Source organism: Kogia breviceps, chromosome 4 (assembly GCF_026419965.1).
Source record: "Kogia breviceps isolate mKogBre1 chromosome 4, mKogBre1 haplotype 1, whole genome shotgun sequence".
In the NCBI taxonomy this organism is placed as follows: domain Eukaryota; kingdom Metazoa; phylum Chordata; class Mammalia; order Artiodactyla; family Physeteridae; genus Kogia; species Kogia breviceps.
The window spans coordinates 150,517,435-150,569,058 of NC_081313.1; the positions used below are offsets into that span (position 1 = coordinate 150,517,435).

The 51,624-nt window shown below is 38.0% G+C and overlaps 1 protein-coding gene across 3 annotated transcripts; it reads left to right on the forward strand.

The window, feature by feature from the left end:
- Positions 1 to 445: 445 nt before the first annotated feature.
- Positions 446 to 28,900, forward strand: ZNF354C (zinc finger protein 354C). Of its 3 annotated transcripts, XM_067032203.1 has the most exons (5): positions 446 to 781; positions 2,073 to 2,160; positions 23,142 to 23,268; positions 23,706 to 23,801; positions 27,292 to 28,900. In XM_067032203.1, the coding sequence occupies exons 2-5, from the start codon at positions 2,128 to 2,130 to the stop codon at positions 28,671 to 28,673; spliced, it is 1,638 nt and encodes a 545-aa protein (XP_066888304.1). In that variant the 5' UTR covers positions 446 to 781; positions 2,073 to 2,127; the 3' UTR covers positions 28,674 to 28,900. The 3 variants fall into 3 exon arrangements, with proteins under 3 accessions (XP_066888304.1, XP_066888303.1, XP_066888305.1); XM_067032202.1 differs by lacking the exon at positions 446 to 781 and having other exon boundaries at positions 1,987 to 2,160; XM_067032204.1 differs by lacking the exons at positions 446 to 781; positions 2,073 to 2,160 and adding an exon at positions 10,695 to 10,744.
- The last annotated feature ends 22,724 nt before the right edge of the window (positions 28,901 to 51,624 follow it).

The following is a 51,624-nucleotide window of genomic DNA, read 5'->3' on the forward strand; positions in this document are numbered from 1 at the left end:
GGAGCATCATGGACAAATCTTCCAAAATTCTGATCAAGTTCTCTTTTGTAAGCAGTGTTGGGTATGTGGGTGTTAATTTTATTATTCTTAAACGTACGTATACATACACTATCCGCTGGGTACACATTAAAATAATTTAAAATAAAACTAGCTGGTGGGAGCTACAACGCACTGACCTTAAAGGCGTCAAAATTCAGAGGTTTTATTCAAATAATTTTTGCCTGCCTAACAAGACAAGTCAGCATGCTGATTTAGGCAGCATACTTGGAGGAGACCACCCCCCCTCATTCGTCCCGCGAACGCTCCCTGCAAAGCGGCCCCTACGGATACCGTGGCACCAAGAACTCTCCAGAGGCGAGAACTTTCACCTCTCGGAAGTGGCCAGCGCCAGCGGTGCACCCTAGGAAGTGTAGTCGGCGCGGGGCCAGAGGAATGCCGGGAGTCGTAGTTCTCCTGGGTTCGCGGGGCTGCGGGGACGGCTCGCGGCCTTTCTGGGTCTTTTGGCGCGGGTGATCCCGGCACTGCTAGGGCACCGTGCCTGGGACTGAGAAGCTCCCGGTTGCCTCTTTCGGGTGGCGGTCGGAGCCAGCGCCTGTGACCGTCTGAGGTGGCAAGTGTGCGGGCCGGGCGGGGACGCGCGCTGGTGCACCAGGGAGACACCACGGGCGGGTGGGTCTGGAGGCTGTCTACACGGCCCGAGCCACGGTGCTTCGAGGGCGTCGCTCCCTCCCTCCCCACCCCCCCTACCCCCCAGACTCGCGGGGAGGGAGCGCCTTTCCAGGTGAGCTGGGGCGGGCCCGGGACTGCTGTCAGTGGGGGTCTTTTGTGGCTGGCTTTTCTGAGACTTCTAAATGAAACAGACAATGAAAACAATAGCTAATGCCTATGGAGACTTTATGTGTGCCAGGCACTAGTCTGGCGCCTTGGATGAATTAACTCATTTCATCCTCAGATAACAGGTAGGTCCCCGTTTTACAGACGAAGAAAATGAGGCACAGAGTGAACAGGTAATTTGCCACATTTAATTGGGGCCTTGGACTCAGACGATGATCACTTTTTGCCTCTACTACTTACCAGTTTTGTTTCTTTGGACAGGTCACTAGACTCCCTGGTTCTCAGTCTTCCTCACATCCGTAATACGGAGTAGCAATACTTTTTAGAGTCGTTGTGAGGATTAAATAATACATGTAAAGCATGCAAGATTCCTGGTGGGCAGAAGATGTGCATCATAGAGTAACTATGATACTTGTACAGCAGCTTCCCTCCCCTGCCTGAGTTTACACAGCATACTCCGCTTGTTGAGCTTTCATGCCAGGTGCTATACCTGTAGAACCCGCTGCAAACTTAGGCGGCCAATGCAGGCAGCTGTGGCCACGGCTCTTCTCTGACGGTTGTCTGGCTGCTCCTCTTACCTTGCTTTCCCTGTTGGGGTTTGTATATGAAGAGCAAAGGACTATTTGGAGCTGTGGATGCTGCAAGCGGTGGCACCTGTGGAATTTGTGTTTAGGAGTGGCAACCAGTATGGAGTGCATTGTGTGAGAGTTCCCTAGGAAGAACACAGCACTCCAGGAAGGAGCCACTCAGGAGCGCCTGCGTTGGTCATTCCGCAGAGAAAGAGAGGACACATGTGGGCAAGTTCCTTTATTGTGGTTTCTTCAGGAAGGAAAAGGTGAGGCAGGGCAAATGGGCTTAGGATTGGCTAGCTATGTTTGAAAGTGGGAGCCCAGGAATCTCACGCTCGCTGTGACTGTCTGAGTGTGTAGTTTAAAGCTATCTAAAGGACTCCAGAAATCTGTGGTGAGTCACAATTTGCTTAGATGTAGCCAATAGATCCCAGATGGATGTTAAAACATCAGTTTATGGAAATTAGAAGTATGGTTAATACAGGAGGAGGTGGAGGTTGGCAAATTGTCTTAGAACTTCATTGGCTTAGTAGGCACACACTTGGTTTGCATCATTTATGTGGGGTGGCTTTGTAGGGACCTGATGGACATTATGGGTGGCTGTAACTTCCTTTCTCCAAGCCATCCCTTGATGCCAGAGTTCTTCACAATACCTTTTTCTCTCTGCAGACCTACCTTGTCAAGCACTCTGCTCTCCCTTGACGGGAAAACTAAGAAGGAAAGAATGGCTGTGGATTTGCTGCCTGTTCAGGTGACAGTAAGTAAATTTTGTCTTTTTAATGAATTGCCTTCTGTGTTCAGAGATGGTGGACATATTTCCATTCTTTGTCCAGGTACTTTGCTTTCCAGTGAAAACTATTGAGAATCCAGAGCCTGATAGGTTTTTCCCATGGTCCTGGCCTTATCGAGGGGTTGCTGAGGAATGTGCATCCTCTGTCCCCAGACAGAGGTCACTCTTAATTCACCCCAAAGTCACTTCATGACCAAAGATTGAGTCAGCTCTGAACATAGGCTTCCAGATAGGATAAGTGCTTGGTGAGGAGTATGGAGTATTAGGGAGTCTTTATCTTCACAGATGATATAGTGTCACTTGGAGCAAAGCCATGGAAGGGCCAAAAGAGACACCCTCAACAGATATTTGTTGAGTATGACAATGTACAGGATACTGTGTAGGGCACTGGAGGTACAAAGAGGAAAGTTGTTATTTCTGTCTTCAGGGAGTTTTTGGTCCTGATCTTAGGAATGAATGTCCAAGAAGATTCAGGGAAGAGATTCAAGAAGTGGAGTTATTTTGAGCTAATACTAAAGGTCAGGACTGATACCTGATGGGCATCACAGAAGGAGTTCAATGTGGCCTGGGCTCTGAGACTGGCACTGGGGAGGACAGTGTGCTCCCTCCTTCTTGGGAGTTCCTCTGTCTAGTGCAACTGTGATGCTAAACCATCCAAATGTCCCTCTCAGCTATCTGACTGATGCCTCTATCTCCTTCTATGATTGTTTTTTCCCTGCTATTTCAGACTCCCCTCCTGGGCTCTTGTTTTTTGGTCTTTCCCCTTTTGAGATCTGTTTTCATTACTTAACCCTCACTTTTCTGAGGATCTTTCTCAAATCTCTCTCCCCAGGCCTGAACTTTTTCCTAAAGATCCAGTCTGTCATTCCCAAACTCTTATACAATATTTCCACATGGAAGTCCCATCTTGCCCCCAATACCAGCTTCCTTTCCTTCTGTTTGTCACTCGCTGCTTTTCTAAAAAGTAATGGTAGTCCACAGGTTAAAAATGTGGACTCTAGAAGTTGATTTTATGAGTTCACATGCAGGCTAGAGATGTGACTGGGCAAAATATTTTCTCCCTCTGTGCCTCATTTCCTCATTTGTAAGTGTGGTTAGTAATACACATGCCTCATTTAATCCTTACAAGAGGGCTGCTAATATCTGCATTTTACACATGAGGAAACTGAGGCACAGAGAAGCAAGTAACTTAATCAAGGTTGTACAGCTGGCTTTTGAACCCCGACAAAACAGTCTATACAGTTAACATGCTCTAAGAAAGTATATGTAGGGCTTCCCTGGTGGCGCAGTGGTTGAGAGTCCGCCTGCCGATGCAGGGGACACGGGTTCGTGCCCTGGTCTGGGAAGATCCCACATGCCGCGGAGCGGCTGGTCCCGTGAGCCATGGCTGCTGAGCCTGCGCGTCCGGAGCCCGTGCTCCGCAACGGGAGAGGCCACAACAGCGAGAGGCCCGCGTACCGCAAAAAAAAAAAAAAAAAAAAAAAAAAAAAAAAAGAAAGTATATGTAAAGTGCTAAGAACAGCTCATAGTACATATTAAATCTCAGTAAATGCTGGCTGTCACTACCATTAGTAACAGCAGCAGCAGCAGCATTATTTTAGGACCTGCCAAATTTGGTACATATTTCCTCACTAGGCTAGACTTTACTTTGATTCTTTAATTATAAGAAGATGGGTGTTTCAGGAAACCAAAATATAAAACCAGCAAAATGCAGTGCAAAGCAAAACCCAGCTTTCACTGTCTGAGCTTTCCCACATTCCCAAGCTGGAGAGACTGACTTGATTTTAGCTAAAGAAAGATGTAGAGAAGTATGTTTGCAACTCAGAGCCAGTTTTTGTGGACCACTAATTCAGTATCTAACCCTTTTGATTAAGTCTCTTAGAGACCCCGAGGTGACCCAGTCACAGATCTCATTACCCCATTTGAATCAGTTCAGTGGTAATATTCAATATCAACTTCTTTCCTCATTAATGGTCCTCAGAGGTGAACTTCTCTCTACTGTCTGTTGGAAAAATCAAATAGCAAATAAACAATTTTTGGAAAAAGCAGGATATTTGCAGATTTTACAAATATTCCTTATTCTCTTCTATTTCCATGCAGCATATAATTTATCTTGTGGGGAAAATATACATAGGACTTGGTGTTTATTGATTTATAGTCATAGTTTGTCAATTAACTTTTTTTTGCAGTAAATCAGTATTTGTTTTTGTGATTGTCACTATTTTTTAAATTATTTTTTTAGGATAGTTTTAGATTTAGAGAAAAATTGCAAAGATAGTACCGTATACCCTGCACCTAGTTTTCCCTATTACTAACATCTTCGATTATTATGAAACATTTGTTGTAATTAATGAGCCAGTATTGATATACTATCATTAACTAAAGTCCATACTTTATTCAGATTTCTTTAGTTTTTATCTAAAGTCCTTTTTCTGTTGCAGGATCCCACCCAGGGTACCATATTATGTTTAGCTGTCATGTTTCCTTAGGTTCCTCCTGGCTCTCAGTTTCTCAGCCTTTCCTCATTTTTGATGACCATAACAGTTTTGAGGAGTATTGGTTAGATGTTTTGTAGAATGTTCCTCTATTGTGATTTGTGTGATGTTTTTCTTAATGTTAAGCTGAAGTTATAGGTTTTGGGGAGGAAGACCACAGAGGTAAAGTGTAATTCTCATCACATCATCAAAACTACATATTAAATAACATGACTCATCACTGTTGATAGTGACCTGATCACCTGACTGAAGTGTGTTTGCCAGGTTTCTCCACGGTAAATTTCCTCTCTTTTTCCATCTTCCCACACTGTCCTCTTTGGAAAGAAGTCACTATGTGCAGCCCACACATAGGGAGTAGAGAGTTACGCTCCATCTCCTTGAGGGCAGAGAATCTACATAAATTATTTGGAATTCTAAATGGAGGATTGTCGCTTCTCCCCCACTTATTATCAGTATAGACTCACAGATGCTTATTTTATATTTTGGGTTATAATCTAATACTGCTTTATTTTGTTGCTCACATTGTTCCGTCTTTGGCCAGTGGGAGCTCTTTCAGTTTGTTCCTCTGTCCCTTTGACATACCCCATCACTGTGTAGTTTTTTGTTTTGTTTTTGGAGCACTTCCTTACTTTTGGTACTGTAAGGTGCTCTAGGCTTATTTTGTGTATTCCCTGGCCCAGTACCAGAATCATCTATTTCTCTAGTAGCCTTGGTTTCTTTTCTTGGAGAATCGTATTAGAAAGCAAGATTTGGGCCTTAGGTTTACTCATTGCTACTGGGGTTTCTTTGCTTTTAGATCCTTTCAGCTGACAGAGCAAGGGAATATATGTATATACTAACCTCTGTGTGTGTGTATAAATATTTCTATATGTAACCATGTGTGTGTGTATGTGTGTGTGTATATTTCTATATGTAACCACTTGTGTCTGTGTTAAGCTACATATTAGTTCATACTAATGTCTCCAACTCTAATTTATTACCACACTGATCATTCTAGCCTGCTCCCCTTCCTTACCTATAACCTGCCATTCCAACAACAGTGAGAAACCTAGCTCCCACCATCTGCCATCCTTTGACTTTAACCATTCAGTTCCAGTCTGCATGTGTAGTAGTATCTGAATTGTTAATCCATACTGCCCAGAAAACTACTTTATTAACCAGAGTACAGTACTTATGTGCAGTTCCTTTTGTCTTACAGACTCCACTCATTTCCAAAGTTAGTAAGGTCAGCATCTTTTCCACCACCTCCTTCACTGGTTTTTGTCATATATTTGTATTATATTTAGATCATTGTGTCAGATTCTGTGTTCCATTCTGGGACCCCTCAACATCCTAAATGATTTTTTTAAATTTGCGTACATTAAGTTTAACTCTTTGTGTTGTAAACTTCTATGAGTTTTCAAAAATGCCTTGTGTCATGTATCCACCATTACAATATCATACAGAATAGTTTCACTAAAAATTTCCCTTTGCTTCACCTATTCAACCATCTTCCCCTGCCCCACTCCAAACTTCTGGCAACCGCAAATCTTCGTACTGTCTCTACATATCATTAATACTTCTTTATTTTAAATTAATGGTTGTCCTGCAGTTTACAGTATAAATTACCACTAATCTAAGTCTACCTTTGAATAATACTATATTACTTCCTAGGTATTACAAATACCTTGTAATAGAGTAATCCCAATTCCTCCTACCCGTCCCTTATGGCATTACTATCAGTCATTTTACTCATCATATGCTATAATCACCCAACTCATTGTTATTATTACTTTAAGCAAACAGTTATCTTTTAGATCAACTAAGAATAAGAAAATACCTTGACTTATTTCTTTGTCACTCTTCCTTAATGTAGATTCACTTTTCTGACCTGCATTATTTTCTTTTCTCCCTGAAGAACTTGGTTCTTCATTTTCTTGCATGGCAGGTCTGCTGGTAATGAAGTTTTTGCTTGTTTGAGAAAGTTTATTTCTCATGCCTTTTGAATTCCTTGAATATGGAATTGTAGATTGGCATTTTCTTTAAATATTTCTCTTCTTATTTGTGTGGTTTCTAATGAGAAAATCCACTGTAATTCTTATCCTTGTTCCTCTATGGGTAACATGTGTTTTCTCCTTGTCTTTGGTTTTTGGCATTTGAATATGATATGCTTAAGTGTACATTTTTGTTATTTATCCTTTTTGGCATTCTCTGGACTTCCTGGATCTGTGGTTTGGTGTCTGTCACTAATTTTGGAAAATTCTCGGCCATTATTATTTCAAATATTCCTTTTATTTTATTCTCTTTTTCTTCTCCTCCTGGTATTCTAATTATCAAGTAATTTTAAATGATCAAATTTAAATGTATTTTTAACATGGGAGGATAATATATCAATAAGAAACTTAAGGGCATGAAACAATAATCATTTATTATTTTTCACAGTTTCTCTGGGTCAGGAATGCAGACAGACAGCAGAGACAACTTACCTCTCCTGTACAAAGCCTGGGGTCTCAGCTGAAAGACTCAAAGGTTAGAGGCTAGAATCATCTGAAGTGTCTTTCATTCACATGTATAGTAGTTGATGCCAGCTCCTGGCTGAAACCTTAGCTAGGGCTGTTGGATTAAACATCCACTTGTAGTCCCTTTGTGTGTCTTGGGCTTACAATATGGTGGCCAGATTCCAAGGGTGAACGTCAAAGGAGCCAGGTGGAAAGCGTATTCTTTCCTCAGAAGTCACATAACATTACTTCCACTGAATTCTGCTGGTCACGGCACCTAGAATTCCCTGCACAGATTGAAAGGAAGGAAACATAGACCTCATTTCTTGGTGGGAGAAGTCAATGTCACATTATAGAAGAGCATGTGATATGGGAGGTATATTGGTGTGGTCATCTTGGGAAAGTACAATCTGCCACATCTGTCAGAATTAAAAATGCACATATACTTTGAGCCAATAGTTCAACCTCTACCAGTTTATCTTGTAAATATAGATGTACACATACCCAGAGATATCTGCATGAGAATGGTCATTGTGCATTGTATGTGACAGCAAAAAACAGAAACCATCTAAATACCCATCAATAAAGGTAAATAAGTTTTGGTATCTGTACAATGGCATATATCATGTAGTTGTTAAAAACAATAACGTTTGTATATGCAGATGTGGCAAGATCTGTAAGATACAAGTTAAACATTCAGAATTTTTCCGTTAAAAACAAGAGTACATATGTGTATTTGCACAAAACATTTCTGGAAAGAAAGAAGAAAAACTTGATACCAGTTACCTATAGGATGGAGCTTCTAACATATCACTGTGTGCTCTTTTGTGCTCTTCATATTCTTTAGCATGTGTCTGTTTTCCTCTTGTTTAAATAAATGGCCAAAAGAACACATAGATGTGCAATTGGATATGAATTTTGTAATATGTTCTTAAAACATGAATAAAACCTATCTGTAATAGGATTTAGTGTGATATATATTTTGTTCTTTTTGTTTTCAGTTTTATTCAGATTTTTCTGAAGTGTTTATGTTTAATCTGTGAACTTTTTAAAAAGCTAATGAAATTTAAAAAGAAAAAGAATGTCATTTTGGTGGGAGTGTTCTAAGGCCCGGGGAAAAGGGACTGGAAGTAAAGATAGAATATGGGGTTGCCATGGGTATTCTGCTTACAGCAGCAAGAAGCCTGCTCAGGCTGCTGTAACAATATGTCACAGGCTTAAGCAAAAGAAATTTATTTTCTCACAGTCCTAGAGGCTACAAGTCTAAGATCAAGATGTTGGCAGGTTTGGTTTCTTCTGAGGCCTGTCTGCCTGGCTTGTAGAAGGCTGCATTCTCACTGTGTCCTCACATGGTCTTACCTCTGTGCATGTGCCTGTCTGTGTCCTAATCTCCTCTTATAAGGACACCAGATATACTGAATTAGGGCCCAATCTAAAGACCATCTTTTAACTTAATTACCTCTTTAAAGACCTTAACTCCAGATTCTGAGGGTACTAGAGGTTAGGACTTAAACATATGAATTGGGTGGGAGGGACATAATTCAGCTCATAATTAAGCCCTTTCATTGGGTGCTATAGAAAGATTGCTTTTCCTACCATCCCATTCATTCTTTCAATTCAAACATATTTGACATAGTTCTCTGGCCTCTCTCTGTAAGACCTTTCCTGTGATCTCTGGATTATAGAGTGCGTGGTCCGTAAGCCTAATAAAGGCTAGGCTGAGGCAGAATCTCTGAGCCCATGGCTGACCCTGGTTCTAAACACCCAGGTCACCTGTTCTAGTCCCAGCAGAGCTAAGCAGCTCTTCTCAAGGAGGCCATGACCCAGAACTAGAAATTTAAGTAAATAGGGAGTTAGCATACAGCAGTTATTTTTTGACTGCATAACATCTAAACCATATTCCTGTGTTTGGGGAATTCTCCTCTTTTCCTGTCTTAGTAGGAAAGAGAGACCACTTCACATTTGAGAGGCTAAAATGACCATATACTTGATTTTCCATCTTCCCTATACATCAAGTACAGGTGTGTGATCCAAGTTTGGTTATTTAGTTGTGCTCACCGTGGATTTGAGTCAGAAGCTAGGAATGTAAAGGAACAGGAACAATTTAGAGTGCACTCTGGTGGTTGTGGCAGCAGTAGTAACATTGAGTTTGTAGAGGAAGGAGGAGGAGGAGCTCAGCAAAAGTAGAGTCTGTCGGGCTTCCCTGGTGGCGCAGTGGTTGAGAATCCGCCTGCCGATGCAGGAGACACGGGTTCGTGCCCTGGTCCGGGAAGATCCCACATGCCGCGGAGCGGCTGGGCCCGTGAGCCATGGCCGCTGGGCCTGCGCGTCCGGAGCCTGTGCTCCGCAACGGGAGAGGCCACAACAGTGAGAGGCCCGCATACCGCAAAAAAAAAAAAAAAAAAAAGTAGAGTCTGTCTACTGGGTGTGGGAGTGGTGGTAAGGCTGTACCATCCACTTTTCAATAGCAATAGTGTTCTCACAAGTCTGGCTTTCTAGTGTGATCCTGACTGTAGTCCAGAATGTTGCCTGGCCTCCCTGGTTTATGCTCATTTTCCAAGCCTAGTTCTGTGATTATCAATGCTCTTACAGCTCCCCTGTCCATTTTCTTTGTACATGAGCCAAAGTCCATTTCTGTTGCTTGAAACTGAAGAAACTCGACAGATATACTTCTTATGAAGCTACCTGCTGAAACCCAGAGTTTTATTTTACATCTTTAAAATACAGTGTTTCTTTTTTTAAAAAATTACTTACTTAATTAATTAATTTTTGGCTGCGTTGGGTCTTCATTGCTGCGCGCAGGCTTTTCTCTAGTTATGGTGAGTGGGGGCTACTCTTCATTGCAGTGCGTGGGCTTCTCATTGTAGTGGCTTCTCTTGTTGTGGAGCATGGGCTGTAGGCTCAAGGGCTTCAGTAGTTGTGGCACTTGGGCTCAGTAGTTGTGGCGCACGGGCTTAGTTGCTCTGCAGCATGTGGGATCTTCCCAGACCAGAGCTCGAACCCTTGTCCCCTGCATTGGCAGGCAGATTCTTAACCACTGCACCACCAGGGAAGTCCCACCAGTGTTTCTAAATGGGGTCATTTTAGCATTTTGGATGGAACCATCTTTCATTGTGCAGGACTGTCTTGAGCATATTTAAATGATTAGCGACCTCGATCCCTTCCCTTAAATGCCACTAGCACCTCCCTTAGTCATTGTGAGAAACAAAAAGGCCCTCACCCATCTCCAAACTTAACCTGGGGAAGGGGGAGGATACCATACACTCATGAGAACAACAAGTCTAGATGATTGATATCTTTCAGGTCTGCATTTCTAGGATTCCATCATTTTGTTATTTCTTAATATCTCATGAACTTGCCTAGACTCACTGAATATTTTGTTTTATACTTAAAAAGTAATACATGGGCTTCCAGCTTCTGACAATAGAAGAATAGCTCCTATCTGACCAATTCATCTGTGGATGAGAACCAAACTCTGGACAAAATATGAGAAACAACCACCTGAAGGCATTGAAGAGAAACCAAAAGCAGACAAATTCTGGACAACTGTCTACATTTGGCTGAAGAGACTGTCACAGGGTAAATATTCTAGTTTTTACAGCCTTTGCCTAGGGGCAGGCCACAGTCAGCACCAACAGAATGGTTAAAACTTGATTAGAAACCTGTAGTCCTACTATCATGAAGAATCACAAGACAGAGTTTGGGGCAACCTTAGCATCTGGAAAGTGGAGGGGCCTTAAAAAGGAGAGAGCCAGAGAGGGGGAGCCCTGTATTCTGTGCATAAACTCTGCCCAAATCTCTGGCTGACCCCTGAACCACACCATGCACAGGACAGACTCACAGTAACCCAACAAAGAACTGAAGAGAGATTTTTGCTGCTGCCTATTACTGAGATGACCAGAGTTTGAAATTTGAGCACTGCTAAATTAACTACCTGCTTAAAAAAAAAAATCATTACTTCTTAAAGAAACATAACAAAATCCAGAGTCTACATTATAAACTATACAATGTCCAGGAGAAGGTAGACATATGAAGAAATGGGAAAATGTGACCAATATTCAAGAGAAAGACAATCAGCAGAGACCAAACCCAAGATGACTCAGATGCTGGAATTAGTGGGCAGATTTTATTTTTTTAAATTTTTATTGGAGTGTAGTTGATTTACAATGTTGTGTTAGTTTCAGGTGTACAGCAAAGTGAATCAGTTATACATATACATATATACACTCTTTTTTAGATTCTTTTCCCATATAGGCCATTGCAGAGTATTGAGTAGAGTTCCCCGTGCTATACAGTCGGTCCTTATTAGTTACCTATTTTATATATAGTAGTATGTATATGTCAATCCCAATCTTCAAATTTATGTCTCTCCCACTCTTTGCCCCCTGGTAACCATAAGTTTGTTTTCTACGTCTGTAACTCTATTTCTGTTTTGTAGATAAGTTCACTTTGTACCCTTTTTTTAGACTCCACATATAAGCATTATCGTATGATATTTGTCTTTCTCTGCAGCCGGCCCATGGAACATTCTCCAGGATAGATCATATCTTGGGTCACAAATCTAGCCTTGGCAAATTTAAGAAAATTGAAATCGTATCAAGATTTTAAAACCACTGTTATAACTATGTGCAGGGATTTAAAGGAAAATATGCGTGCAATAAATAAGTCAATAGGAAATCCAAGCAGAGAACTAGAGACTATGAAAAAGTAATAGAAATTTTGTAACTGAAGAATAAAATATCTGAAACATAAAAAGAATCACTGAATAAGCTTAACCTTTGGAAATGAACATAAGAAAATGTTAGTAAACTTGTAGTTATATCAACAGAAAATGTCCTAACTGAAGAATAGGGATAAAAAGCTTCAGTTACCAGTAAAACAGTGTTACAGGTCTAAGATACATGTAGTTGGAATTCAAGAAGAGGAGAGAGAGAGAGAGAATGGGACATAAAATATATTGAAAGGAAATAATGGCCAAAATTTTCCCAAATTTGTTTAAAAAAAACCCTAAAACATATATTTACAGATTGACTACACTCACTGAACCTCAAGCAGAATAAATACAAAGGAAACCACAGCTAGACACATCACTGACCAATGCTGTGCAATAGCAATATAACGTGAACCCAGATTGACTACACTCACTGAACCTCAAGCAGAATAAATACAAAGGAAACCACAGCTAGACACATCACTGACCAATGCTGTGCAATAGCAATATAACATGAACCATGAATACAAGCCACATATGTAATTTAAAACTTTTTGGGGAGCGGATCCAGATGGCAGAGGAATAGGATGTGGACCTCACCTTCTCCGCACAGATACATCAAAAATACATCTACATGTGGAACGACTCTCACAGAACATCTACTGAATGCAGGCAGAAGACCTCAGACCTCCAAAAGGGCAAGATAGGACAAAAGGAAAAAAAAGAAAGAGAGAAGCAAATGGTACAGGACCTGCACCACTGGGAGAGAGCTGTAAAAGAAGAAGGGTTTCCACAAATGGAGAAGTCCTCTCAGTGGTGGGGAGGTCAGCCAGGACACAGGGGGAGCTTTGGCACCTCAGAGGAGAGCACAGCAGCAGGTTTGCAGAGGACAAAGCAGAGAGACAGACCTGCACAGACAATTGGTGTTGACAAGCACTCCCCAGCCTGAGAAGCTCGTCTGCTGGGGTGGGCATGGGCTGTGTGCTGACATTCGGGCTTTGGAGGTCAGACCCTGGGGAGAAGACTAGGGTTGGCTGAGCAAAGATAGCCTGGGGGGGCTAGGGTGTGGTGTGCCACAACCAAGGGAGTCCAGGGAGAAGCCTGGGCCCACCAGAGAGGCAAGACACCATTGTTGGGGGGCATATGAGGAGAGGGGCATGCCCACCATAGGAACTTCTTTCTCCTAGTGCTCTCAGGCGGCAAGGCACTGCCTACACAAGCTACAGGGGCAGACACAAGCCACTGCTGCCATCTCAGACTCCAGAGGTTGGCATGGACCGCTGCCGCCACCAAGGGTCCTATGAGCAGGTGCAGGTCACTGTCCCTATCTTCCTGGGAGTATGCGCAACCTGCCAATGCCAGGCGTCCTGTGACCTGGTGCCAGACACTGCCCCCACCTCCCCAGGTGTGCATGCAACCTCCTGCAGCTGCCAAGAGTCCCACAGCCAAGTGCCATCCACTGCCCCTGCCTCCCCAGGAGTATGTGCAGCCAGCTGCCTCTGCTGAGGGACCCACAACTGGGAGCCAACTGCTGCCCCTGCCTTCCTGGGAGCGTGCGTGCAGGCCATGCACCTGCACACCCCCTATCAAGGGGATAATGGCCAGCACATGCTGAGAAAAGAGATGGCAAGCATCCAAACCAAAAACAGCCCTCACACTGAAAAAATATTAAACCCACACAAGCTATGCAGGGAAGCTCCCACATATAAATAGCCCTCCAAGACTACAGTAGATATTTGTTTCTCCTAAACTCACAGAATAAGAGAAATATAAGCAAAAGGAAGAAGCAGAGGAACCACTCTCAGTTAAAGACCAAGAGAATTCCCCTGAAGGAACAAACCATGAAACAGACCTCTTCAGTCTAACAGACAATGAGTTCAAAAAGGAGGCAATGAAAATAAGTAATTAAGAAAGGCTATTGACAGAAATGCAGATTACTGTGAAAAGGAACTAGAAACTATAAGGAGGAGCCAAGAAAAATTAGAAAATTCATTTGCTGAGATGAAAGCTGAGGTCAAGGCAAAGAAGAAGAATTATTAATGCAGAAGAAAGAATAAGTGACCTGGAAGATAGAATAATGGAAATTACCCAATCAAACAGCAGACAAAAGCTAAATGAAAAAAAATGAAAGCAATATGAGACATATGGAATAATATAAGGTAGGCCAATCTATGCATAGTAGGGATTCCAGAAGGAGAAGAAAGAGAAAAGGGGATTGAAAATGTATTTGAAGCTATTATGGCTGAAAACCTCCCAAACATAAAGAAGGAAACAGATATTCAGATCCAGGAAGCACAGAGTGTCCCAAATAAGATGAACCCAAACAGACCTACACCAAGACATATTATAACAGAATTGGCAAAAGTTAAAGAGAGGATTCTAAAGGCAGCAAGAGGAAAAACAAAGAGTTAATTACAGGGGAACCCCCATAAGGCTATCAGCTGATTTCTGTACAGAAGCAATGCAGGCCAGCAGGAAGTGACAAAATGTATTCAAAGGCTTGAAAGAGAAAAATTTCCAGCCTAGAATACTCTGCCAAGCAAGATTATCATTTAGAATAGGAGGAGAAATAAAGAAGTTCTCAGACAAGCAAAAACTAAAAGAATACAGCAATACTAAACCTATCCTAAAAGAAATACTGAAAGATCATCTCTAGAAAAGAAGCAAGAAGATATAGGAAGGAGGAAATCACAATTGGAAAGTAAATCACTTAAATTAGCTAGTATACAGATCAAAAAGAAAAAAAAGCTATTTGTGAAAGCAATGATTAAACACAAGAAACAGCAAAAGGATAGACATGAAGATGTAAGAAGGGACATCAAAATAATAAAACATGGGGAAGGAGAGTAAGAAAATGCAGATTCTTTTTCTTTTTATTTTTTTGAATATGTTTGAGACTGTATGACTATCAGTCTAAAGCAAGCAGATATAGGAAGGGGTTAACATACTTGAAAAATGGGACAACCTACAAATCAAAAACATACAGTAGACTCACAAAAACCAAAAAGAAGAGAACACAAATATAAAATAAAAGGAAATTATCAAATCACAAAAAGAAAAAGGAACAAAGAAGAAACAAAGAATCTACTGGAAAATAAGGTTGAAATGGCAATAAATACATATGTGTCAATAATTACCTTAAATGTCAATGGACTGAATACTCCAATCAGAAGACATAGAGTGTTAGACTGAATAAAAAACACCAAGAGCCTACAATCTGCTGCCTACAGGAGACCCACCTTAGGGCAAAGGACATAAATAGTTTTTTTTTTTTTTTAATTTGGTTCTAGGTCTAAGTTTCGGCAGGCAAGCTCCTTAGTTGCAGCAGGTGGGCTCCTTAGTTGTGGCTCGAGGGCTCCTTAGTTGCAGCTCACCAGCTACTTAGTTGTGACACATAGGCTCCTTAGTTTCAGCACACAGGCTCCTTAGTTGTGGCATGCAAACTCTTAGTTGTGGCATGCATGTGGGATCTAGTTCCCTGACCAGGGATTGAACCCAGGCCCCTGCATTGGGAGTGTGGAGTCTTAACCACTGAGCCACCAGGGAAGTCCCAGGACACACGTAGATTGAAAGTGAGGGGGTGGAAAAAGATATTTCAGGCAAATGGAAATGACAAGAAAGCAGGAGTTGCAATACTCACATCAGACAAAGTAGACTTTAAAGACTATAAAGAAAGATAAAGAAGGACACTATATAATGATAAAAGGATCAATACAAATAGAGGATGTTACCTCATCAACTTATATGCACTTAATATAGCAGCACCCAAATACATAAAACAAATACCTACAAACATAAAGGGAGAAATCAGTGGGAATACAATAATATGGGAGACTTTAACACCCCACTCACATCAATGGACAGATCTTCCAGATAGAGAATCAGTAAGGCAACAGAGATCCTAAATGATACAATAGAACAGTTAGACTTAATTGATATTTTCAGGACGTTACATCCAAAACAAAACAAAACAGAGTATTCTTTTCAAGTGCACACAGAACATTCTCTACGATTGACAACATACTAGGGCACAAAACTAACCTCAGCAAACTTAAGAGTATAGAAATTATTTCAAGTGTCTTCTCTGATCACAATGGCATGAAACTAGAAATCAACCACAGGAAAAGAAATGAGAAAAAAATGACTACATAGAGACTAAACAACATGCTACTAAAAATCCAGTGGGTCAATGAGGAAATCAAAAAGAAAATTTAAAAAAAATACCTTGAGACAAATGTCAATGAAAACACAACCATACAAAATCTATGGGATGCAGCAAAAGCAGTTCTTAGCTGGAAGTTCACAGTGATACAGACCATCATCAAAAAAACAAGAAAAATCTCTAGTAAACAACCAAACCTACCACCTAAAAGAATTAGAAAAAGAAGAACAAACAAAACCTAAAGTCAGCAGAAGGAAGGAAATAATAAAGATCAGGGAGGAAATAAATAAAATAGAGATTTTTTTTTAAAGTAGAAAAAAATCAATAAAACCAAGAGCTGGTTCTTTGAAAGGGTAAACAAAATCGAAAAACCTTTGGCCAGACTCACCAAGAAGAAAAGAGAGAGAACCCAAATAAACAAAATAAGACATGAAAAAAGAGAAATCTCAACTGATACCGCAGAAATACAAAAAACCATAAGAGAATACTATGAACAATTATATGCCAACAAATTTGACAACCTAGAAGAAATGGACAACTTTCTAGAAACATACAGCACACTGAAATTGAATCAAGAAGAAATAGATGATTTGAACAGAGCAATCACTAGACGTGAAATAGAATCTGTAATTTAAAAAACTCCTTACAAACAAAAGTGCAGGACCAGATGGCTTCACAGGCAAATTCTACCAAACATACAAAGAAGAACTTAAACTGATTCTTTCCAAACTCTTCCAAAAGATTGAAGAGGAGGGAATACTCCCAAAGACATTCTTTGAAGCTGTCATCACCCTGATACCAAAACCAGACCAAGACACCACTAAAAAGGAAAATTATATTCATCTTTGATGAATACAGATGCAAAAAATCTCAACAAAATATTAGCAAACCAAATCCAACAACACATAAAAAGATCATACACCATGACCAAGTGGGATTCATCCCAGCTTCACAAGGATGGTTCTACATTTGCAAATCAATCAATGTAATACACCACATTAACAAAAGAAAAGTAAAAAACCACATGACCATCTCAATAGATGCAGAAAAAGCGTTTGACAAATTCAACATCTATTCATGATAAAAACTCTTACAAAAGTGGGAATAGAGGGAACATATCTGAACTTAATTAAAGCCATTTATGACAAAACAACAGCCAATATAATACTCAATGGTGAAGAGCTAAAATCCTTCCCACTAAAATCTGGAACAAGACAAGGATGCCCATTCTCACCACTTCTATTCAACATAGTATTGGAAGTCCCAGCCACAGCAATCAGACAGAAAAAGAAATAAAAGATATCCAGATTGGAAGGGAAGAGGTAAAATTGTCATATGCAGATGACATGATAGTATATATAGGAAACCCTAAGGACCCAACACAGAAACTACTAGATCTAATAAATGAATTCAGCAAAGTAGCAGAATACAAGATTAACATTCAAAAATCAGTTGCATTCTTCTTTCTTTTTTTTGGCTGTGTCGGGTCTTCGTTGTGGCATGCGGGATCTTTTGTTGTGGTGTGCGAGCTCTTCATTGCAGCACATGGGCTTCTTGCTAGTTTTGGTATGCAGGTTTTCTCTCTCTGGTTGTGGCATGTGGGCTCCAGGGCACATGGGCTCTGTAGTTGTGGCATGTGGACTCCAGAGTGTGTGGGCTCTGTAGTTTGCGACACACAGGATCTCTAGTTGAGGAGAAGGCTCAGTAGTTGTGGTGTGTGGGCTTAGTTGCCCCACAGCATGTGGGATCTTAGTTCCCTGACCAGGGATTGAACCTGCGTCCCCTGCATTGGAAGGCAGATTCTTTACCACTGGACCACCAGGGAAGTCCCTTGGTTGCATTTCTGTACACTAAAAATGAAATATCAGAAAGGGAATGTAAAAAAAAAAAAACTTTTAAAGTAGCACCCCCCAAAAATAAAATCCCTGGAATAAACCTGACCAAGGAGGTGAAATACTTGTACGCTGAGAACAATAAGACATTAATAAAGGAAATTAAAGAGGATTCAAAGAAATGGAAAGATATCCCATGCTCTTGGATCGGAAGAAATAATATTGTTAAAATGGCATACTACCAAAAGCAATCTACAGATTTAATGCAATCCCTATCAAAATACCCATGACATTTTTCACTGAACTAGAACAAATAATCCAAAAATTTATATGGAACCATAAAACTCAGAATTGCCAAAGCAATCCTGAGGGGAAAAAAAGCAGGGGACATAACTCTCCCAGACTTCAGACAATACTACAGAGCTATAGTAATCAAAACAATGTGGTATTGGTACAAAAACAGACATATGGATCAATAGAACAGAATAGAGAGCCCAGAAATAAACCCACACAGTCAATTAATCTTCAACAAAGCAAGAATATAAAATGGGAAAAAAGATGGTCTCTTCAGCAAGTGGTGCTGGGAAAGTTAGACAGCTGCATGTAAATCAGTGAAGTTAGAACACACTCTCACACCATGCACAAGAATAAACTTAAAATGGCTTAAAGACATAAACATAAGACATGACACCATAAAAGTCCTAGGAGAAAGCATAGGCAAAACATTCTCTGACATAAATTGTACCAATGTTTTCTTAGGTCAGTCTCCCAAGGCAATAGAAATAAAAATAAACAGATAGGACCTAATCAAACTTGCAAGCTTTTGCACAGCAAAGGAAACCATTAAAAAAACCATTTAAAAATGAAAAAACAACCTAAAGAATGGGAGAAAAATTTGCAAATGATAGGACTGACAAGGGTTTAATCTTTAAAATATACAAACAGCTCATACAACTCAACAACAACATCAAAACAACCCAATTGAAAAATGAGCAGAAGACCTTAATAGACATTTCTCCAAAGGAGACATACAGATGGCCAGTAGGCACATGAAAAGGTGCTCAACGTCACTAGTTATTAGAGAAACGCAAATCAAAACTACAATGAGGTACCACCTCACACCGGTCAGAATGGCCAATGTTAAAAAGTTTACAAATAACAAATGCTGGAGAGGGTGTGGAGAAAAAGGAACCCTCCTACACTGCTGGTGGGGATGTCAGTTGGTGCAGCCACTGTGAAAAACAGTGTGGAGGTTCCTCAGAAAACTAAAAATAGAATTACCATATGATCCAGCAGTCCCACTCCTGGGCATATACCCAGACAAAACTATAATTCAAAAAGATACATGCACCCTATGTTCATAGCAGCACTCTTCACAATAGCCTAAACATGGAAACATGTCCATTGATGGATGAATGGATAAAGGAGATGTGGTACACATATACAATGGAATGCTACTCAGCCTTAAAAAAGAACAAAATAATGCCATATGCAGCAACATGGGTGCAACTAGAGATTATCGTACTAAGTGAAGTAAGTCAGAAAGAGAAAGACAAATATCACATGATATCACTTACATGTGGAATCTAAAATATGGCACATATGAACCTATCTACAAAACAAACAGATTCACATAGAGAACAGACTTGTCATTGCCAAGGGAGAGGAGGGTATGGGAGGGAAGGACTGAGAGTTTGGGATTAGCAGATTTAAACTATTATATTTAGGATGGAGAAACAACGAGGTCCTACTGTATAGTGTAGGGAACTATATTGAATATCCTGTGACATTCCATGGTGGAAAAGAATATAAAAAAAGAATGTCTATATGTGTATAATATAAAAAAGAACATCTATATGTGTATAATGAGTCACTTTGCTGTACAGCAGAGAGTGACACAACACTGTATATCAACTATACTTCAATTAAAACTTTTTAAAACTTTCTAGTAGTCACATTAAAAAATAAACAGAAGCAGATAAATTAACTTTAATATTTTACTTAACCCAGTATACCCCAAATATTATTATTTCAACATGTAATTAGTACAAAATTATTATTGAAATATCATATGTATATATATTTATTTGTGTATATATAAATATTTTCTAGTATATATTCTGGTGTGTGTTTTATATATAACAGCACATCACAATTCAGACTAGTCACATTTAAGGCACTTAATATCCATTTGTGGCTGGTGCCTATGTTAATAGGCAGAGAAGTCATAGACAAATCACTGAAAACCAAAGATTTTAAAGCAGACAGAAAAAAAAAATCACATTACATACAGAGAATCAATATGTGAATGTCCATTGGCTCCTCATGAGAAACAGCAGTGGCCAGAAAACAATAATGACCTTTTATATGCTGAAAGAAAAAAACTGTCAACCCAGAATTCTATAACCAATGAAAATATTCTTCAAGAATGAAGATGAAATAAAGGCATTTTCAGATAAAAGAAAACAAAGCAAATTCATTGTCAGCAGGCCTGCACTACAAGATATTCTAAAAGAAGTTCTTCAGATTAAAAGGAAATAATACCAGACCTAATGTTAGGAAGGAAATGAAGAGTATTAGAAATGGCTAAATATAAATATATATATATATTTATATTTGTCTGGATAAATATAAATATATTTATATTATAGAAATATATAACTAATTTTTCTTCTCAGTTTCTTTAAGATGATATGATTGTTTAAAGCAAAAGTATAATACTGTGTTATGGAATTTATCATGTAAGTGGATGTAATGCATATAACTACCGTGGATATAGAATTCATTTATGTCTGGACTGGAAAAGCTCTATCTTTATCTTTGGAAAAGCTCTATCTTTGTCTCCAGGGATGCCTGGATGGCTGTTTTTGATTCCTGGCTAAGATAAGGGAAGTGGATGTGGTCTTTAAATGCCACTGACCACCCCTGAGGTCATCTTCTTCACTGCTGGTTTGCAGCTGGCCTATATGGTTTGACAAGCCTTGCTTGATACACAGAAGGCCCCTGCTGAGCATTTCTCCTTTGAGCTCTCCCAAACTAAAATTTCTTATATAGCTCCAGAGACACAGCATAGTCTGTGCGTGCGGATTAGGGGAGATTGCACATGGAATATCTCTGACTTCCATAAAGACTTTCTTGCAGTCTTTGTCTTGCTGCATTGAACCTTTGCCTTCCATGAGTAGTCTCAGAGTGGTCTGATGAGTCCTGTCAACTATATGAACTGAGAAAATCTTTGTAATAACTATAGCATGAAGAAGAACCTTATATTTGCAAGGTTCTTGCATTCTATGTGAAATCATATATTAGCTCTAAATACACTATAAAGAATGTGTATTATAATTCTCAGCAACCACTAAAAATGCAAAGAGGTATAGCTAAAGGTGAACATGTAAATTAAAGTGGAATCTAAAAAAATTTCAAAACAAACATACACCCTGTAAAAAAAAGTAAGCCTAATTGAACGGTATAAAATAGTAGTGAAAGGTTGCTTTTCTGTCCCTTTCTAAAATATCAAAGAATAATCTGGGTGGACAGCTTGTTGTATTCTTCCAGATATTTTTGTATGCACATATGCATATATAGATAAAGAATGTTTCAACACATATAGACTGGCAGATTGCTTTTTCATATGAATCAGTAATATATCACAGTCAAATTCCAATGACAGGCATACAAATCTATCTCATTCTATTTAATGGCTATATAACATTTCATGGACTAAATGCAGTATAAATTGCTTATCTATTCCCTTATTGATAGATAACGTAGGTTGTCTTCAAATTTTCACCATTGTATTAGTTTCCCATTGTTGCTGTAACAAATTACCACAAACTCTATGGCTTAAAACGACATAAATTTATTCTCCTACAGTTGTGGAGGTCAGAAGTGTGAAATCAGTTTCACTGGCTTAAGGTCCAGTTCTCAGCAGGGCTGGTTCTTTCTGGAGGCTCTGGGGTGAAAATCTGTTTCCTGGCCTTGTTTTCACCTTCTGGTGGCCCCCTATGTTCCTTGGTTTATGGCCCTTTCAACCATCTTCAAAGCATATCACTTCAGTCTCTGCTTCCATCATCATATACCTTCTCTTCTTCTGACTCTGATTCCTTTTGTGTTCTTCTTATAAGGACCGTTATAGATCCCCCTGGATAATAATCCAGAATAACCGCCCCCTCTCAAAACACTTCAACAGATCCTCAGAGTCCCTTTGTCCTACGTATAATGTTTACAGGTTTATTATTCAGCCTACCATAACCATTAACTTAAAAGTAATGTTTTCGTGAACATCCTCGAACAAGTATCCCTACACAGTTGTGTGATTATTCCTTGTTGTAGAATCCTAGAAGTATTTAGAAATGCAAGGTCAAAGTAATATACCTTTTACATTTTGATAGATTCTCAACAAAATACCCACTAGGCCTTGTACTGTTACTCCCTTAGACTCTTTCATACAAGAATTGGTGGCTGTCCAACCTCTGCTTTCTTACATTTTGGGGTTTAACTGGTATTCTCTTGGAAGAACTTACCTTCTCAGCAGTTCCCTTTTGCACCTCTATAGTCTTGCAGTTACTTTGGTTCTTTTAATTTTCATAGTCAATGGAAACCCATCTGACTATATCTTAGAGACCTGTCTATCTGAATTCAGTTAGGAGCTCCACCACTCTAAAAGTTTGACCTTGGGAAGATTTTGTAACCTTTCTGAACTGTTTCTTTATCTGCAAAATGGTTTAATTATAGTATCTTCCTAATAGAATGTCTGTGAAACTTAAATGGGTTACTGTATACAAAGTTTCTATCATAGTCCCTAACATGTAAGTATTCAATAAACATTAACTAATATTATTTTTATTATTTCCTTTATGTCTCAGAAATTCCTTTTTATTTCTGTTCTACTAATGATATTTTCCCTAGTTTTCCAGCACTGCTCTAAATGTTCTCTGATTTTTTTCCTTTCATTTAATTTGGATTTTGAGTGGGAGGGAGGTAAATGGATGTGTTCAGTTACTCTGACAGATTCCAGGGTGGGATATAAATTCCCTCTTGGCAGCAAGTTTGCCCTTTTTTCTATATCACAGCACATGCCATGTGTCTTTGCTCCAAGTGCGTACTCAACAGTTGATGGGTGGTTCCAAAAATAACATAAATAGTTACTTTGAAATATTTAGAATCCTGAGACATTTTCAGAATTGTTGCTACACATCCTAGTGTCACCTTCTTACCAAGTCTTCCGGAGGAGAAGATGTTCCTGGGTGAACAGGAATGCATTTGCCATTACAGGAGTCAGTGACGTTTAGGGATATAGCTGTGCTCTTCAGCCAGAACGAGTGGTTGCACCTGGACTCTGCCCAGAGAACCTTGTACCGGGAGGTGATGCTGGAGAACTACAGCACCCTGGTCTCGCTGGGTAAGGAGCCTTGCCTGTCATGGAGAGTCTGCCGTGGGAGCACTTTAGAGCTCCCTCTGAGGTTCAGAGTCTGCAGGTTTCTATCCTGTGTACCCCTGGGAAAGGACAAATTTGTGTAGAATTGAAAGTGTACCTGTTTGTTGTGGTGCCCTTCATGCTGCTGTTCATCCTCTGCCTTCCTCCCGCCCCATCTCCTGATCAGTTCCCTCCTACTCCAATGACTAGAGCCCAGTTTAGATTCTGAAAAATATATAGAACTCCCATCTTAGAGGGATTCATAGCCAGGGCCCTATATTGTTTCCTCCATCCCCCTAAAGGCCTCAGTCCCCCTCAGGAGTGCTTATGCCGCCTTCTCTGCCCTGTAGGCTCCAGTTAGTGAGTTCTGGGGTTGCTCTTCATGCCATTTGTTCAAACTCCATTTCCTTACTCATGAGCAGGGATTCCATTTTCAATGCCAAAGTTGATCTGCCAGTTGCAACATGGAGAAGATCCCTGTATGGTGGAAAGAGAAAGCCCTCAAGATACCTGCCTAGGTGAGTAAGTGACTCGGGGGTGGGCACAAGTGTCTTTATACATGAGCAGGTCATGAGGAGTGCTCTGAAAACTTTCCTGGAAATTCTGAGCCTTACTGAAATGCTCAGGACCCCTTGACAAGGCTCCTTGGTTGTAATGGTTTTCTTTGCATCAAGAAGGTCCTTGTCTTGACATCTTCCTTCTCATACCACTCCCTGCATTCTCTTTCCCTTTCCCTTTTTTTGCAGCCTCACTCACGTTCTTCTACCATCTTTGGCCTCTTGGTCTTCATGGTTTTCTTTCCATCTGCATGAACAAATGTTCATGTCTGATAGATATTAAATACTTTACACCTTCTGCCATATTTTGAATTTTTAATAATTTTTTCATTTCTTTTACCACCCACATATTTCAAAGTATTGTCAACATTCCTTTGTCTCTGATTTCTTAACATTTCCCTTTTATTTTCTTGGAGACTGTCATCTCCCACTATTATATTCAATCAGCTGTCATTAACATAACCACTGTAGCCTTTTCAGTCCAGGGGTCAGCAAACTTTTCCTATAAAGGGCCAGATAGTAAATATTTTGGCTTTGGGGGCCATAAGGTCTCTGTTGCAACCATTTAACTCTGTGGTTGTAGTGCAAAAGCAGCCAGAGACAGTACTTAGACCAATAGGTGTGGCTGTATTCTAATAGAACTTTACAAAAACAGGAGGCAGCTGAATTTGGTCCAGAGATCCATAGTTTGCTGACCAGTCTTCTAGCCTAGTGTAATCTAGTTGGTCTTTATCATAAAACTGTAGGTTGTTAGGATTGGAGGATCACTTAAAGATGATCAAATTTATACACTTCTTTTTATATCTGATGAAACAGAGTATCAGAAATCCTAAAGTACTTTGGTCACAGAGCTAGAAAGCTGAAATCTGATGAAAGAAACCTAAATAGATCACCAATGTCATTTCTATTCACCATATGACATAGATTTGCCAATATTTTGCTTCCGTCTTTGTGGTTTAAGCTTTAATCTATGATTCTTGCTTTTGTTAACATCTTTTTTTCACTCTTCTCTCTACAAATAGTTTTCAACTTTATTAAAATACAGTTTTCTACAAGTAAAGAGTTAGTAAGCAGTGCAGTATAACATTCAAGATCATGGTTTGAATTTAGACATTCCGAATTTCCCTTTACCACTACGTACAAGTTTTGTGAGCTATGGGAAAGTTACCTACCCTCTCTGAGCCTCTCCTCACCCGCCTTCCATGCCATCAGCACAGTGATCTTTTTGAAACTCAGTTGTTAACCCTATACCTTAAGGGACTTCATTGTTTCTTCGTTATCCTTGGAGTAAAGTAAGATTCCTTAATGTGACATTAAACCTACTTCATAGCCTGTCTCCATATTCCTTTATGGTCTCATCAATGGCCACTTCCACTTCAGATCAGTGTTCTAGCCATATCTGCCTACTTATTATCATTTGTGTGTTATTCCTTCAGCTTGAGTCACCTCTTCCATCTTATCCACTGGAAGACTACTTATCCTTCAAGATCCATCTGTCTACCTAAAATGCCACTCTTATCTGTAGGTTTTCCTTATCTTTCCTACTGCCCAGTCAACATTAATTTTTCCATCATTTTTGTTCATATATCACTTTCTACATACCTTGAGCACATTCATTATGGTATCTATCATGATGAATTATAGTTATTGTGTTTATATTTATTAGTATTAATTATTTTTCTAATAAGATTGTGCATACTTAAGGGAGAGGCCAGGTCTTTGAATTTTGTGCCTCTAGCATCTAATATATTGGCTTTAGTAATATTTTTAAATTTTTTCAAATTCAATTTTAATTGAATTGAGTTGCCTCTGTGATTAACTCAGTACCAGTGAGGCTCAAAGTACTCAGTCCAGCCAGATCATTGCAGCTACATTATTTTTCAGTTTACATTCTGTCCTTCCTCTGATCCAAGCTGCTCAGTTTACTAAATATGACCACTTTTGTCTTACTATTATCTGTCTAAGAACTTATAACACCTTCTGTTATCTAGATTTTTCTAAATTCTTCTACTAGTTATTCAGTAACTCTATATTTGGCCTCACAGTGCTTAACCAAAATTTTAACTAATTCCAACCCAGATTTCCTTCTTTACTCAATAAGCCTCCCCTAAATAGGTTTACTTTCCCCACAGATGACTTTGACAGGCCTTCTTTCTGACTCACAAAGTTCTCTTTTCTTTTTCTATTGAAATCCAACCCATCTCTATTGTCCATCTTCTTTCATACAACCATTCTTTACTAATATTGTTGATATTTGTATCCTCATTCTCTGAACCTCAAACCTGAATTATGCAGTTGAGGCTTCTCACATCATGGAGAAATGAACTATTACTTTTTGGTCATTTATTTATTTCATATTATCATTGCTGATTATTCAGTATTTGTTCAATAAATGACTGATTGAGTCTCAGGAGTCCAGTAAGAGAAGAGAGAATCTCTTTTCATTTTCAAGGTCACCTGCCCTTGAGAATAACTTTCGCACCTCATTCCCTGTGCTCGTTCATTTTTTTAATCTAAGACATTCTAATTGTGTACTTGTCTTGTACACAATAAGGAATTAACAAATCATCATAAGACATATCCACTGCTCTCCTTGAACAAATACTTGAATTATTTTCACAGACTTTATATATATGTTAAGTAATTAAATATTTTGAAAATGTGTTTTGAAATTCTAAGAAAGGGGTGGATTATTTAGGCTTAAATAATTGAGTTTCTATAAGTAAATGAGATTAGAGTAGTAGGGTAAGTTTCTAGATGGGCAGGGAAGGTCATATCGTGGGAAAAGATAAAAAGAGAAAGTACCTTGGTTGATCCTTGAAAATCCGAACTGTTAGGTTTCCCATGGATCATTAAGAAAAATCTATATTTGTATACAGATATATAGCTTATATTTCTTGTTCATATTTAATTTCAATAAAATATATTTTAGTATAAAGCTGGATGGATTTTATTAACATAAAAACCTATATTTTACTTAAGTTGTATAGTTTATTTAAGTACATACAATTACCTAATTACAGTGACCTAATTTTAATCTATTTTCAATCATGGATTGATTAAAGTAAGCTAAGTGTTAACTCAGAGTTTCTTAGAATCAGCTCAAGCTAAATCTTTTCACTTAGAATCAGATCTGAGCTTGAGGCTTGGGCATACTTCAGAACTTCACCTCTTGTAGACTTTCATTAGTCTCAAAAGATTCCTACCTTTACTTCTCTCAAGTGGCAGTGTCTTCACTGTCACTGTTTATTTGTCCACTGTATTCTCCCGCACTATTCCTTAACCTATTTACTTCTCCTTTCATTCCATTTTGTTTTTATCCAGATTCAAGTTCATATTTGAGATCAGATGGTATCAAACCTCTTTTATATGTATCATTGCCAATTTGTCCCACTGATGCATGTTTATCTCTTCCAGCAGAGGAGCCATTAATTCTTCTGATTTATTCCAGGTTTCAAGATATGGCCTGAAAAAGCAGCATTGCCTCCCGAACAGGACATTTCTATAGAAGAAACATCTCAGGGAATAATAAAGAAAAAATCCATTAAGTTTGGTCACTTGGATGTCACGTTTGGAGAAACTTTGGAATTTGAGGGCAGGAGACAGCAAGAGCAACAGAAGAAACCTCTCAGGCAAATGATGGCCTCACACAAAAAAACCATCAATGAAGCTGGAAACCAGACAAGTCTTGAATTAGGGAAAGGCTTATTTATAAATACAGTTCTTGTTAGACAACAAAGTGTTCCTATAGAAAGGTTACCCAATATATATTATACTTTGGGGGGAGATGTTAAACAGAATTTTGATCTAATGAGATGTTTCCAGATTTACCCAGGAGAAAAAGCTCATATTTACAATGAATGTGGAAAAAGCTTCAACCAGAGTCTACATCTTACTGAACACCAGAGAATTCATACTGGTGAGAAACCTTACAAATGTAATGAGTGTGGGAAAACCTTCAGCCACAGATCATCCCTTCTTGCCCATCAGAGAATTCATACTGGAGAGAAACCTTACAAATGTAATGAATGTGAGAAAGCATTTAGCAGTAGTTCAACCCTTATCAAACATCTGAGAGTGCATACTGGAGAGAAACCCTATCAGTGCAAGGAATGTGGTAAAGCCTTTAGCCAGTGTTCAACCCTCACTGTACATCAGAGAATTCATACTGGAGAGAAACTCTATAAATGTGGAGAATGTGAGAAGGCCTTCAATTGTAGAGCAAAACTTCATAGACATCAAAGAATCCATACAGGTGAGAAACCCTATAAATGTAGTGAATGTGGGAAAAGTTACAGCCAGTTTACATCCCTGGCTGAACATCAGAGGCTTCATACTGGAGAACAACTGTGTAAATGCTTGGAATGTGGGAGAAACTTCACTCGCATCTCAACCCTTATTGAACATCAGCGGATTCATACTGGACAAAAACCATATCAATGTAATGAATGTGGGAAAGCCTTCAACCAGTATTCATCCTTTAATGAGCATCAGAAAATTCATACTGGGGAAAAACTTTACACATGTGGAGAATGTGGGAAAGCCCTTGGTTGCAAATCTAACCTTTATAGGCATCAGAGAATTCATACTGGAGAGAAACCCTATCAGTGTAATCAGTGTGGAAAAGCTTTCAGCCAGTATTCATTCCTAACTGAACATGAGAGAATCCATACTGGAGAGAAACTCTATAAATGTATGGAATGTGGGAAAGCCTACAGTTACAGATCAAACCTTTGTAGACACAAAAAAGTTCACAATAAAGAAAAACTCTATAAATGGAAGGAATATGGGATCAGAGAATTTCTTAGAGGAGATAAGCCCTGTGAAGTTTAATTCATCTCTCAAATAATTTAAGATTTCTCATTGGAGAATAATCAGGAGAATAATAAATAGGGCACAGACTTCTGATAGATCATCTTTTTTTTTCTTCTTCTAGAGAAAAGTTACCATTAAGTAATGGTAGAATTAATCAACGAATATTAAGAGCACTGACTTGTCAAATTTTATAAGAACCAGTAAATTCTAAGGTTTCTAAAAACATAAAAATTTTAAATTCATAGAAAAATGTAAAAGCCCTAAGTTTAAAAAAAATAAAAATAATGGAATATAAGTTTTATTTCCTTCATTAGATTTTATTCCCTTTCTAACAGTAAGCTTCAATATGAATTTTCTTTTAAAAACAGTCATTGAGTTATTAATAACGTGAATAAGTATGGAGCCTTATTTTCTAAAATGGCAGACAGATGTAGGACATGCTTTCTTTCATAAAGAGAAGCTAAAGATAGAAAGGAATTCTTTAAATTTAGATTTTCACATAGAAATAATCAAGCTCACTTTTTATGAACTGCCTCACCAGCAATTTATACTTATATACACATGTGTATGTATGCATGTGTATATATACACACATACACAGAATTTTGGATTATATATATATTTTTCCCAAAAGTCTTTGATGATTAAAAAATGTGGTTTTATTAATTTAGAATTTAGTTTTGAAAATTAAAATTTTGCCCAGTGGTGTCTCTTCCTTTTCCTTATGTTATTTCTTAATTTGATATTATATGATTGCTGAATAGTCTTTAGAAGTTGGAGTAAACTGAAACAAGTGGAGAGACTGTCATGCAAATACTCTCTTGTAGGTTGCAGAAGGAATATATTTCCAGAATCTGATTATACACCTGGTAGCTCATTAGAGCCAGGAGAGATTTTTTTTTTTTTTTTTTTGCGGTACACGGGCCTCTCACTGTTGTGGCCTCTCCCGTTGCGGAGCACAGGCTCTGGACGCGCAGGCCCAGCGGCCATGGCTCACGGGCTTAGTTGCTCCGCGGCATGTGGGATCTTCCCGGACCGAGGCACGAACCCGTGTCCCCTGCCTCGGCAGGCGGACTCTCAACCACTGCGCCACCAAGGAAGCCCCCAGGAGAGATTTTAATTTAGTTTATTTATAACCTTTCATTTTACTAGTGAAGAAATTGAGCTTATTGAGTAGCGTTAAGACTAGAATCTAGGTCTTCAGTTTTCTGTGGTAATTTTAGGTTCATTTCCAACCTCACGTCCCAAGAGTCCAAGTCCCAAAGCTCTTTGTTTTGTAAATTGGTTAGGCACAATTGCATTAATTTAATCAGTTTTGTTTTTATGTTTTATAGGTTCCCCTGGACTTTAATCTTAATAATTGACTTACAATCATGTTTTTCCTTTTTATTATATGTCCCTAATTATACCTGCTGTTTTAGTAACTGTACATAAATCCTGAAACCCAGCTGAGGTCCAGATGGTGAAATTGCATTTGGGGGTTTCATATACAAGATTGCCTTTTTGTTTATTTTTGTTTACACATCTTTTAGGACCTCTTTTATGTAAAGTGATACATGAATATTTTATTATTAAACATTCTAATCATCAGTTTAAACTGGTTATCCAAACATTTTCCATGTTTTTTAGAAAGATTTCATTTTCCCCTGGGCCTATTTCCTCCAATTTTATATTTTACTTTCACAATTGGTATCATTCAAAAATTGTTCTAGTAAAATTATCTAGAACTCTCTATCTGAGAAAGGTTTTAGAATTAAACTCAAGCATTCAGCATTTGACTTGTCTTAGCTCATTAGAAAGTGTTTTCTTGGGAATTCTCTGGTTGTCCAGTGGTTAGGAGTCAGTGCTTTCACTGCCAGGGCCCTGGTTCCATCCCTGGTCAGGGAACTAAGATCCTGCAAGCTGCATGACACGACCAAAAAAAAAGTGTTTTCTTATATGTTTAAGTATATTTATAAGGAAAATGAAGATTTTAAACCCCAGTTTTTAACATCATACAGAGCCATTTGCAAGATATTCTAGATAAAAGCATATTTGATTACCCAATAGCACTGACCAAAATTAGTACGAAGATTTTGGTTTCTAAATGCCATTTCCCACTAAAAGGAACTAGGGATCCTTGGAGAAATGGCTAATTCCGTATTTGGAACATGGAAAATGTAAGATATGCCTGGAATATTTTTAAATGCAGCAAAGCACTCAGAGACTAATGGGATAATGTCAGAAGGACCTGGGGGACAATTTAAAGGAGCTCCCAGAGGTCAAATTTAGGACAATTTAAACATCAAAAAGAATAATCACAGTAATTGGTTAAACATGCTAAGTAAAATAAAATGAGCCTATAACGAAAAAATAGAGAAAAAAAAGAAAAGCTCTTTATGTACTTATTTGAAGAATGTCATCGTTCATTGTACATGGAGTGATAGATTTAGAAAAATCACCATCTTACAACCCTTAATGTAATTAAATCAGGCATGTTCACTTTGTACTTATAAATTTCCTGTTTGAGAGTCTATCCCATATGGATATAATCATTGGAAATAACTTTGGTTGGTTCTGGTTCCACCTTATGGAATAAGCACACACCACCTTATATCTACCACTAAATCTGACTAAAAATCCTAGAGAATGCATGGAGCCACTGCCTGAGGATCCTGAAAAGTAATGGTAGCAGGCAGATTTAGGAAGGAAACCAGATTTTGAAATAAGACCAATCTGGCACTCCCAGATATTCCTGTGGTAAGGACACTGGTGGTTGAACAGACATCTAAACCTCTGAGAGAGGAGAACCCTTATCTCTGGTCAGAGGAACTGTGGGCCAAAAGGTTGGGAGAATCCCCACTGTTTTTCTTCTCTCGCTATCTTTTTACTACTTGGACCTGGAGGTAGATATATCCATTAGGTGTGTACCAGAGAGGAGAACCTAAAGCCTTGGTATTTTAACCAGAAGACCAGGAATAGAAGTGACCCCTGGGAGGTGGAATGTGTCAGGGTCGTGATAGAAAAGAAAACTCAGGAAAGCCATCTCATAAAGTTGTGTATATAATCCCAGACTCACCCCTGATCTGGACCCAGAGTCTCATTCAAAACACACAGGATATAATGCAGAATTGCACAAAGTATAAAAATCAGGAAAATTGCAACAATTCATAAGGAAAAAGTAAACAGGCACTGCCCCAAGATGACACAAATGTTGAATTTATAAAGTAGGTGTTATAAAAATGTTTCCAAAAATGTGAGCATTCTTGAACGGAAACTTCAAAATTTTCAGCAGAAAAAGAATATATTAAAAGGAACCAAATGGAAATTTTAGAACTGAAAAATACAGTCACAAAATTTACCAAAAAAAAATCATTGGAAGGAGTTAGTAGCAGAATAGAGATGACAGGGAAAAGAGTCAGTAAACTGAAGATAGGTTGACATATATCCAAACTGAACTAGAGAGAGAAATATATACATGATCATATCAATTGATGAAGAAAAAAATTTTGACAAAATTATCCATTTATGATAAAAACTAAGAAAATTACAAACAAAAGAGAAATTAACATAATAAAGGACATCTACCAAAAATTCACAACTAACATCATGCTTAATGGTGATCAAGTGAATGAGGTTAAGATCAGGAACAAGTCATGATGTCCACTCTGAACACTCCTAACTGACTTCATACTGGAAGTCCTTGTAATGCAATCAGGCAAAAAAAAAGGCATTCAGTTTATAAAGGAAGAAATTAAATGGCCTCTATTCAAAGATGACATGATTGTCCCAAGGAATCAACAAAAAAAGCTCTTAGAACTAATGAGTTTAACAAGGTCACAAGATACTAGATTAACATGTAAAAAATTTTGTATTTGTGTACTAGCAATGAACAATTAGAAAATGAATTTAAACAAGATACTGCATTTGCAGTAACTCTGAAAGGAAAAAAGTGGAAAGTAAAGAAATATTGTACATAGATACAAATACTGCAAAGTACAAAATGTTGATGAATGACAAAGATCTAAATAAATGGAGAGACATACCATGTTTACAAGTTGGAAGACAATATAGTTAGTATGGCAGTTTTCATCAATTTATTCTACAGATTTAACACAATTTGAGTAAAAATTTCAGTAGAAGCTTTTTGTAGATATAGACAAGCTTATTCTAAAATTTAAGTGGAGAGGCAAAGGAAGTAGGGTAGCCAAAACAATTTTGAAAAAGCAGAATAAAGTTGAAGGACTCAGAATACTCAACTTTAAGTCTTACTACAAAGCTACAGTAATAAAGACACTGATATTGGTGAAAGAATAGACATGTAGATTAATGGGACAGAAAGAGAGTCCAGAAGTAGACTGATTAAACAGACTGTGGTACATCCATATATTAGAATACCACTTAGCAATAAAAAGGTATGAACTGTTGATACATACTACGTGGATGAGTGTCAAAGGTATGCTATGTGAAAGAAGCCTGTCACAAAGCTTATATGCTATATGATTTCATTTATATGGCACTATGTAAAAGGCAAAAACTATAGGCACAGAGACTAGATCTGTGGTTGCCGGGGACTATGGGTGAAGAGAGGGTTTGACTAGAAAACAATAGCACAGGAGAGTTTTCTGGAGGATAGAACTGTTATATATCCTGGTTAGTAGTATTTACACGGATCTATAGTGTGAAAGTGTTAAAACTCATAGAACTCTAAGAAAATGCAAATTTATTGTATGTAAGTTTTTAACATAGTTTTTAAAAACAAGAAAAACATTTGTTCTGTTAAGGACCTGTGCGTTTGTGTGTGTCTGCATGATGTTGCATTATACTGTGGGTGAACAATGGAGGAGCTAGGCATTTCAAGACCAAAGAGGTGAGTCTTGTGCCTTAGTTAATATGACAAAAGCAACCAAGACAAAAAAACATGAGTCTGAATTTATATCAAAATTCACAGCTAATGGAAAAGTGAAGTCAGTATATAGAGTTCACTTGTAACCCTGCAAGGCCACACCTAAGGAGGAAAAGTGAAGGTAGAATAGAAATCTTACAAGTGAAGGATATCACGGCCCATATGGGAAGAGGGTAGGGTTTACAAGTGAAGCTACAGAAAAACTTTGTGAAGATGTTTTGGTTTCAAACACAATTCTAAGATATAGAAGGAAAATTATTTTCAGCATCAAAAGACTTGAGTTAAAAGAGCTAGTTTTTACCACTCACTGTTGTGAACTTGGGAATGTTTGATACCCTTTCTGGATCCTAGTTTTATATATCTGTAAAAATAACTATATAGACATATAGATATGTAGATATATAGGTATGGACCAGATGAGTTGACAGAATATTTTCACTTATATCACGGAAATATCCTAAACCAACGAAAACTGCCTCACCTATGTTTCTGCTGAGTGATTTTCACTCATTATTGTACCAAGAAGTTTCTACATTGAATCCCCAGCAATTAGTTACTTAATGCAAGAAGCTTTCTCACTTTTATTGATCTACATCCTGTGTCCTCTAGTGAATTCGTTCTCCCATTCCCTATCCCAACCCTTGCTCTTCGCTCTTATAAGAAAGATATTTAAAGAAAACTGTAGCAGGATAAGTGAGAATAAACCTTGTCAGAATGAATGCAGGATGAAAATAATGCTTTCTCTCAACCCTATAATTAGTACTTAGGAGGTCCTGATGTAAAAGATAAAGTATGATGAACACCAAACAAGGTGCTGGTGGCCTTTTTATGTCTCGTTGGGAGAGTAACTTGTAGAGAGATTAGTTTGCTTCATGTGATTGCTTGTAACACTGTTTGCTATGATAGCTTTGTATTGTTCTCCACTGCTCCACCCACTTCCCCCAGTTATTTCTTCCTTTAACCACAGAAGTCATATTTACTACACCTGAATTAACAGATATTTTAAAGGGCTTTCTTTGTTAAATATGTTATACTTAATAACATTCTATAGTTTTATAACTATAACATAATTATAATATTGCTATATTATATAAATTATATTGATACTTAACAATGTTAATGAAGGGGCTGAAACTGGAGATACACTCTGAAAATCTAGACTGGGATAAAAGTTGAACCACCTTTAAAAGGCAGGAGAAACCATGCTTATCTTGGAAAAAGCTGCTCCCTCTGGAAGGAAAATTGGTTTCTTAGGGTCAGCATAACACTGCCCCTATAAGACAAAGAGGCAATCTGCTCCCACCTACAACCAGTGAAGAGATGAAAGATAGCAAGTGTAATGAAACCCAGGGAAGAATTTGCTCCCAGAGGAAAAGAAAGGCAATATCACTCTCCTTGGGTCTGGGATCCCAGCACAGCAAAAAGTTTATAGGGTGAAAGGCTATCCCAAGCAGTGCAACTCCCTGTTGGTCCTCAACCTAGCATCAATATGAAATATCCTCCTCTTGATCTGAATGTGTATGGCTCTGCAGCTTGAGCTCCAAAACAGTATTGGTGATAGCTGTGCTATAATGAACTGCATGTATATCATACTTAGCATTTATTAGTGTTGTAGATATGAGTTGTTTCTGAAATGTCTTAAGTCATTCAATAGTGACTTAAAAGTTATACATTAATTTGAGTCCTATAGCATGTAGCTGATCTAAGATTCACCGTGGAAGACATTGTATAATGATCAGGAATCAGAAGCCAGCAAACTTCTGGGGCTAGAAGATCAAGGATGTTATGTAGATACTTATATTTATTGTATTGCAAGAAAGAAACAAATTTCCACAAATTTTTAATGATGAAATTCAAAACACAACTGAGTACAGTTGTTATATTTTATAAATCTTTTGTGGGAGGGAATAACTGTTTTGCTTAAAGTTAGTATTCCCTATCATTAAAATTGACTATACCAAGGTAATCCAATGGGAATAGTCTTTCAACAAATGGTGCTGGGACAACTGGATGCAAAAGAATAAAATTGGATCCCTACCTCACCATATATGAAAATTAACTCAAAATGTATCAAAGTCCTAAATGTAAGAGCCAAAATTATAGAACTCTTAGAAGAAAATATAGGCATTAATCTTTGTGACCTTGGATTGGGCAATGGTTTCATAGATATGACACCAAAACCACAAAAACAAAAGAAAAAAAATGCATAAATTGAATATCGCCAAAATTTAAAATGTCTGTGGACCAAAGGACACCATCAAGGAAGTACAAATATAGTCCATAGAATGGAAGAGAAATTTTGCAAATTATATTATCTGGTAATGTACTGTCTAGAATATATAAAGAACTACTACAACTCAATAATAAGATAAATAAATAAAAGTGGGCAAAGGATCTGAAAAGATATTTCTCTAAAGAAGATATTCAAATGGCCAAAAACACATGAAAATATACTCAACCTCATTAGCCATCAAGGAAATGTAAGACAAAACTACAAGACATTGAATATAGTTCCCTGTGCCACACAATAAATCCTTGTTGTTTATCTAAAACAAAACAAAGCAAAACAAAAAACTACAAGCAGATTCCACTTCACACACACGAGGATGGTTAGAATAAAAGAGAGGTAATAAAAAGTGTTGACCATCATGGAGAAAAATTGGAACTCTCATACACTTCTGGTTGGAGTATAACATGGTGTCACCTCTTTGGAAAATAATTTGATATTTCCCCGAAAGCTTAAATATAGAGTTACCATATGAGTCAGCAATTCCACCCCTAAGTATATACCCAAGAGAAATGAAAACATACATCCATTGAAAAATTTGTACATATATACTCATTATTCATAAGTCAATAAATGGAAACAACCCAATATTCACCAACTGATGAATGAATAAGTGAAATGTGGTATATTCATGCAATGGAATATTATTTGGCAAGAAAAAGAAGTGAAACACTGATATATTCTACAATATGGACTGACCTTGAAAACATTGTGCTAAGTGAAGGAAGCCAGTCACAAAGGATCACGTATTGTATAGTCCATTTATATTTGATGATCAGAATAAGCAAATCCATAGAAACAGAAAATAGATTATTGGTTTCCAAGGGCTTGGATGGTTGGGAAAATATGAGGTGACTGCTAATGGATATGGAGGAACTTTTTGGATGATGAAAATGTTCTACAATTGATTGTACTAATGGTTGCACAACTCTGAATATATACTAAAGAGCATTGGATTGTACACTTTAAACGGATGAATTGCATGGCATGTGAATTCTGTCTTAGTAAAGTTGTAAAAAATTGATTGCAAATGCTTATCTGTTAATGTTGATCTGTAATGAAATTTTATGTATTTAATCTTTGAAAATGTTCTTTCACATTTAGGTATTGCCAAATACAGATATCAGTCCATGAGCACATGATTTTACTTTTTTTTAAATTTTTTAAATTAATTTTTATTGGCATATGGTTGCTTTACAATGTTGTGTTAGCCTCCACTGCACAGCAAAATGTATCAGCCATGCATATACAGATATCCCTTCCCTTTTGGACTTCCCTCCCATTTACCACACTGCACTATGTGAGTTCCCTGTGCTATATAGCATGTTTCCATCAGTTGTCCATTTTATACATAGTATCAATAATGTATATGTATCAATCCTAGTCTCCCGATTTGAGCATATGATCTTAATTGCACATATTCATTGCTTGAAAGTAATTTATAATCCATTAGATTATTCGGTTGATATTTTCCTTTTAACGTTGCAGATTATTTCCAATAGAAGATTAGGTAGATGCTCCTCCATTGTACTGTTAAATGGATTTTGAAATATGGAAATTTCCTTTGCACCTGCACTGAGATCCAAAAAAAAAAAAAATCACTGCTGAACTGAAGTTTGTGCTCAGAAAGTACATCTGCAGAGAATATTTGTGGGAGTGGAGATATCACTTTTTCTTTTAAATTTTGACAGCATGGAACATGTATAAAGCACCTTAACATTACTTGTGATTCAAATATTAATTGTTGTTGAAATGACTTTACAGCAGAATAATTTTTTTAAACATCTTTATAGGAGTATAGTTTCTTTACAATGGTGTGTTAGTTTCTGCTTTATAACAAAGTGAATCAGCTATACATACACATACATCCCCATATCTCCTCCCTCTTGCGTATCCCTCCCACCCCTTCTAGGTGGACACAAAGCACTGAGCTGATCTCCCTGTGCTATGTGGCTACAGCAGAATAAATTTCACATATTTTTACATATAAGCTCTCATTTGACTTGTCATTTTAGGCAATTGAATTCATTGAGGAACATTTATTAAGTTTGCATCAAAAGCTAATTTCCAAAGCCACGCCGTGTTTAAAATAGTGATCGAATACAATTCACTTTCAGAAAAATTTCATCCCCAGCCTTGAGTTGAAAAAAATTGCAATAAAATTTCACTACTGCTGACATTTAACTGCTATGTAGCAGAGAAAGACAGGGTATTCAGCTTCTATTTCTGGGAAAAAAAAAAAAATCACGGAACTGACAATAGTTAAGTCCACAAGAGCAAGTAAAGTTCAGTGTTGCCACTACTTGTTCAATAAGACGATAAACTCAAATATTTTCTGCATATTACCTGCTGATGAATAAAAAACCTTACATTTTCACAAGCTTTGTAAATTCGTTCAACTAAGCCTCCCTCTGCTCTTTACATATTTTTACTATCATCAGCTGGAACACAGCAGATTCCACTTCAGGTTATCCTGAGCATTTTTTCAACTTTAAAAATATTCTGGTTTGTTTATAGTTGTTCCACACAGACTATATATAGAGGCTGATTCTTCAGTTGTTTTAAATGCAATAGTGACTCATCAAATAAACAACAATCAAGCAGTGTCATTGACATCTGTTGACTCATCAAGAGCCAAGGAAACCACTTAAAACCATATGCCTTGGGACTTCCCTGGTTGCGCAGTGGTTAAGAATCCACCTGCCAATGCAGGGGACATGGGTTCAGTCCCTGGTGCAGGAAGATCCCACACGCTGCAGAGCAACAAAGCCCATGTGCCACAACTACTGAGCCAGTGCCCTAGAGCCCGCGAGCCCCAACTACTGAGCCTGTGTGCCACAACTACTGAGCCCGTGTGCCTAGTGTTCCACAAGAAGAGAAGCCACCACAATGAGAAGCCTGTGCACCACAATGAAGAGCAGCCCCCTCTCACCACAACTAGAGAAAGCCCGTACGCAACAATGAAGACCCAATGCAGCCATAAATCAATCAATAAATTTATTTTTAAGAAACCCATATCTTTAACTGACTATTGACATTGCTCACAATGCCCTCAACTTTTTGAACAATTGTTCTCACTGAAAGGCTTAAACAAGTTTATTTTCTCTGGAAATATTTCTTTAGTTGCTGCAATTAAATGTGATTTAATTAATTTATCATCAGTAAACAGATTTCCTTGATTAGCTGACAAATGATCCTTTCAGAAACTTACTTATGTTGCAGCATCATTTTCAATTTTTAATTATCATGAAGAAATTATGCTGTGATGAGATATTCCATGTCAGAAATTCTTCTCTTTGTTATTTCCCGGTGAGCAAGAATACTGTGTCTTCTTTCTTTTTTTTCTTGCTCAGCCTGGCTAGAGGTTTATTAATTTTATTGATCTTTTCAAAGAACCAGCTTTTGCTTTTGTTGATTTTCTTTACTGATTTCCTGTTTTCAATCTTACTGACTTCTGCTCCAGTTTTTATTATTTATTTTTCCTCATTTCTTTCCTTCTGCAATAAAGGTTTATATTGCTCTTTGTTTTCTAGTTTCCTCAGGTGAAACCTTGAATTATTGAATCATTAAACTTTCTTTTCTTGTAATATATGCATTGAAAGGTATAATTTTCCCTCTAAACACTTCTTTCACTGCATCCCACAAATTGGGTAACTTGTATTTTCACTTTCACTTAGTTCAAAGTACTTTTATTTTCTTTTGAGAGTTTTCCTTTGACCCATGTGCTCTTTATAGAAGTGCACTGTTTAATCTCCAAATGTTTGGGGGAATTTCCAGCTCTCTTTCTATTATCAATTTCTAGTTTAATTAAGTTTTGCATGAGGGCATACTTTGTATGATTTCTATTTTTTTAAAAATTTGTCAAGGTGCATTTTATGGCTCAGAATGTGGTCCATCTTGGTGACTATTTCATGTGAGCTAGAGAAGAGTATGTATTCTGTGTTTTTGAATGAAGTATTTTATAGTGTCCATTAGATCCAGTTGATTGATGGTGCTGTTGAGTTGAACTATGTGCATACTGAATTTCTGCCTGTTGGATCCATCATTTGCTGTTGTTGAGGTCTGCAACTGTAATAGTATATTTGTCTATTTCTCTTTGCAGTTCTATCAGTTTTTGCCTCACCTGTTTTGATGCTCTATTGTTAGGTGCATACACATTAAGGATTGTTATGTTTTCTTTGAGAATTGATCCCTTTATCATTATGTAATAACCCTCTGTGTTCCTGATAATTTTCTTTGTTCTAAAGTTTACTTTGTCTGAAATTAATATGGCTACTCCAGCTTTCTTTTGATTAGTGTTAGCATGTATATCATGCTTCATCCTTTTATTTTTATTCTGTGTGTTTATAATTAAAGTGTGTTTCTTGTAGACAATGTATAGTTGGGTCTTGTTTTTTTTTTTATCCATTTTCAGTCTCTGTCTTTTAGCTGGTAGATTTAGACTATTCTCATTGAAAGCGATTATTGATATCATTGGATTAATATCTACCATGTTTATAACTGCCTGCTATTTATTGCACTTGTTCTTTATTTCTTATTTTCCCCTCTTTTCTGCCTTTTCTGACTTTAATTGAGCATTTTATATGATTCCATTTTCTCTCCTTTTAAAGCATATCAATTGTACTACTTTTAAAAATATTTTAGAGGTTGCCCTAGAGTTTGCAATATAGGTTTACAACTAATGCTATTTTCACTTTCAAATGATACTATACTACTACTTCACAATGTAGTATTAAAACAATATTCTTGCATCCCTAATTACATTGCTGCCATTTATTTCACTTATCCATATGCTATAATCACTCAATACATTGTTGCTCTTATTACTTTGGACAAACAGTTATCTGTTGGATCAATTAAGAATGAGAAAAATAGAAGATTTTATTTTACCTTCATCTATTCCTTCTCTGATGTTCTGCCTTTTGTTATGTAGATCTGAGTTTCTGAGCTATATCATTTTCTTTCTCTTCAAAGAACTTCTTTTAACATTTTGTTCAAGGAAGGTCTTCTGGTGACAAATTATCTCAATTTTTGTTTGTCTGAGCAACTCTGTATTTCTCCTTAACTTTTAAATAAGAATTTTACTGAATACAGAATTCTAGATTGGTGGTTTATTTTCTTTCAGCACTTTGAATATTTCACTCCACTCTCCATGCTTTCATGGTTTGTTGTGAGAAGCTGATATCATTTTTCTTGTTCTTCTATAAATAATGTGTTTTTGCCTCTCTGGAATTTTCCCCTTTTTTTGTTGGTTTTCTGCAGTTTGAATGCCTAGGTAGGTGTTAGATTGGGGGGTATTGATCCTGCCTGTTCTCTGAGCTTCCTTGGTCTATGATTTAGTGTCTGTCATTTGATTTTGGAAAATTCTCAGCCACCATTACTTCAAATATTTCTTCTGCTCCATTCTCCCCTTCTTCTTCTGGTATTTCCATTATGCGTATATTATACTTTTCGTCTTAGATCTCTTGTTCTATTTTGTGTGTGTGTGTGTGTGTGTGTGTGTGTGTGTGTGTGAGAGAGAGAGAGAGAGAGAGAGAGAGAGAGAGAGAGAGAGAGAGAGAGAGAGAGAGAGGTTATTTTTATTTTTACTGGGTAACTGTCTAGGAATAGGATTGCTAGGTCATGTTGGAAATGAATGTTTAACCTAACAGGAGGCTGCCAAACTGCTTGTCAACTAGTCGTTCCATTTTGCATTATCACTCCATATTCTTACCAGCACTTGGTATTGTCTGGGTATATTTGTTTTGCTTATTTGTTTGTTTTTCATTTTAATCATACTAATAGGTTGGTAATATTATCTCATTGTAGTTTTAAAATGCATTTCTCTAATGACTAATGACTTTGATTATTTTTCACCTACTTATTTGCCATCCATTCATCTTCTTTAGTGAAGAGTGTTCAAATCTTTGCTCATTTTGTGGGTTTCTTTGTTTAATGCTGAGGCTGGAGAGTTTGTATATAGTCTGCAAAGAAATCACTTGTCAAATTATTGATTTGCAAATATCTTACCCCAGTTATGCAGCTTCACTTTTTATTTTTAAAGTGTCTCTAGCGAAGCAAAAGTAATCCACTGATTATATTAGAAGATCCAAGAACATTTCATAATAAGTAAAAATAACCATCTTTTCCAGTGCTCCAGATTACTACATCTAAAATATAGTGTGCCATATGGCAAATATGGAGACGATATTAGAAGTCCATAAATCCTTTAAAAATTTTTATAAATCATATCTAAGGAATTTTTACCTAACCCAGTGCTACAAAGATTTTCTCCTATGCTTTCTTCTAGCAGTTTTATAACTATGTGCTTTATATTTAAGTCTATGATCTACCTTGAGTTAATTTCTATATAGGGTGTGAGGTATAAGGTGTTTTTTGTTTGTTTATGGTTTCATTGAGTTTTAAAATTGGGGTATAGGGCTTCCCTGGTGGCGCAGTGGTTGGGAGTCTGCCTGCCGATGCAGGGGACACGGGTTCGTGCCCTGGTCCGGGAAGATCCCACGTGCCGCGGAGCGGCTGGGCCCGTGAGCCATGGCCGCTGAGCCTGCGCGTCCGGAGCCTGTGCTCCGCAGCGGGGGAGGCCACAACAGTGAGAGGCCTGCGTACCGCAAAAAAATAAATAAATAAAATAAAATAAAATTGGGGTGTAATTGACATATAATGCTTTATTGTTTCTCAGTTTAATTTAGTTTTGTTTGCACATGGATATCCAGCTGTTTCAGCACCATTTCTTGAAAAGGACTATCCTTTCTACATTTAATTGCTTTTGTACCTTTTTATTTTTTTAAAAAATTATTTATTTATTTTTGGCTGTGTTGGGTCTTTGTTGCTGCACGCGGGCTTTCTCTAGTTGTGGCGAGCAGGGTCTAGTCTTCGTAGCGATGCACGGGCTTCTCATTGCGGTGGCTTCTCTTGTTGTGGAGCACGGGCTCTAGATGTGCAGACTTCAGTGGTTGTGGCACACAGGCTAAGTAGTTGTGGCACACGGGCTTAGTTGCTCTGTGGCATGTGGGATCTTCCCGGACCAGGGCTCGAACCCATGTCCCCTGTATTGTCAGGCAGATTCTTAACCACTGCACCACAAGGGAAGCCCGCTTTTGTACCTTTTAAAAAATCAGTTGATTATGTATGTGTGGTTCTATCTCTGGGCCCTATTCTAGTCCACTGACATACCTTTAGAGGTATGTCTTAGTTTGGACTGCTGTAACAAAACAACCACAAACTGGGCTTATAAACAGCAGACATTTATTTCTCACAGTTCTGGAGGCTGTGAGTCCAAAATCAAGGTTCCTGGCCGCTTCCAGGTTCACAGATGGCTGTCTTTTCCTTGTGTCTTCACATGGTGGGAGGTTTGAAGAAGATCCCTGGGACCTCTTATTTTTTTTTTTTTAACATCTTTATTGGAGTATAATTGCTTTACAATGATGTGTTAGTGTCTGCTTTATAACAAAGTGAATCAGTTATACATATGTCCCCATATCTCCTCCCTCCTGCGTCTCCCTCCCTCCCACCCTCCCTATCCCACCCCTCTAGGTGGTGGGACCTCTTTTGTAAGGTTTCATTCATGAGGGCTCCAACCTAATGACCTAATCACCTCCCAGAGGCCTCACCTCTAAATATCATCACAATGGGTGTTATGAATCTGGGAAGGGACACAAACATTCAGTCTCTAGGAGTTGGGTCTAGAGTGCCCTTTACTTAGGGCTAGAAACTCCCGAGGCTGTCCTTCTAAGCCATCAACTGAATGCTTGGGCTTTCATCAAGTTCTCTTATCTCCAGCTGTCTGAAACTTCAGTGTCTCCCAGCCTTGTGTCAACTCCAGAATCTTCATTTATTTCACAGCTCTCAGCTACTTGATTTTTTTTTTTTTTTTTTTGCCCTTCTTCAGGCACTTTTTCACCACATATCTGCAGCATATCAACCCAAAACTCGAGAAGCCTGCAGACTTCTGGAGCTACGTGTCTGTGCAGCTACCTTCTATTCTTGTAGTTGCACCACAAATTCCTGATACCTCCGCAGCTAGCTCTGATCTTTGATTTATGTTTTTTCAGATCGGTAACACTGTTGTTTGCTGATTGGGTTCTTTTTCTTAACCATGGTCTGGAAAGTGCCTTCAGGTAAAAAGCTGGGCTATTAAGGGCTTACTTCTGTTTCCTTTCACTTAGGGATTAGATTTCTGTGTTGCCTGTTGTCCAAAATCTGAAAAAAAAAAATGTTTTTCTAGAGGTATAGTTTCTTTTTCTTGGAAAGCCTAGTGTAGTAATACATTTGTAATTGTGGATGGTAGTGTACATATACAGAAGTAATCTTTAAATTACAATTTTGATAAATGCTATTAAAGAAAACCACCGACTATCACAAAAGCATTGATTAGAAAATTGTAAGTACTCCAGAGCATGGTATGAGGTCAGCGTGGGCTTCCTTGAGCAAATACTCTTAGGCAGAGATCTTGAGGCAATTGAGAAGCAGGACATGTTCTATGCAGAAAGAAGACTGTATAAGAAAGTCCTATTCCATTTTGTTCATTCTTTTTCCTCTTTGCATTTCAGTTTGGGAAGTTTCTATTCACTTACCTTCAAACTCATTTATCTTTTCCTTGGCTCCGTCCAGTCTACTCTTGAACCCATCAAAGGTATTCTTCACTTCTGCTGCAGTGTTTTTGATTTCAGCGTTTTCTTTTGATTTTTTTTAGAGTTTCAATCTCTCTGCTTATATCACCCATCAGTTTTTATATGTTGTCTACTTTCAGTTTGAGTCCTTAGCATATAAATCATAGTTATTTTAAATTCCCTATGTGATAACTCCAAAATCTGTGTCCTTTCTGAGTCTGATTCTGACACTTGCTTTCTCTCTTCAGACTGTTTTCCCTTACCTTTTAGCATGCCTTGTAATTTTTTGTTTCAAGCTGCACTTGACGTATCTGGTAATAGAAAGTGAGGTACACAAGCTTTTGTGTTAATCTCTAGGAGCTGGGCTCCTAGACCTCTAATCCGCTGTAGCTATAGGTGCCAGAGGCTTTATTTTCCTCCAGTTTCCACGTGTGTGTGTGTGTGTGTGTGTGTATTTTGTTTTGTTTGTTTCTTGCTTCCCTGTTGTCTTTGGGTTTCTTCAGAATTTTTTCTTAGGGGGAGTCTGTCTTGCAGCTCTCTCAGTTGTAATCCACTATTTTTATACTGGGGAACTAATGATGTGGTGGGAAGGTGTGGGGGAGGGGAAGCAATTATGTAATCTCATGATCAGAGACTTCCCTGGTGGTCCAGTGGGTAAGTCTCCGAGCTCCCGATGCAGGGGGCCCAGGTTCAGTCCCTGGTAAGGGAACTAGATCCTGCATGCATGCTGCAACTAAGAGTTCGCATGCCGCACCTAAAATAGCCTGTGTGCTGCAACTAAAAAAAGATCCTGCATGCTGCAGTGAAGACCTGGCACAGCCTAAACAAACAAACAAACAAATAAAAATAAATAAATAAAATCTCCTGATTAAATCTGTTTTTTAGTGGGTCTGGGTCCCTGAGCTGTGACTTTCAGAGGCATTGTTAATCTTCTCTTCCTCCCTCTAGAGAGGAGGCTGGAAGGGGCTGACTTTGTCTAATTGCCTTTCTCCAGGTCAGATACGTTTCTGATCAAGTATTGCTCTAGAAGGCAGACCTCTATTTTAGAGGACACTCTGGGTGTATTTCAAAATGGTAACTTTTCTCCTAGGCATATTTCAAAAGGACCACTTTTCCCTTCTTGCTGCCAGAAGCACAAGGGGATTTTTCTCACATCTTCACTGTGAGAACCGGTGAGGTTTCTGTAGGTAAAACACAGAAGAGTGGGAGACTCCCTAAGACTGTGGACCCCACCCTTAAACCAGTCCACACACTGTGTCTAGAAGTTTGTCAACTACCATTTAAATATTTCTATCAGTTACTGGCTCCAGAAGCTTCTGCTCCCAGTAAGCTGATTTTGGCTGCAATTCTCTGTAGTCACTTGTCACTTCAGTTTCAGAGTGACAAAATGTGCCCTCTGACCTCAATTCTCTGAAGGATCTAAGAACAGTCATTGATTTTTCAGTCTGTTTAGCTTTTATGAGGTTGTGAAAATGGGAGTGATGGCTTCCAAACTCTTCACATGTCAGAGCTGAGACCAGAAGTCTCTCTTCTTAGCTTTCAGTCCAGCTGCCTCAGGGTTAGAAGGGAGGGGAGCTGACCGATCTGCACCTCTTTCCACCAGTTTTTCATTTTCATTAGGTTTAAATGCTATCCTGACCTGTCACAACTGCCATAATCTAGCCTGAGCTATTGCTAATAATTTCTGGGTGAATGCAGCAGAAAATGATCAGTCCAAAGCAAGGTATGGGAAGAAAGAGGTAAAAGTTATAAACTCTCGCCTAACACTGTCTTCTCACTGAGGGGACTGTGGCTGCTCCACACCCCAAAGTTTTGAGAAAAAACAAACAACAAAACAGAAAACAAACTAACCCTCTGCCACAGGCACACTTGTACCACTTGAAAACAGCCTTCTCAGGCATTCTCATAGTATCTATGTTGATTCATCAGATCAATAATCCCATGTCAGTTTTGTACCAACTCCAGAGTTACAGTGGGGAGGAAGCTGGAAACTCATGCTAGTTCACCATCTTGCTTGGAAATCAATAGGTTTAAAGTTAAATCATCCTTAATTTCTGGGAATAAACCTAACTTAGTTTTATAAAGTAACTTTTTGGTCCATGACTGGATATGGTCTAGTGATACTGGGGTTAGGATTTTTGCATCCATGCAATTTTCTTGTGCTTTTTATTTTTTTTTTTTTCTGGTCCTTATCTATTTTTGGTAAGATAGTTATCTTAACTTCATGGAATAAACTGAAAAATGCTTCCTTCTGTTCCTATTACCTAGAAGAATTTGTATGATGTTAGAATTGCCTGCTTGTCTGAGCCTGGTATTTTATTTGTGGGCTATTTTGAATTGCAAATTCTATTCCTTTCATGATTATAATTCTAACCAGGTTTTCTATTTCTCCTTATGTAAATGTTGATAAATTTTATTTTTCTAAGAATTTATTCATTTTAGTTATTTTCAATTTTTTGGCATCAATTTGTTCATATTATTTATTTATAAACCTTTTAATCTCTACCTTTTCAATATTAAGTTCTGCTTTTTATGCCTAAAGTTGTTGATTTGTACGTCCTGTCTTTAATCCTTGATCATTATTACCAGAGTCAGTAAATATTAAATGAACTTTTGGCTTTGTTGATCTTTAAAAATTTTTTTTCTATTAATTAAATTCTATCCTTATAAATAATATCAGTTATTTATTTCCTTCTACTTTCTTTGGGCATAGTTCATTAATTTATTTTCAAACTTTTTTCTTTTCTAATTTTTGTATTTAAGACCATAAGAACCTCCAAACACTTCCTTGACTGCATTTCATAAGTTTTGGTAAGTGGTATTCAATTATAAGTATTTCCTAATGTTCAATATGATTTTCAACCTGTGAATTATTTAGAAGTGTGAGTTTTTGCATTTCAAATGTATGTTTTAAATTAATTTTTAGATGTTGATTTCTAATTTAATTACCTGTGGTTAGGTTAGATTAATTACTAAATCTATTCAATTTCTTATTCTTCCTTAATGGCCCTATATATCATCAATTTTCATAAATATGTCATAGTATTTGAAAATAATGTGAGTTGTTCAATTGTTGGGGAAACAGAGATATATGTGTGTTACTTAGATCAAGCTTGTTTATTGTATTATTCAAATATTCTATATATTATTGTTTTTTTTCACTACTGATCTGTTAATTACTGAGACATGTTCAATGTTCTCCTTAGGATGGAGGCTTTGTCAATTTCTCCTTGAAGTTATGACAACTTTTGCTGTATTAACTTGGTTAATTGAAATTTTACATTTTTATAATATTTATATGATGACTTTTCTTTACCCAGTAATATTTTTGAAACATTAATAGTAGGAGGCCAACTATCTACATAGAATTATAATTCTTTTTTTTTTCGGTACGTGTGCCTCTCACTGCTGTGACCTCTCCCATTGCGGAGCACAGGCTCCGGACGCGCAGGCTCAGTAGCCATGGCTCACGGGCCCAGCCGCTCCGCCGCATGTGGGATCTTCCCGGACCAGGGCACGAACCCGTGTCCCCTGCATCGGCAGGCGGACTCTCAACCACTGCACCACCAGGGAAGCCCAAAATTCTTTATATATAAAAATTTTAGTTTAAATTGATTTAGGAAAAGAGAAAGAATTGTTTTATTTGGGCACTTTGGTAAGAATTTAAAGGCTTTGAGTTCTCTTCTCTTTTACCAGTAAAACTTTGTGTTAAAAGTTTGCCTAATGTTATTAGAAATGGTACCTAGCCTAATTCCAACAGATAAAAATAGGCAACCCTGTCTTAAAAATTGATAATGGGATTCCAGAATTGTCAGATTAGATAATTCAGGCCAAAGGTCCTGTTAAAAGCAACTAAAAAGACTGAACAAGGAAAACAAAACTCTTGAAAGCATAAAATAGCTAAAAGCATATTTAGAAATTCTTAGCCAACATCAGGGAGAGGATTAGAATTCAGAGAGGTGAACCATGGCCACTGGAAAACTTAAACAACATCATCAACCAATGTGATCTGACATCAACAGAACACTCTACCCAATAATAGCAGAAAACACATTATTTTCAGACACACATGAACTATAGGTAAACCATATACAAGGCCATAAAAAGTCTCAATACATTTAAAAGGATTGAAATAATACAAAGTATGTTCTTTTTTTAACCACAGTGAAATTAAATTAGAAGCAACAGAATTTAAAAATTGGGATGATATCTCATTGTAGTTTTGATTTGCATTTCTCTAATGATTAATGATGTTGAACATTCTTTCATGTGTTTGTTGGCAATCTGTATGGCCATCATCAAAAAATCTAGAAACAATAAATGCTGGAGAGGTTGTGGAGAAAAGGGAACACTCTTGTACTGTTGGTGGGAATGTAAATTGATACAGCCACTATGGAGAACAGTATGGAGGTTCCTTTAAAAACTACAAATAGAACTACCATACAACCCAGCAATCCCACTACTGGGCATATACCCTGAGAAAACCATAATTCAAAAAGAGTCAGGTACCAAAATGTTCATTGCAACTCTATTTACAATAGCCAGGAGATGGAAGCAAACTAAGTGTCCATCATCGGATGAATGGATAAAGAAGATGTGGCACATATATACAATGGAATAGTACTCAGCCATAAAAAGAAACGAAATTGAGTTATTTGTAGTGAAGTGGATGGACATAGAGTCTGTCATACAGAGTGAAGTAAGTCAGAAAGAAAAACAAATACCGTATGCTAACACATATATATGGAATCTAAGGAAAAATAAAAGGTCATGAAGAACCTAGGGGTAAGACGGGAATAAAGACACAGACCTACTAGAGCATGGACTTGAGGATATGGGGAGGGGGAAGGGTAAGCTGTGACAAAGTGAGAGAGTGGCATGGACATATATACACTACCAAACGTAAAATAGATAGCTAGTGGGAAGCAGCCGCATGGCACAGGGAGATCAGCTCGGTGGTTTGTGACCACCTAGAGGAGTGGGAGAGGGATGGTGGGAGGGAGGGAGACGCAAGAGGGAAGAGATATGGGATCATATGTATATGTATAACTGATTCACTTTGTTATAAAGCAGAAACTAACACACCATTGTAAAGCAATTATACTCCAATAAAGATCTTAAAAAAAAATTTGGAGATACCCAAATATTTGGAAAATTTAAAACGCACTTTGTGTGTGTGTGTGTGTGTGTGTGTGTGTGTGTGTGTGTGTGTGTGTGGTACGCGGGCCTCTCACTGCTGTGGCCTCTCCCGCTGCGGAGCACAGACTCGGACGCGCAGGCTCAGCGGCCATGGCTCACGGGCCCAGCCGCTGCGCAGCATATGGGATCCTCCCGGACCAGGGCACGAAACCGCGTCCCCTGCATTGGCAGGCGGGCTCGCAACCACTGCGCCACCAGGGGAGCCTAAAACGCACTTTTAAATAATCCAAGGACCAAAGAAATCACACGTGAACTTTTAAAATATTTGAACTGAATGCAATGAAAACACGACATATCAAAATTTATGGAATGCAGCTAACATAGTTCATGAGAGAAATTTTATAACTGTAACTGCCTATATTAGAAAACAAGAAGGGTCTCAAATCAATAACATAAACAAATGTAAGCTTTCATGTTAAGAAACCAGAAGAAGATAACTGCTTCTAGGTTACTGGATGACCTTGAGGCCTTGGGAGCAAGATGGTGGTTCTCTGGGGGCTGAGTGTCCTCTACCATGCCCAAGAAGACTGAGGTCTGTTCCTTCAAACCCAGTGGTCATACCTGCTCATGTCTCAGCATTTCTCCAGTACCAACCCACACCAGAATGTTGTGGAGCACAGCACATTCACTTGTTACCCAGCCACCATCCTGGTTCCAAAGCTGCATCTCTACCCTGGACTGGTGAGAGGGTTGTCAGTGTTTGCTCCTGGGCCTGCTTCCAGCTGTGTATTTGAATCCTTGCTCTGCGATGGACTCCTGGCTCCAGCCTATGTTCTACATAGTCACTGGGGCCTTGGACAAGTTGTTACTGACTCTGTCTTTGGGGTACATCGTAGAAAGCTACCAAGGCAGGCCTTTCAGACTCTCAGCTCTAAACTTTGCTATGCCTTGTTATTTCAGCTATCATGATGTGGGCATCTGAAAGCTGTTGTCATGCTGCGGAAGCCCTGGACTTTATGACTTAATATCTTAAGAACAGGTTGTACACCTCTTTGCCTCTACTCTGCCATGCTATTCCACTGACAATAAAGAGGAAATAACATATAAGCCATTTGTGAGACAAACCTTTATCCTAATCACATGGTTATTTTCAGAGGTTAATCTTTGAGGAGAAGGTTTGAGAGGACGTGTATCTGAGAAATTGTGAGACTGAGTTCCGCGATCCGATGTGTTAACGGGGTTGTCTCCCAGCTTCTCACAAGACTCACAGTATAACTTAACATTATATATGAGCTTTGGCCTTTTAATTTATCAACCTCTTAGAGTAAATTCAGCTTTCTTACTACCAATACATGATCAAGCTTCTATATTTGTCTCGAGAATGATGAATAAGGGAAAGGCTGTTAATTCATAAGTAAAGACTTTGCAGAAAATTAAACAGTGTTTAATTTTTGAAAACTTCCTCCTCTGTTCAGTTACTACCAGCTACTGATAGTTACATGTCCTGGGGAAACTTTAAAATTGGGAAGTGCTGATATCTCACATTACTAATTTCTAAATCATAGGAAGAAGAGTATGGAGAGGTTCTAAATATAGATAAGTCCCATTTAGGGAAGAGGTCCCCCTTGCTGATGTGTCAAAATATTGCAGATTCTAAACTAAGACCTGATCCTCAAATGTGTTTATTTGTCCTAAAATAATCTGTCCATAAATATAAAACTATTGGTAATAAATTATTATTTTCCCACTGTGGGACTTCCTAATGTGAAAATATGTTCTATGAAAATAAAGTTTAAAAAATGAAAATGCTGGATTAAAAAAAAAGAAACCAGAAGAACAGACTAATCTCAAGCAAGGAGAAAAAAAGAAATAGATTAGATGATAATTGAAAATAGAAAACAGAAAAGCAAGAGAGAAAAATCAGTGAAACCAAAGATTGGTTCTTTGATAAGACCAACAAAATTGAAAAAGCTTGAACTAGATTAACCAAGAAAAAAAGAAAGAATACAAATTGCCAAAATAAGGAGTAAAAAAGAGGATGTCATTACT

Bases quoted from the DNA above. Each gene is read 5' to 3' on its own strand.
- ZNF354C (XM_067032202.1), top strand. From the start codon at position 1,987: ATGGACATTATGGGTGGCTGTAACTTCCTTTCTCCAAGCCATCCCTTG. The intron at 2,161-23,141 runs GTAAGTAAATTT...TTGCCATTACAG, and splicing joins TGCTGCCTGTTCAGGTGACA to GAGTCAGTGACGTTTAGGGA. The intron at 23,269-23,705 runs GTAAGGAGCCTT...ACTCATGAGCAG, and splicing joins CAGCACCCTGGTCTCGCTGG to GGATTCCATTTTCAATGCCA.